The 72,089-nt window shown below is 24.8% G+C and overlaps 1 protein-coding gene and 2 pseudogenes across 1 annotated transcript; 1 reads left to right on the top strand and 2 right to left on the bottom strand.

Annotated features, from left to right (window-relative positions):
- Nucleotides 1–26,214: 26,214 nt before the first annotated feature.
- Nucleotides 26,215–26,649, bottom strand: LOC145829024 (protein cornichon homolog 1 pseudogene; annotated as a pseudogene).
- A 9,409-nt stretch (nucleotides 26,650–36,058) lies between these two features.
- On the bottom strand, nucleotides 36,059–37,564 carry LOC145829025 (serine/threonine-protein kinase pim-3-like). The gene is made up of 5 exons (XM_082936763.1): nucleotides 37,519–37,564; nucleotides 37,194–37,334; nucleotides 36,883–37,032; nucleotides 36,572–36,711; nucleotides 36,059–36,331 (listed from the first exon to the last, which is right to left on the bottom strand). The coding sequence occupies exons 1-5, from the start codon at nucleotides 37,562–37,564 to the stop codon at nucleotides 36,059–36,061; spliced, it is 750 nt and encodes a 249-aa protein (XP_082792889.1).
- A 27,366-nt stretch (nucleotides 37,565–64,930) lies between these two features.
- LOC145829026 (histone H3.3A-like) lies at nucleotides 64,931–66,372 on the top strand (annotated as a pseudogene).
- Nucleotides 66,373–72,089: the final 5,717 nt, after the last annotated feature.

Genomic DNA, 72,089 nt, shown 5'->3' on the forward strand with positions numbered 1-72,089 from the left:
TACACACAATATTTTAGTTAAGTAACAAATTTATAACCATAATAAAAATAAAAAGGAACTTTATGGTAAGTTGATAAATTACAATCAGTGTTAAAATTCCGTTTTAGTAGAATAATGACTTTTAGTTTCATAATATTTGTCAAAAAACTAAAAATTATAACGCAAAAAGCACTTAAAAAACAATTCATTTAATCTAAATATATTTACCTTTCTCTTCAACAGGCGTATCATCAATTTCCATTTTTTCTGCCTTAAGTACGTTTCCCTTCGGACCTGTTTTTGTTTTATGCTTTATTACTATTTAAATAAAAGTAAAATACTTTCATAACTGTCACTTTTTGAATAGTTATTCAGTTTATATGTAAATTGAAAACAAATATTTTAGAATTAGCTGTTTTGTTTTTTACGCAGAAAATAAATTCTGTTTAGCTTTATAAATAACATTACAACCTGAAAATTTAAATAAATACCTGAATATAATAAACTAAAAGTATATAAACCATAAAAATAAATTAACTGTTTTATTTTTGTTGCATGGTACTTTTCTGAAACATTTTTTTTTAATGAACTTGTTTATATTTAACATAAAGTACTAAACAAAAATCATCAATTAAAGTATACAATTAAGTTTTACGATAATTTCGAGTTTATTTATTAAACTTAAATTATTATTTTTAAACACCAGCTTTATTAACGTAATTAAGTTATCAGGAAATTTTGGGTAAGTTTATGAACTACAAGAAATCAACTAGAGCTTTAATATAAAATGACATTTTTAAACTAGTTTGTCAAAAGCCTAACGATTATACCTCAAAAAAAAAAAATTCATGAAAATAAAATGTAAAATTTACCTTTCTTTTTCACAGGCAGATTATTTAATGTAGCTTCTTTCGGTTTAGATAAACTTTCTTCCAAGCCTATATTTGTTTTGTTGTTTAATTACTATTTGACTTTTAATTTCAACATCAAAGCTTTTATAATTTGTTTAATGTAAATACGTTAGGTAATGTAATATGTAATTTAGATACTGTTTAGGTAACTGAAGTTTATTGCATTTAGTTTATCAAAGTAATAAATTTATGCTTATATTACCACGCACAGTATAAAATGTTAGTTATTTCTATTCTGGATTTCGTAAATAACAAGAGAGTTTGAACATTGACTTTATATTAATTTTTTTCATACTATTTTGGAAGTAGTTAAGATCTTTTTACATGTCTAATTTTAAACTCTACCAATGTTGAACAATTAAATTAGACTTTTTTTATCAATTCTAAAAATGTAATATTAAAATAATTAATTTGTTGAGTAACTAACCATTTGTCAAAAAAATCAACTTATTTAATTCATATATATTCATTTACATAAGCAAATGTTTATTATTTTGTTGGTATTATTACAAAAGAGAGCAAAAACTAAATAAGAGTTTCCTAAAATTGTTTTTTATAATTGCCTCCTTCAAAGAATTTTAAAAATAGTAGATCTCTTCGTTAAATGTCATATTACATTATTAGTATTACCAACATTATTCTTTATTGTCCCTATATTCAAAATAAATCCAAGGAGACAGATATTGTCCATTTTCGGAATCCTATCCTAGACACTTTTTTGTTTGAAATGAGTAAAAGAGCTTTATAATTTTTTATCATTACCCAAAAAAATATTGAACAGCAATCTAAAGTTAATTCAAGAGCAAGCCTAAATGTAAAAGTATTATAACTGCCAAGAATTATATAGTCGCTTTAAAGGTCTTTCGAAAATAGACCTTTATCTTTTTTTTACAAGGATCTTAACATGAGAGGCTGATTTGTGGATCAGATTGATCACTAGTAAATATTTTTGTTTTATTAGCTTTTGTAACTCTTAGGGAGTTATAGAATGTACCATAATATAAAATTTTGTCTATTCTTCAACTTCTAGTAATGTGAAGTTCAAAAAAAAAAAAAGCTAATATAAAACTAATGCTAACTTAAAAATTATTAATGCTAACTTGTTAAGTCGTTGAGTGCAACATTCTTTTTTTCTTTGTCATTCACATATTCGCCAGTATCACTACTGCTTTGTTCGACTTTACTCCCAGCTCCGTAACTTGGTTGTTGTTTATCGATACTTGTAGTTTGTTTATTTAGTTCACCTTTCGTTTTGCAAGTAAGACTTTCATCAGTTTCAGAAAGTCCTTTCTCTGCAACAGACTTATCATCAGTTTTCATTTTTTCTGCTGTAAGTACGTTTCCTTTCGGACCTGTTTTTATTGTATGCTTTCTTACTATTAAAATAAAAGGTAAACTAATTTCAAAACTATCACTTTTTGAATAGTTATTTAGTTATATAATGTTATTTGAAAATAAATATTTTAGAATTAGCTTATTGTTTTTCTCGCAGAAAATAAATTTAGTTCAGCTTCAGCATTAAAAGTAACATTACAGCCTGAAAATTAAAATAATTAATTTTAAGCTGAATATAATAAATTAAAAAGTCTATAAACCATAAAAATAAAGTTACTGTTTTATTTTTGTTGCATGGTACTTTTCTAAAAACATTTTTATTTATTTAAATGAACTTATTTATAGTTAACCTAAAATACTAAACAAATAATCGTTATTTAAAATATACAAAAAGATGTAACGATAATTTAGAGTTTGTTTAGTAGATTTAAGTTGTTTTTTTCAAACAGATATGTTTTGTTTAGTTAACTGAAGTTAATTAAATTTAACTTATCAATGTAATATTTTTTTGTCTATATTGGGACAGTATAAATTGATAATTATATTTACTCTGGCTTTAGATAGACAACAACAGAGTTTAAACATTGATTTTATATTAGTTTTGTTCATACTTTTTTGGAAATAGTAGTTAATGAAACTACAGTTTTACTTGTCTAATTTAAAACTCTACCAACGTTTAAAAATCAAATTAGCCTTACTTATCTCAATTCTACAAAAATAATATCAAAATAATAACTTTGTTTAGTAATTAACCATTTATCAAAAAAAAGCAACTTATTTTATTTTTATATATTCAATTACATAAGCGAATGTTTTTTATTTTGTTGTTGTTATTACAAACGAAAGTAAGAACTAAAATAAGAGTTTCCTAAAACTGTTTTTTTTTATTGCCTCCTTCAATGAGATTGAAAATAGTAGATTCCTTAGTTAAATATCATATACATTATTAGTATTACCACATTATTATTTATTGCCTCTATATGTAAAATAATTCCAACGAGACAGATATTGCCCATTTTCGGAATCCTATCCTAGACACATTTTTTGCTTCAAATGAGTAAAAAATACTTTTATATCGTTACCCCAAATAAATTTAACAGCAATCTGAATAATAAAAGCAAGCTGAAATGTAAAAGTATTATAACTGCTATTAATTATATAGTCGCCTAAAAGGTAAAAAAAGATATTTATCTTTTTTTTACATAGAATCAAAATTGATCTTAGAATGAGAAGCTGATTTGTGGATCAAACTGATCACTAGTAAATATTTTTATTTTATTAGCTTTTGTAACTGTTAGGGAGTTCTAGAATGTACCATAATATAAAATTTTGTCTATTCTTCAACTTCTAGTATTGTGAAGTTCAAAAAAAAAAAAAAAGCTAATATAAAACTAATGCTAACTTAAAAATGATTAATGCTAACTTGTTAGGTCTTTGAGTGCAGCATTCTTTTTTTCTTTGTCATTTACATATTCGCCAGTATCACTACTGCTATGTTCGACTTTACTCCCAGCTCCGTAACTTAGTTGTTGTTTATCGATACTTGTAGTTTGTTTATTTAGTTCACTTTCTGTTATACAAGTAAGACTTTCATCAGTTTCAGAAAGTCCTTTCTCTGCAACAGGCGTATCATCAGTTTCCATTTTTTCTACTTTAAGTACGTTTCCTTTCAGACCTGTTTTTATTTTATGCTAAATTAACATACCTTAGTAAAAAGTCTTGTCTAAGCTTCAACTGCTAGTAAAAAAACATGAAGTTAAAGATACAAAAAAAAAGACAAAATAATGATTAATGCTTACCTGATAGGGCGTTGAGTGCAACTTCTCTTTTGTCTTTATCATTCAAGTATTCGCCAGTATCACTACTGCTGTCTTCTGTTTTGCTCCCAGCTCCGCAACTTGGTTGTTGTTTATCGATACTAGAAGTTTGTTTATTTAGTTCACTTTCCGTTTTGCAAGTAAGACTTTCATCAGTTTCGGAAAGTCTTCTATAAAACAGAGTATACGCATTAGAGTCCAAAACATACTTTAACTCAGTTTCTTTTACCTTTGTATCGTTGTACATATTCCACTGGCCATTAGGTTCTTTGCAGTTGGCATAATAATGCCCATTATTCTTGCCACGATCGCCCAAAAAAACTATAACGCTGTACATCTCATACAAAACCGATTTTTCCTGTTTATTATGTACATACGAACTTATGTCAATAATGTTTTTGAACTTTATATGTTCCCAAACTTGCACAACCAAAACTTGTGGGCAAGATGTGATTACTGTTTGTTTAGTCCGGCTTGTTTCTTTGTTGCACTGATCACAAAATTTTTCTGCGTCCAAATGTTTTACAGTAAAGTATTCATTCAGGTTGTCTACAACATCGCCTTTACCTGAGTAAAGGTGAGTAAAGATGATATCAGTTTTTATCTCACTACGGCACGTCTTACATTGACTTATGTCTTTTTGCTTGCAATCAAAAATGTCTTCCAAAAAGTTTTCAGAACAGCTTTCATCGGCGACCCCTCCCATTTTGTCTTTTAAAAGATTTAGAAACTCTATTGGGCAATTTTGCTCATTTAGTTTCATACCAAAACTGTTACCATCAATAATTTTTTTTAAACAGGCAAGTGAATTGATGGGCCTCAGTTTCCGAGTTGTATTCAGTTTGTTTGAATTGAAAAATGTTTCTTTAAAATTGCAGTGGAGGCAGCCTTTTTCGCAGTTGCAGTTATACTTCAAGAAGTGGTTGTAAACAGAAGGTGTATGCATAAGGGTCTGCATTATGGAGTTTGCATAGCAATTGTAGTTACGGTTCACCAATCCTGGCATTCTGTTCACTGTTGTTAGATTAGATGGCCATTGCGAGTCAATTATTTGAGCCATTTCAGTCTAAATACTTTATTTATTTATTATCTGTGAACAACATATTTTTCTTAAACAGTTTTAAATATACTAGTTGATTGATATTAATACTATAAACGTTTATACCTTGACTCTATGTTGAAATTTTCGGAAAACTTTCATTAATGATATTTAATTGTATTTTTCTAGTTATAAAAAGTAAAAAAGTATTGAGAACAGATTAAAGTGAAGTCATTGAGTATTGTAAAAAAAGCGATTTTTCAGCTTATATTGAGTGTATAATATTAGTTATCTTTTTTGATAATGTCAATGTAGATCTAAGTTTAAATTTTTGTTAAAAATGACACTAATATTACCTGATCATAAAAACTAATTTAAGTTATGTACAGTTAATTCATAAAAATTACGATGTAGAACTTATTTTCGTTTATCAAATAAAGTCATAGCAGTACAGAATTTTTAAGTATTTGTAATTTTTACTCAACTAAATCACCTTAGTTTACTCGGAATAATTTTTTTATAATATCCAGTATATTCTAAAATTGTATGATACTTTTAAAACTAATAAGTTATTTATATTTCAAGATATTTTATTAAAATAAGAAATATTTAATTTAAGACTGATATATATGTATTTTTTTAACTCAAAATAGTTAAACTCTTAATTAAAATTTAATGTAAAGGTTTATTTAAAAATATAAATACGCACATACTAAGATCCGAGTAAAGTTCAAAATTTTATTTTAGTTGCCACTTATACTATAAACAAAAATTCTAGCTAAAACCGAAAAAGAAAAACTCAAGCTAAATTGTGTAAAAAAATTATATAACCTAAATGCTGCTTAAGAACATCAAAAAGTTTGGTTTTATTACTATGTAACAAGAAAAAAAATCTTAGAGAATGAAAAAAGAAAATAACTATCTACTGGACAAACCCTTTTGTTTCAAATACTTTAAAATTTCTGTTACTTCTTTGAAAGCATAATATAAATCATCTGAAAAAATTCTATTTTATACACTTGTATTGTAAATTTTAATCTCATAATTTTAAAGTTAAGTATAAAAGTTTTAAAAGTTACCCTTGAGCGTAGTTTTGTATCAAATTTCAGATAAGTTTTTTACGTTAAATGAGTGATACGTTAAATATAAATATAGTTTAGTATTCCTTATTAGATTTTGCATTAAATTAAGGTATGCATTGGTTTATTATTATTATCATAAATTAAAGCTGTCTATTTTTTGTTTTGTTTATAAACAAAAATGAGTCTGTTCAAGCAGATTACTGGTCTAAATTTTTTTTATTTCAATATGTTTTTCTAATTTTTAAAAGTGAAATATTAAAGTTTATAGTTAAAATGCATCTTACCGATATAAATAAAGATTTAACTTTATATAAAAAGTAATTTCAATACTAATATTTAATATTAAATCTGCGTTTTCTTTAGTGTCAACTAAATTTTTAAAAGTAAATTAAATTTTTAAGAAAAATAACCTCATTAACAATAAACGTTTTTATGAAAACAAACATAAAATTGAAGTTTTAAATAAAAAACTGTTATGAAAAGAACAGTAGCTATAATATTTTAATAGATAACTCTTCTATATTATCTATTATATTCTAATATGTTTTAATGGATGAATCTTTGTTAGAAATGTCACTAATATCACCTGATTATAAAATTAGTTCAACTTATAAACATTAAATGTGTAAAAAAAATTATGTAAAATTTTATTCTTTTATAAAAATTGAGTACAAAACTTTCAAAAATTTGAACTTTTTACTTTAACAAATTATTTTAGTCTGCAGAAATTTTTTTTAATAAGAATAACACAAGATATTTTCATATTGTATGATATTTGAAACCCAATAGGTTAATAAGATTTAAATTTATTTAAATAAAAAAGGAATTTCAATTTTAGACTGATACATGTTTTTTCAACTAGAAATAATTAAACTCTAAATTACATTTTAATGAAAAGGTTAATTCATAAATATATAGGAGCATACCCTATTTTCCAAGAGAAAATTGCAAAAATCCATTTTAATTAGGACTTATATTAAAAAGGAAAGTTTTAGCTAAAACTGAAAAATAAATTGCATTATAAAATTATAAAACCTAAATGTTACTAAAAAACAAAAAGGAAATAAGTTTTGTATCTTTGAAACTAACTTGGAAAAAAAAACTAACCACTGTACAAACACACTTATCTAAAATACTTTTAAAAGATCTCTTACTTCTTTGAAAGCATGACAAGAATCATGTGAAAAAGTACTATTTTAAACACTTGTTTTGTTGATTATAAGCCTTTAACTTTTCTTTAATATTTATATTAAATAAATTTAAGTTAGCCTAGGGCGTTGTTTATGTATCAAATTTCAGATAATATTTTGCGTTCAAGAGTTGTGCATTAAATAAACGATTTAAATAAAAATAAGTGTAATATGAGTTTACAATTTTGGTATTATTAATTGAATTCGCCTTCAACCACCATGAAAAATATGGTATTAAAAATAATTATTTAAATTAAAACTCTTTCATTTATATTTTGTTAGGTTTATAAACGAAAAACGGGTTATATTTGTTATTATAAATATATAATTTTAGTATTCGCTTTTCTTAAGTTTTGATAGCACAAAATGAAATACCATAGGTTTATGTAAAGATGTATCTAACTTAAAATTTTAGGTTTTGTTTGTTATAAAAAATATTTTCAATTCTTATGTTTAATATTTAGTCTGTAATTTCTTTAGTATCATTTGAAATTTTAAAATAAATTACATTAAATAAAATTATACAATTAGCAGAAGATGTCTTAATGAAAAGAAAATTCAAATTTTATTTTCAAACAAAAAACTCTTATGACAGGAATAGTAGCTATAATAACTTAATAGATAAGTTTTTGATTGAAATGATGCTAATATTTAATGAATATAAAAATCAATTAAACTTATATACAGTCATAGCAGTACAGAACTATCAAATAATTGAAATTTTGTTTAAAATTATAAAAAAAAAAGTAATCCAAGATAGTTTAAAACTTCATAATAATTGAACCAAAAAAGATTCAACATTATTAGTTATTTACTTTTTATAAGAAAATCTTAATTTTAGAAAGATAAATTATTTTTTAACTCAAAACAATTAAATTTTATGTAACAATTTAATATTAAGGTTAATTCTAAAAAAATATAGAAGTATACTCTTATTTCCAAGACAAACTTGTAAAACTCCATTTTAATTGTAACTTATAATAAAAAGTAAAATTCTATCTAAAAAAAAAAAACTCAAGCTGAATTGCACTAAAAATTTTTTATGACTAGCAAGCTGCTAAAAAAACTTCAAGAATTAAGCTTCGTATCTATATAACTAACTTGAATAGAAAAAAATGAAAATAACTAACCACTGAACAAACACTTTTACATAGAATACTTTTAAAAGAACTCTTACGTCTTTGAAAGCATGACAAGAATCATCTGGAGAAATACTGTTGTAAACACTTGTATTGTTGATCTTCTGCTCTTAATTTCTCTTTAAAGCTTCATATAAAAATTTCAAAAGTTAGCCTAGCATAATGATAGTATCAAATTTCAAATAAGTTTTTTTGCTAAAAAGATTTGTGTGTTTAATAAACCATAAATTTTTTTTTTATAATCTTAGCTTATAGTTTTAATATTGCTAATTGGATTTGTCATAGAAATCAACTGAAAAATTTCTGTTTTAAACACTTGTATTGTGATTTTAAGCTATTTAAGATGTCAATTTCTCCTAAAACATAATATTAAAATTTTAAAAGTCAGCTAATCTTAGGGCGATGTTTTGTATCATATTTAAGATAAGATTTTGCTAACAAGATTTGCTTGTTAAATAAGTAAAGTAAAGATATGTATAATCTTAGTTTACAGTTTTAAAATTGCTTATTAAATTTGCCAAAAAAAAGCATGAAAAAAGGTATAAATTTTTATTTAACATAAACTATTTTTATTAGATTAAAATTTTCTTTGTATTTTGATCGTTTTATAAACAATACAATTTACCATAAACACTTATCAAATTTCTAATTTACTCATAAATAAACGAACTTTTAAAAAATCTATGCGTTAAGCATTAATAGTATAGAACAACGTAATGACTATTCAAATGTAATGAGTCAAAAATGTGCAAGTCATTAAAAGCTGACATTAAAATTTGTAGATTTAAATTATACAAACCTAATTAAAAACAAAATTGTATATTGTAAAAAGAAAAATAGTAACTAACGTACAGAAACATTAGAAATGTAAAAAAAAATAAAATTTAAAAACTAAGTTAGATAAAAAGACGAGAACAAAACTTATAATAGCAGATCGTAAATTAGCACCCTCGAAAGGAAAATGGTTAAAGAAAGTAATCATTTATTAACGAGGTAAAAAAAAACACATAAATTATCAATACAACATAAGACTAAATAGTAAAATAAAAATTAAATAAAAAACGACAAAGAAAAGAAAAATCACCGAAACTTTATCAACGCGGCCAATGCATAAACAAAAAACAAAAACCATATAATATCAGTTAATCAGAAATGTAAAATTTTTTAAAATTCTTTTATTTTTAAACTAAATAAGTTTCAAGATTTAATGATATTTACTTAAGATAAGAAAATCTTAATTTTAGAAAGATAAATGTTTTTTTAACTCAAAACAATTATACTTTAAGTAACAATTTAATGTTAAGTATAGTTGTAAAATATAAAAAAGGCCTACCTTAATTTCCGAGATACAAATTTTAAAATTTTTTTGTAATTGTTACTTATAATAAAAGGTAAAGTTCTATCTAGAATTAAAAGAAATAAAAACTCAAGCTAAATTGCACTAAAAAAAAATTTTAACCTGAATGCTGCTAAAAAAACTTCCAGAATTAAGCTTCGTATCTATAAAACTAACTTGGAGAGAAAAAAAGAAACATAACTAACCACTGAAGAAACAATTTTAAATAGAATACTTTTAAAAGATCTCTTACGTCTTTGAAAGCATGATAAGAACCATCTGAAAAAATACTGTTGTAAACACTATTATTGTTGACTTTAAGCTCTTAATTTCTCTTACAAACTTAATATTAAAATTTTCAAAGTCAGCTGAGTTTTGGGTGATGGTTAGTTTCAAATTTCAAATAAGTTTTTTGCTAAAAAGATTTGTAAAATAAACTAATTAAATGAAAAAGTGTATAATCTTAGCTCACATTTTGTTGTATACTTTTGTTACTTAACACATAAATTTATAAGTGTTCGTTTATTTATGAGTATATCATGGTTTTAACAAGTTTTTAATGTAAATTGCCTTGTTTATAAACCGAACAAAACACAAAGAAAATAGTTTTAATCTAATAAAAACAATTTTAAATATTTTTTTATACCTTTATTTCATGCTCAACAACATCCTGACTTTAAAATTATTTCAACATCCAAATGCAATAAGTCAAAAATGTGCAAGTCATTAAAAGCCGACATTAAAGTTTGTAGATTTAATTGAAACAAATCTTATAAAAAAAAGAATTAACAATAAAAAAATACATTGTAACTAATGTACATAAACTTGGAGACTAATTTAGAGAAAAAAATGAAAAAAAAAAAACTTATAATAGTAAAGCGTAAATTAGCACACTCGAAAGAAAAATGAATTTAAAAAATAACAATATAATAGTGAGAAAAAAACAAGAAAAAAAATTTATCACTACAACGTAGGACTAAAGAGTAAAAAAAAATTAATCAAAATACGGCAAAGAAAACAAAAACCACCGATACTTTATCAACGCAGCTAATGCATAAACAAAAACCAAAAGCATAGCATTGAGTGGATAATTAAAACAACTAGTCATTTGAACTAAGTATAAAAACTTCAAGCTATTACTAATGGAACCATAGTATAGTAGCACTTGAACAGGACAAAAACTAAATAATACAAAAGTAAAAAAGAAAAAGGTAAACTATTTATTATGAAAATAAAAAAAATACTCAAATAGTAAGTATTTTGTTTAATATTTTCTTTTATATTGTCTTACATTTTAATACTGTACTTTAAGCTTTTTATGCTTTTTTAAACTTTGTAAATTTTGTATATTTCTGTTAAATACTTTGCAAAGTAATGAAAATAAAAGAATGAGGTATAAAGTTAAGCCTTGAAATCCAAAAATCTAATTGATATTTACTATGCTATTAGATCAGGGGTCGGCAAACTGCGGCCCGCGGGCCAATTGCGGCCCGCAAAGGGTAAATCTGCGGCCCGCGAGCATGTTATTTTTTTGAATGGAATGCGGCCCGCGAAAGAAAATTTTGTGGCCCTCGAGCATGTAAATGTGGCCCGCTGAGCAAAAATTTATTTAAAGTAAAATTTTTTTCGGTAATTCGACTTAATTTGATTAGTTTGGTTTTAAGTCTTTCTATAACATTTTAAAATAATTTCAAGTAATTACTGCTTTAGTTTAAAAATGTGAAAAAGACAGATTAGCGTTCTAACAGGATATGTTTCTCATTTTCATAATTACTTTTTTTTTACAACAGTAAGTAATTATCTGAAAAAAGAGTGTCAAGAGTGCTTGGTTATAGTGTTTTGGCTCTTTAATAAGTTGGTTATATAATACCTATTTATTAAATAAACTTAATGCAAATATTTTCCATTTTGTACAAAAGTAATGCACAGTAATTAACTAAAGTGTCATTTCTTTATAGCTTAGATATTCTTTTTCATTATTTTTATACCTCAGTTTCTTTTATAATTTTTTTATTTGTAAATGTTATATTTTAGTGTGAATACATTTAAAACGACATAGTAATAAAAAATTAGGTTCATTTGATTTTTGTTTTGACACATTTTAATTTTTTATAAGTTTTCTATGCACACCAACTTCAAAAAATGCTCATATTTTAAACCACTTATTATTTAATACTCTAGTTAGTTTAAGTTTAGTTTATGCATACTTTTCTAACATTGTTATTTATACATGTCATATCTAAATTTGTACAGACACATTTATAACAATATATATGACATAAGTTAATATAATTTTTGTTAGGTTTACATTTTATTTTTCAAACATTGTTTTTTTCATTTTTAGTTAATCTTTATGCCTTGCATATCAATACACACAATTGCTGTTTTTTCGAGCTACCTATTTAAGATAAACTAGATATAGGGATGGTAAATTTATAAAGTTTGTACATTGTTAATCAAAATAATTCTAATTCAAGCAAATAAACAACTAAACATTGCCACACACTCAGACTATAACTATTTGAAGACTTCAAATCTCAGGCCAACTAAGCCATTTTTTTAAGTTTTTGGCTAGAATTGTTTTTTGTATACAAAAATATCAGGAATGTTTTAGCTGACTCAGGCTGGCTTTTTTGCTTAAAAGAGTGGCAAATTAAACTTATGATGTATGTTTTGCTCAATCCACAGTGTTAGTTTAAGTTTTAATATATGTTAAATTTTAAGTCTTGCAGCTGGTATAATTCAAAATATTATTTATATTATTGTGTACATTAAAGAATAAACAATCAGTGTTGCCAAAAAAATTAAATCCCGGAAGAGCCTTGAATTTGTGAATTTACGGTTAAAATTCTAGAAAAAAACTTGAATTCGAGAATTTTTGAAAAAAACCTAGAATTTCAAACAATTTTTACATTTAAAGTAATGAAATTTCGATTTGACTCAAAAAAGTTACCAAATAAATGTTTTTTTATTAAAAAATATATTATAGTAGCTTAACAGTAGTTTTTAATATTGATAAATGTTTTAAGACATTTTTTAAAACTTTAATTAAACTTTATACTTAAAAAAAGAAGGAATTGTACTTCCAAAAACACCGTATTGGTACATTGCACCTTTACTTGAAAAATTTCACCGATTGTTGTGCTTCGCGTTGGAACTAAACCAAGAAATTCTACTAAAATGTCAAAGTTAGTAAAAACATCTCTAATAAAAATTCTCAGATGAGCAATAGTTTTTCTATCAGTGCTCTTATGTTAACAGTTTGATTAAAGTCCTAATTTTATTTATGCGACTTTATAACCGTATTGCATTTCCTAAACACGACTTCATGTTGTCATTGAAGCAATAAACAAAAGTTTTTCATTACCGCCAAGATCAGTTATTTATAAAAGTTTTCAATTATAAACGATAAATTTTTTTAGGTAATAAATTTTGCTACTTTATTACTTTCCTTAACAGTTTTTTCTGATTATTCTGTAGTTACTGAAGATAATAATGTGCTTTGTCGGAAATGACTTTGGTGATTTTTTTTTATTGTTTCTCGCAATAACTCCTAACTAACGCTTTTTTTATTCTTGTAGCTCGTCTTATATTTTACAACTAATATATTTAAATACAATATTCTTATTGCAAATAAAGAATTGCTATAATGCTTAATAAAAAAAAATTCTACTTCGCTAATGACTCAATAAAATTTTATACTTTTGTTAAACTCGTTTAAGAAACTCAATTGTCTATTCAGCTGACTTATATATTTTTGGCATGTAATTTATTTACTGTTAATAACCTTTGTTATTTCTTTATGTAGTGAACTTTATATTAACTGGATTGCTACACAAACGGGCTATTTTAAAAGCTTGAAAACTCAGGTGTGTGTAAAGCTTTTATTTCAAACACTTTAAAGAAAGCTTCCAATTCTCAGAATAGTTTTTATGACTGTTGTGTAGTTTACTAATTGAATTTTTTTCTTGTTTTCCTACACTTTGTGTATTTTTTGATAATGATGATATTTCAACTAGGTATTTAAGCTTGATTAACAACTATTTATTAGCTTTTTCAAATTTTAATAAATTTAAACTGGTTTGATACATCTCAGACATTTTTGCTTTTTAGTGGCAACCATGTAAAAGTCTAACTACTAATAAAATATTTTATTAAAGTGTTTGAGAATTAATTATGTTAAATCATTTGTTTTAGATTTCTGAAATACAAACAGGTATTAATTTTATTATGTTAACTAATTACTAAATTTCTTAATGAGTGTAAATTATTTAACTCGCAAAAATTTTTTTTAAAGTTAATATTCTTAGAAATATGAAAAAATGTTGATGATATAACAAATGTATAAAAGTAACCCTTAAATTGTCTTTCAAGCTAGGTTTTTATAGAGAGTTATGTTGTAAGTAAAATTAAAAAAGTATTAAGTTTAACATATCAATTGCTTATGAAAGTACATATTTTATTAACAATATTAGTACATATTTATTAAAGTATATTAGTCAATGTAAATCATAATCTAATGAATATTAATTTGAAAAGGCATTCTATGTATAGCTAAAGTCATTTTAAATAATAAGGTGAATAAAAGTAAAACTTTTCTCTAGTGTGACTAAAACTAAAACCATAAAATTATTCAAATGTCACTAAAACTAAAACTGCGGCCCGCGAAGACTTTTGAAACTTGAAATTTGGCCCGCCACCACCAACTGCCTGCCGACCCCTGTATTAGATAAACGGTAATTTTTCACGTTTAAATAAGTTTTAAGTTACCCTTAAAAACACAACAAAAAAAGGTTTGTTAGTTTTAAGTAGGCAGCTCTAAACATTCTCGGAAATTTGAGTTTATTTAACAAAAACAACTTCTATAGCGTAATTTAGACTAAATTTTCAACACATACTTAGATAAGGCAAACTATAAAATAAACTATAATTTATATAATCACTAAAAAACTGTTCATAAGCTGTTTTTGCTAAGTAGGACATAATCTCTTCAAATGATATTTTTATTCCATTACTGACACATATATCTCGGGTCCGATTGTAAAATAACGGGGATTTCCCTAATATTTGCTAAGTCAGCAATATATTTTTCTTTAAATTTTTACTTAAGTTATACCCTAACCCTAACCCACCTTACTAAAACAAATTAAAGTTTTATTAAAAAACAAATTTTTTATATCTTAAAGTGAAAAAATTCTGAAATATTTTTTTGCTGATTCTGCAAATATTATGGAAAACCCGTCAGATTAGAACAAGACTCTAATATCACTCAGTAAGTTTGTTCTATTATTTATGTTTGTATTTATTTAAAATTGTATATTTTTTCTTAAATTATTTCTTAAATATAGTTTAAAGTATATTAAATTCCAATGTAAATTTCTTCGTACTAAAATTTTTGATCAAAATATTTTAGACTTGTCTTTACTGCCTCTGAAAATTAAAAAACATCTATTAGTAGCACTCGTTTTATTTAACTGCTATAATTAGCATGAACTTGGCTTGAATGGTTTTTTTTTGTAATTTCTTTTTTAACCAAACTTTAAAACCAAATATTTTAAAATAATTTAACGCTAACTTTCGATTTTTTTTATTCTAAAGAACAGTCCTTTGTCTTTATTTAAAAAAATCCATCGAATTGGTGTTTGACTTTTTTAGTGGGGAAAATTTAACAATTTTGCGTTTTTTTTATATTTTTTTAATTTTACAAGTTTTGCTCTAAAGTTAATATATATATTTAATTTTTTTTTTCTAATATGTTTGTTAAACTTAGTTTAAACTTGTAATTAGTTTTTTTCTTCAGTTTTTTTTTACCATAAGCCTAAATAATCATTTCAGAAAAATTCCAATTTTGCTCGATTTTTGATTTTTAGGTTTACAGACTTTTATGCTAAAGTATTTTTTTTTACTTATTTTTATTTTAACAAATTTGTATAGTTAAATTTTATGATTTTATTATATTTGTCTCCCAATTAATTATTGTTTTTAAATATATGACCAATACAAGTTTTACCTAAATTCTTAACAAAGCTATATGAGGGATTTCTTGCTTAAGTGCTAAGAGCTTAAAACTAAATTAAAGAAAAAAAACTATTAAAAAAAATAGTTTTGCATAAAAGTCTGTAAACCTAAAAATCAAAAATCGTGCAAAGTTGGAATATTTTTTTTAATTTATTTAATTTTTTTTTTAAATTATAGGCTCATGGTAAAAGAAAAACGAAATTGAATAAAAAAATTCAAGTTCATACATAGTTTAATAACTATGTTTAGAAAAATGTAAAAAAAAACATTTTCGGAGAAATACTTGTAAAATTAAAAAAATTGAAAAAAAACGCAAAATTTTTAATAGGGCCCCAGTACAAAAGTCAAACCCCAATTCAATGGATTTTTTTAAATTAAAGACAAAGGACCGTTCTTTAGAATATAAAGAAAAGTTCCAAGTTAGCATTGAAGAGTTTGAAAATAATTGGTTTTAAAGTTATTAAAAAAAATTACAAAAAAAGCCATTAAGCCAAGTTTACACTCGTACTGCAATAAAGGATGTAAGCTTAAGTATTTTTTGTCCAAAAAGATATACACTTTATTTTGTATCGAACAACATCATATAAAAATTCAGAATTTTATTTAGGAAAACTGCTATAACAAATTTTATTTTATCACTTCATTAATCTGTACAGATAAATTAGGCTAGTTTTGATTCTTCTTAAAACTCATGATTATTTAAGCTAACTTGGATTTTTCTTATAAAAAACTTAAGACAATTTTAATCATTTAATTTTATCTTAGCTAGATTTTTTTTTACCATGATATTTAATTATTCTAGTTTCATTACTTTCATATTTTATAAAAAACATATCAAAAACTTAGTTTTAAATCATTTTGGAAAGTGTTTCTAAAAAAAAAAAAAATTAAAATATCTTCTTAAAGGATTTAAAAATCACAGGATTATAAAAAACAGTTTTTATCATTCAGGGTACTTTTTGACAAAAAGCATAACAACTATAACTTTAGAAGTAATAAAGTTAAATAAATGACCAACTTTAACTGAGTTAGTTCAGATGACAGTTTTTAAATTGTAATTGTGGAATTGTATTTAAATATTAGAATATTGAGATGACATGGTCTTTAATTGTTAAAGTATTAGATATTAAAGATGTACAGACTAAAGATAGATAAAATTTAAAACATAATGCTTAAATTTATGTCTGTACCTGCTTTATTTTATTTGAATATGAAATCTGCTTTTATATTATACCTTTTTGAAAATTTAACAACATATTTCATTTAATTTTGATTGTATTATTAAAATATTCTTTGATATGATTATAAATAAATTGATCATAGAACTTAACTGTTTTTCAAGCCGAAGTTTTACAAAGGTTTAAACATACTTTTTTTTTGATAATATAATTTATTAAGTAAATAAAAAAATATTTTTATTATTAACAATGATAAAAAAAGATTATAGAACTTTACTATTTCTCAAGATGGACATAATTTCGTGTAATTTTTTTTTATCACTGATAGGCCATCTCAAGCTAGTTTGAAATATTTTAAAACCCAGGAAAACTGAAGAAAGTTTTTATTGTTTCACTTCAGGATGAATTTAATAATTCTGCAAAATCTTAGTCTAGTTTTTATCAAAACTTGGAAATCTCTTGATTAAAAATGCTTATTTATTTAAAATTTACATAAAATTTTTGAAATTAAATCTATTTTAAATGGATGTAGAAAAACTAAAGGATCACTAAAAATAATTTAAGATGACTAAAGACAGTTTTTAGTAATTAATTTTATTTTTTGCCTTAAAAGTGGGAATCCTGACTTAAGTAGTGAAAAACAACTAAAACAAAAACAACTGGTTCAAGTTTAAGATCATATGACAGTTTTTGTTGCAATTATATATCAATTCAAACAATATTATTATATAGAATTAATATCTGAAAAAAAATAGAAAACTAAAAAACTAAAAATAAATAAACTAATAAAAATGCATTCCTTTTTGTTATGTGAACACCTGCTTTAATCTATCTGAATATGAAGCTGACTTTAACAAATATTTTTTTAATATTTGCTTTAATAACACAATTTTTAGTGCAAAGTCATTAAAATTGTTTTCTTTATCAGGACTACAAAGTTATAAAAAAACTTTACTATTTTTCAGGCAGAATATAGTTTTGTGCAAGTTTTATTTCTACCATTCATAGAACACATAAGCTATAAAAAATTTATGTCCCAGTAATTTATGTTTTTAAACACCTGGTAGTGAACAAAGTACTTGCACTTATATTCTTATTTGAATAAGCTTTTTTATTTCAGTAAATTAAACAATATTAAAAGTTAAGACAACTAACCAATATATATAATATAATAAATATAAAAAATTACTGCTTTTTGTTCAATACAAATATTTTTAAGTATCAATATTAGTTAGCATTTCATATGACTTTTCCACATTTTTGACAGTATATTTTTTTCATGGTATTAATATATGTTTGCCATTTTAATTATAGAAATCCAGATAAACCTCTAAGCAGGGTATAAAAATTTTTTGTAATTTTTAATAAGTTTTTAAAATTTAAAGTTAAAGAAAGGAAATACTTTAATGGTATTTCAAATGTATTTTAGAGTGAATAATACTCACAAAAATATTTAATGTTTGATGTGTATTTGATTCATTTCCTTCACAATTTCAATTTTCTCTTATTAATACTAATATTCTAAAAAATCCAGATTTCCTATAATTTTTGCTCAATATTATAACTTTTTTTTTTGTTTTTGTATGGTTTTTCTTTACCAAATTTTCTAAATGTTTAAATTATTATTTTTAGGTATTAAGTTCAGACTACGTACATTGTACATATTAGCTTAAAGTATACTGGTATTTTTCTGAACTAAAAAAACACTTTAGTATGATAAATTTTATTTGAAAACTATAAACTTTATTTAAATTTCATTATAGTGATAGAATTGCCACTGGTTTTTGAGAAATTACTTTCAGGTTTTCTGAATTTTCTTTAGGTTTTTGAAAGTACATGTTTTTAAGTCTATTTTTAGTTTAAAGTTAAGTAAAAGTTAATAAACTGTGTTAAATAGTAAAAAAACATTATAAAGATATTAGAAAGCTACATCAAATGTGTTTTTTTAAATAAATTTTTAGGTGATGACTTAATTTTTTTATCTATATGGTAAATTTTTTGTGTCAAATTAATATTTTTTACTTAACATGTAAAAATTGTTATAATTCAAGTAGAAAAATTTTAATTTGACACAAATAGTTTACCTTATATATAAAAAAAATTGTGTCATCATCAAAAGATTTATACTAAAAAATAAATTTAAAATAGCTTTACAGTATCTTTACAATGTTTGTATACTATTTAACACAGTTTATTACAGTTTATTACCTTAAACTTAATTTTTGAATAAAAAAAGACCCAAAAACATGTACTTTTAAAAACCTTGAAGTAATTTCTCAAAAACCAGTGGCAATCCTAACACTATAATGAAATTTAAATAAAGTTTATAGTTTTCAAATAAAATTTATCATACTAAAATGTATTTTTAGTTTAAAAAAATACCAGTTAACCTTAAGCTACTATATACAATGTACATAGCCTGAACTGTATACCTTAAAAATAATAATTTTAAACATTTAGAAAATTTGGTATAGAAAAACCATTAAAAAGTATAAGAAAGTTATAATATTGAGCAAAAATTATGTGAAAACCTGGAATTTTACCATATTAGTATTAAGAAGATAAAACTGAAATTGTGTTATCTATATAGTAAATTTATTGTCTTATATCAAATTTTTCTACTTAACACGTAAAAATTGTTTAAAATTCAAGGTTTTTCCTTTTATTTTTCAAAATTTCACAAATTCCAGGTTTTTTAACCCAAAATGTCAATTTTCAGGTTTACAGGTAAAGTGGCAACCCTGTTGTAAAAATACACTCTTTAAACCAAAACAAAATCACTAAAAAAAAGATTAAAAATATATATTCAAATTTTTCTGAAAAATATAAAAAATTATAGTAGAAATTAAGTTTTTGAATGCCTAATCTTTAAAATATTTTAATAATTTTCACAGGACTTTATTTAAAAAAAGGAGGGCATAAAATAAAGTAAAATCCATCTAATATGATTTCTTAGGTAAAATTTCAAATAAAAAAAGAATAATTTAAATAAAATTAAACAAAGAGCATATTTTTATTAATTTACAAGGTGAAAAAGTCTTCATAAATTTATGTTTTGTTATGCATTAATCAAGCAGCATAAATAAGTAACTTACATTATTTACAAAGTTGACACAAAATCAATGCAAATTATTATTGTAAATTATAAAAGTTTTGCCTTGTCAATGGAGTAGGAACTAAGAAAACTTAATTTTCAGCGATATGGGACATTTGCACAAGTATTTTAAAATTAAAGCAAACACTGTACTAGAATGCTTCTTACTACAATTATAAAATGCTTTAGTTTTAAAAGTAAATTATAAACTAATTTGTTATAGATTTTTATGAAACTTATGAATTAACAACTTTTGAAACTTATGTGTTATTTCCTTTAAATTTAATTAAAACTTTAGCACGGGGTGAAACTTTTGCACAGAGTGACACTTTAGCACGGGGTGACACTTTAGCATGGGGTGAAATTTTAGCACATAGTGACACTTTAGCACAGAGTAACACTTTAGCACGGGGTGAAATTTTAGCACGTAGTGATACTTTTTTAGGGGAATTCTTCTGTGAAATTAGTTTGGATGTGTAAATAAATCGTAATGCTAAAAAAATGGGAACGGCTCAGAAAAGCATGGCTGACACTTTAGCACGAAGTGACACTTTAGCACGGATTGACACTTTAGCACGGGTTGACACTTTAGCACGGGTTGACACTTTAGCACGAGGTGACACTTTAGCACGGGGTGACATATTAGCACGTAGTGACACTTTAGCACAGAGTGAAACTTTAGCACTGAGTGACATTTTAGCACGTAGTGATACTTTAGCAGGGAGTGACATTTTAGCACGGGGTGAAACTTAAGCACGGCCTGACATTTTAGCACGTAGTGACATTTAAGCACGAAGTGAAACTTTAGCACAGAGTGACATTTAAGCACGTAGTGACACTTAAGCACGAAGTGACACTTTAGCACGGAGTGACACTTTAGCACGGCGTCATTTTAGCACGTAGTGACACTTTATCACGGAGTGAAATATTAGCACGGCGTCAATTTAGCACATGGTGACACTTTAGCACGGAGTGACACTTTAGCACGGGGTGACATTTTAGCACGTAGTGACACTTTAGCACGTAGTGACATTTTAGCACGGCGTCACTTTAGCATGTAGTGTCATAGCACGGCGTCAATTTAGCACAGTGTGACACTTTAGCACGGGGTGACACTTTAGCACGGAGTGACACTTTAGCACGGGGTGACATTTTAGCACGTAGTGACACTTTAGCACGTAGTGACATTTTAGCACGGCGTCACTTTAGCATGAAGTGTCATAGCACGGCGTCAATTTAGCACAGTGTGACACTTTAGCAAGGAGTGACACTTTAGCACGGAGTGACACTTAATCACGTGGTGACATTTTAGCGCGTAGTGACACTTTAGCACGGAGTGACATTTTAGCACGGCGTCACTTTAGCACGTAGTGTCTTATTATTACGGAGTGACATATTAGCACGGCCTCACTTTAGCACATGGTGACACTTTAGCACGGAGTGACACTTCAGCACGGTGTTCTTTTAGCATGGACTAACACTCTTTTTTATGCCTACATCAAATTTTTGGTGTTGTATTTAAAATTATAAAAACAAACTATGCACCATGTAAAATGAAAGTTAAAAAGTTTTAAATATGTTTAAAGTTAAAGCTTTAATTAAAAACCTATCTTATCTTTTTTGTAATAATATCAAAGCAGATTAAAAAAATTTATTAACTTAATTACCAAAACATTTTAACGAAGGCATTTTTAAAACTTTTAGTTTTATGTTTTCAACATACAACTATTTGTATAAACCTAGCCACATAAATAAGCTCAAGGTTTTTTATACCATTTTAGTTAGTAGATATAAATATTAATAAATGCTGATAAATAAACTGCCTTCGTTTTTTTTTAAACACCGATAACTAAAAACTTCAAATGCATATAATAAAATATTTTAATTTTGTTTTCAACCTAAAAAACCAGAGTTTTTCAATATTTAAATTTCAAACTTCAATAAACAAAATAGATAATGTATTTTTTTAAATATTTTACAAAACAATCAGTAGTATTTTTATGCAAAAACTTTTAAGAGATTCAAAAATGAAGTATTTATTTTTAAAGCCACAAAAACCTTTTGCATTATTGAATTTGTAAAGAGAAAAATTTAGCGAGTGCTTCTTTTGATCGTCAATAGTCAAAACTAAATGGGAGTTGAAAATACTTTTAAATTTAAAAATTTTTGTTAAAATTTATCACGAGTTGAATTTGAAAGCTTTAAAGTTTAAGTAGATTATTTTATGAGTAAAAATTCTGATAATTTTATTTTGTCTTAAAAATAGATAAAAATGTTGTGACTAAATTTTTGATATAAAAAATTGCCTTACTAAACTTTTTTGTTGTATAGTTGTTATGTCGTAGCTTTTTATTAATAGTTCAATCAATAAATTGTAATTCAAAAGATAAAAAAATTTATAAGTTATTAAGTTATTAATAAATTAAATAAAAAAGTTATAAAATAATTAAAAAGTTATTAAGTTATAAAATTCTACAATTCAGAAATTCTATCACAATAGAATACAAAACAAATACACTTAATAGCTTCTTCCAGTTCAACTTCTAAAGAAAAAAACCTGAGTTTAAGAAATATTTTAATAGGTTTTCATGTTAATAAAACGTTATACTTTTTTACCATTATTAATGTCTGTTTTGTTAGTTTTTCAAAAATACCTTTATCTTATTGTCAAAAGGGATTTATGATAAATGTTAAAAGTTTCAGATCTGCTATAGGTAATTCTGACTCTTTTCTATTCTGTGTTGTAATTTCTTTTTTGTTAAAGGAAATAAATACTGCCAGATTTTTTTTCCCTTAGCTAATATGTGGTTTGATACACTAATTTATGAATTTGTTTTTGAAGACTTTTAATTGCCCGAGTCTTTTTTATAACTTTTACGCTGCACTGTTGGCACCTGATGTTTTGCTCGCCCTCGTATTTTTTACTGTAAATGCTATTTTTCTGCTGTTGTTTCTGATTTATTCCTTTGCTACGTCTACCTTGTTTTGCTATATTAGCTTTTCTCTTCAAATTTTGCATTTTTCTTAACTCTTCTTCATTTGTTAGCTGCTTAACTTCGCTTAGTTTTCTAAATTGTTGTAGAATACTATTCTACAGACAAAATTTAATACTATCTTTCATCATCTCTACTTGATGAGGGTTATTAAGATTGCGATCACCATTGTTGTTCGTGTGCAATACTTCTGTTGACTGCTTAAAGATTCCTGAACCAAAAGATACAAGGTTCTTGAAAGACACTGCGTGGTCTCCACTTTAACTAAATAGTTATATTAATGTTGGTTATAACTATGTGATCTCCAGTAACTTATCAACTGACTGCTTTACTTACGATTAGCTACGGTAATAAGTTAAAAAAACTTGAGTTAAGTTTCCTAAGTTATGAATAAAACATACTTTGAATAAATGCTATTTACTTTATTTTAAGTCTTAGTTCTTAGTTCTGAAGAGTTAAAGTATTAAATAACGATACAAATAACATCTATAAAAAGTATAAACAACCGTAAAGTTATATAAAATACTAACATCAACTCCGCGGTGTAGACATTTTCTTGATTCTTGAAACTAATATATAAAACGTTGAATTTAATCGTAATTTTATGTGCGGAATAACTACTTAACCAACTAAGCGCGTATTTGAATGACAAACGCAAATATATACGTATTGAAATGAATATTAACTACTTTAAATAAACAATATTGTTTTAAGAATCGGGAAATTTTTTTAAGAAATCTTATCGAATGTTTTTAATATTACAAAATATCCTATATTTATTCACATGGTTTAGAATTAGAAAATGAAATGTTAATATCATTACACTTTGTCTGTAATCTACAAAATTACAATGTGTTTAGTATCATTATATTTTTAAGTATATCCGGTCAACAAGGCAGAAACAAAGTGGAAACGGGTCTAAATTGCACGATGACAAAATTTCACGAGGTAACAAAACTGCACGAAGACAATTTTTCACCAATGGGCAATGTTTAATTAGTTACATTTTTGCACGAGAGGTGAAATAAAACAGAAAAAAAAAAAAATTACTGACCGAGGATAAGGGTTAAGCAGGGGTAATAGTGATAGCAAAAATAAAAATAAAAAAAGCTAATATGAATTATTACAAAAAAAAATAGCTACTCGACCGAGGGTAAGGGTTAGGGTTAACAATGATACTAAAAATAATAAATATATATAAATAAAATAATCTTTAAAAAAAATTAACCATTTAAAAAATATCTGCTAGTGCAAAAAGTGTCTTCGTGCAAAAGTATCTTTGTGCAATTTTATTCCCTCGGGCAAAAATGTATTCGTGTAAAAGTATCTTCGTACAAATTTCTACATTTGTGCAATTTTGTCCCATCCTGCAATTTTGTACGCTGGTACAAATTTGACAGCTATCTCGTAAAAGTAATTTCCTTCTAGTAAACAACGTTTGATTTGTTTTTAAAAGTTTTTTATATTTGTTTAAACTGTAGTATAAGTTTTTTTATTTTGACCTCTAGCTTTATTTTTTATTAAAAACGTGGATAGTTTTTTCAAGTAATAGTTTTTAGAAAAGTTAATACACGACAAAGTTTTATTTAACAAAAAATTAATAATAACTTAAAATAAAAATTAAAAAACTATCATAAGGATTATAAAAAAAAGTGAAAATTATGAAACTAGCTCCCAGTATTTTTTGTAATATAGTATTATCACTTGCAAATAGGTTTGAGACAAAAAAAAATGGTTTAACTAAAGCTTTTTTACAGTCAAAATACAAATTAATAAAAGGTCTAATAAATTTTAGCAAACTGTAAAGATTGAACTTTTATTTTTATTTATTTTTTTTAATTTTTAAAAATAACATAAATAGTTATAATAAAAAATAAGTTTGAAACAATGGCTTAATTTGTCTTACTCATATTTTTATCCGGCAAAATTTGAGCTTGTAGTTTTTATGCGAGTTTATATGAAATGCTAATCTTAAGCATGGCCTTTTATTTTTTCTAATACCTGTTTACAAAAACTTGTTAATTTTGAGAAAATCTTGTTTTATAGGTTCTTTACAACGACGTTAAACTGTATCTAAAAGGTTTACTATTTGATATCTAAAAGGTTTTTATCGTACATTAAGTCCTACAACATTTTTATAATTTTTTTTGTCTTTTAATAAAAAAACCTATTATCTTTTATACGGAACAAATTATTTTAATCTAAAGTTTGAAATAAGTTTGAAGAAAAAAAATGACTTAAAATATACAAAACCCATGATTGTTTAACACTAAATGCAAATACTTGTATAAAGTTTTTGATGAACTTTATGATTTGCTTGGTTATTCCGTGAATAATATTTAAAAAATTTAAAAACATTAGTTTGTTCATTCGACTTTTAATTTTAGTTTTAATTATAAAAATTAAAGCTATTACAATTTAATTATTTTATTAAGGTTTCAAGTTTTTGTGTCGATACTAATGTTTTAAAAATATGTTTGCTAATGCTTCGGGGATGAGTTTACTTATAACAACTGTTTAGGGGATATTTTCAATATTTTTTTTTAATTAGTTTAATAAGGAAATTAACTAAAGAAGAAAAACTTTAAGACTACAAACTATCTTTATATAAACTGTAAAACTAAAGAGTTTAATTAAAATGTTGCCAGTGGGTCTTTTTCAGCAAAACCCTATTGTAGGATTTTCAGTTCAATAAATAATATTAGTTGCCTAGGAAAAATAGTAGAGTTATAATACAAGTAGAAATTAATTCATTGTAATTTTAAACCTTAAACGAAGAGTTTAGATGTGAAACAAATATGTCAAGCATATAGAACAACATAATTACACTTTGTACTAAAACATTATAAACAATTTGGTTTTAAAAATTTGAATATTAAAAAACTTAGAATAAAAATAAACTAAAATTAACTAAAATTTAAATATGTTTAAATAACTTGATAAGTTCAAGGTTTAATAATTTCTGTTATCAGTACTGTAAAATTAAAACTTTAGATTAAAACATACTACAATTTTTTTTTGAAATAGTTTTTTATCAGCGCTAAAAAAACTTAATAACGAAAATGCACATCAAATAAACATCTAGAGAATGATGCGCAGCCAATTAGTTCGCGAGGGCGTACACAAGCCCAAACAGGTAGCCGAAAAACGAACCAAAGTAGAAAAACGTTTTAGTAAGACCCTCCTTAAAACCGTAATCCAGATTTTTACGGTTCATAACGGTGGTTGGGTCGTACAGACCCGGTGTGGTCATGTAAGACGGACGCTTCTTGTATTTGTAACAGTGGTAAGCGACCAGCGGACAATTGAGACCGAACGAAATCCAACTACCGCTTGCAAGGAACAAAAGTGTAACGGTTGAGTGAGCAACATATTCGGGTAGAACCAGAGGGTTCATGCTTCTGCAGTGGTCTATCGGGTTTTGCTAGGCAGATTTGAGCTCGTCGAAGGCAATCGCCTGGTACGCTGACAGGAATATCAGGAACATTGATGTTATAAACGCTACTATATAACAGAAGGCAGCAAATGTGAAAGCCATTTTAATACTTAATAATACTCTGTTTGGATTTTTATTAAATTTAGTTGTTCAAAACTACTTCTGGTACTACAGTTTTCAACTCTAATTAAAATAAATCTCTAAATCTTTTACTTGTCGCTTAGGTTTTGAAGAATAATTTCAGATAAATTTTTTATTCATTAACTGTAATTAAAGAAAAGTGCATAAAAATAAGTGACTATAAAATATTTGTAATTTTTATTACTAAAGTCCTCATAAAATACTAAAACGCTAACATAATTAAAAAAAATTCAAATGAGTGGCGACTGTAAGCAAAGTTAGTGAAGTATTTGTTAAAGCATATTTATTTTTTTTGATTATATTCAGTTTTGGATAGTAATATAATGTAACATAAAAAAGTATTATAGCTTAATTAAATCAAAGTCGTTAAAATTTTAACAAATCATCTAACTTAACTTTTAAAATTTCTAAAGCTTACCTGAAATATTCAGAAAATGTGAAATTAAACTAACTTTAGTTAAGCTACAAATTTTTAAAATATTAAATTATATGAACTTTGACTGGGCTAACTAAAGGTTTATGATTTCAAACTAACCTGAGTAAGTATTGTGACAACCCTGAAAACCTTTAGTTCAATTTTGAATAAATAAATAGCAATACTTTGTCTAATTATATTTAAGTTGTTTAATAATTCTATTAAGTTAATAATTTAAAAACCTAATAAATGTACTACATTTTGTTTATAGTTAAAGTGTTTAGTTAATTTCCCTTAATGTAAAAAATTATTTATCCTGATTATTTACTTTTAAGACTTTCAAACTAAAAGTTCACACATATCTACAATTTCAATTTTGTTACTATTTAGATATACAAATATAGAATGTACAATTAATTTTGCTATAATCTAAGGTAGCTATTTTAACAGGTAAAAATTTAAACATGTAAATGAACACAAAAAAAAGAAAAGAATATTATAATTTAGGAAAAAACAAGTAAATTTTAATCATTAACAAAAGTGAAAAACCTAGTATTTAAACTAATTTGTTCAAAAAATTGCGAAATTTAGATTAGACATCAAACAACTATTAATTAAATAATTTAAATTTTAATTTTCGAATAAAATACTTTATAATGTACATCACAGTATTTTTAAATAATTTATACTATTTGTTTTTTTTTATTATCATTTTATTACAAAAAAAAAATTACAACAAACTATACTTAAAATAGTCAGAAAACCTAGACTTTATTTTTTAAATTACAGTCAACCTTTTTTTTTTAAATTTCAACAAGCTTTTAAAACATGAAAAATTCTTCTAAATTTTAAGTAAAATTTCAAATATAAATTTTAAATTATATTTTATTATAAATAATTATAGTTTTAATATTATAATGTTAAAAAAAAAACTTTTATTCAACTTTAAATGTGATCTACAATGAACAAAATCAAGGAAAACATAACTCTTAACTTTTTTTTTTTTTATAAATTTAAGTTTTACTATTAATATTTATTTAACGTTAACAACTCCAGTTATCTAAAGTTGTTGATGATTTTTGATCACAATTATATATTTTTTTCCAGACTGAAGATTCAATAGCTATTTTCGCCTAATTTTCCAAATTTAAGCTCAAAGTTTCATTCAAAATATATTTTCATATGTTATATTTAAAATCACGTAAGGAAAAAAGGTTTTGTTTTAAATTCAAACATTATTTTAGTAGTCAAACTTAAATTTTTTGTCAATTACTTTTCTGTTATACTTTTTTGCAATTCTCTTTTAAACAAAGTATTTAATCAATCTGAAAATCTACAAAATATTTTAATGCTTGAAATGTTGTCTAAAGCAATTAAAACTTATTTTTAACTTTACGTGGGTAAAAACAAAATAAAACTTTTTTTTAAATATAACTTTAATTTATAAACAATTTAACAATTCCAGAGTATAAATAGTATGTTTTAGAACACTAATTGTCCCTTTTAAATTAAAAACAATTAAAATTAAAGATAAAAAAAAAATAATGATAAAAAACTGTTAAAATAATGATGTAGTGTTACTTAAAATGTGATTTGTATTTAATAAAACTGTAAATATTTTATAAATCCTTGTTAAATCTAATTAAAATCTCTTATATACTACAACTTTAGTTTCTATAATATATTAAAATTATTTTTAATTCCAGGGTTTTCCAGGCTTTTCCATGATCTTTATAAAAAAATTCAACTTTTTAAAAATAAAAGTATGGTTTTACTCAATTTAACTTACTTTTTTAATTCTTTTTTTCAGGTAAAATTGTCACCATAGCTGTTCACTTAAGCTTACCGTGAATTACTATCATTTTAAACTATAGATTAAAAAAAAGTCTAGTACTATAATTATTAATATAAATTTAAACTTCTTTCTAACTTAATCAGAATAAAACAAAAATCACATAACTTTACAAACACAAATAAATATTTAAGTTTTATTTGGTACCTCATTTTTAATAGGAAGAAAGAAAATATAAATTAAAAAAAAAAACTAAACTAACCAAAGAAATATTTGAAAAGTCCATAAAAGTATTTTGTCATGGCATGAATTTTGAATAAAAAGGAGCAAACTTAAAACAAATATACAAAGTATCTTGTGTGCCTGTTGAATATTTTTCTTTTTTGTTCAGTTTTAAACAAAGAGAGTGTTAAAATTTTCTTAATTTTTTTTTTGGTTTTGAGCCTAATGAGAATTTTAAAAAATTAATTAGATGAAAAAGTCATGACCTATCACATTTCTTAATAGTAGCAAATTTAGGATAGATTCATTTAACCACAATACTACTCTAACTAGATTATTAAATTAAGCTAGGATGAAAACATCAACTATATTTTCAATCAAAAGACTTAAAAGACAAATGTTCTATAAACTATGTTTAGTTTCCATAATTTTCTAGTGCAGTGGGAGTACTAACTGAAGAACTTATCAACTTATACACATTTTGTTAAAATTATTAACTATGCAAGGTTTCAGAACAACTGTATTTCTTAAGTTTGTATTCAATTAAGCCTGATGTTGTGAAGTTATAAGTTTGGAGCAAGTTTGGTATAAAGCAGTGTTATATTTACTAAAGCGTGAAATTATTTTTATAAAACAAGTAAAAGTTTGCACGATTCAGTGCTTAACTGGCATGATAACTATAAGCAATATCAACAATTGTTGGGAGTTTTCAAGTTAAAGCAACAAAATTATTAGAAAGTATCTTTTATGTGCTAAAATTGTATAATATAAAGTATATACGTACTTTAAAACCACTCTATATAAAATATAAATACCTTTTAAAAAGAAAGCTTTTATTAAATTATGTTTTAATAAAGAACAACATACAGTGTTGATAAAATTAAGAATATTTAAAAGTTTCTGATTGCTAAATTATCCTTTATATATTTATAAAAGATAATTAGAGTCAAACAACTAAAAAATGTTTGTCTTTTGTCTCATTTTCTAAAGTACTGAAAAAAGCCATATTGTACCACTTTTCTATGGGATCAAGCCCAAGCGCCATTCATACTTACCAAACATAAAAAAATAACTATTTGAAAACTATATACTCTGAGCTAAAATATGAAGTATAAAACATTATTGTAGGAGTACAGTAAATTTACAATTAGGCTTGAAAACTAGTGAAATTAGTAATAACGGTACAAATTAGACCGTAATTAGAATGACACTTGTATTTATAATATCTATATTTAAAATCTTTGTTTATCATAATAAAGTTTAAATGTAATAAGTATAAAGAGAATTCACATAAATGTTGTAAAAAGTCTTTTGACATAAATTTTTCGTTTTCTCAGTTTCTGTTTTTAATTAAGGTATTATTGCCAAGTCAAAAATAAAAGTTTAAGATTTACTGACTAAAATATTTTTTTTGTTCAACATAATGAGTTTATTGTTAATGAAAATACTAGCATAAGAGAAATCACTCCAGCAAGTAACATGTATAAATTAATTTTAAATAAGAAATTAAAGTTTCTCTCTACTTATTATGGCATGAACAATATCCGCATCTATTGCCCCGATCTTGGAAATTGCTTTTCCCATTTGTTTAAACATGGAAAATAAATACTAAAAATAGCTTCATAGCAATTATTCTGTTAGAGCAAAACACTTTAGAAAAATTTACTCAATATCTTAATTTATAAGTTTAATGCGAAAGAGTATTTTTTAAAAGTTACTTAAAAACAAGCTTCTGTTAATATAAACAGACTATGTAATTTCTTATAGTAGAAGCTACTTTATCTAAAATTCATTTTCTCTTAAAAGATAAATTAAATTAAATTTTTGTAAACAAAGAGTTGCTTTGCAACCTTCTCAGTGTGCAGTGCATTTGCATTTTATTTAATTGAATCTCCAATAGATCAAAATGGCTTAAAGTTGACCTTTTAAGCCATGAGAGAGTAGAGGTAATATGGTTTTTTGAAAAAGGACCTATGAAAGTTTGCTATCAAAAACAGCTATATCAAAAAAGTATTTAATTAATTTTAATTTAGTTAGTTTATGTAACACCACAATACAGGGTTTCCACTCTCTTACTATTCTCAGGATAACTCAGGAAAGTTATAAATTTATTATATATGTTTTTAAATCATTTTAATTTTCTTACTTAATTCTAACTCTGAAAAGTTTGCTTTTTCTTAATTTCTATTATTATTTAATTAATTAAAAAACCAAATAAAAATGTGACACTACATTACTTCAAAATTGTTGTTTAGAGAGAATCAAAACTTTTCTAATGAGCATTTTATTTCTTATTTAAGTTATCTATAAACTTTATTTAAATTAAGTGACAAAGAGAAATAAAATAGAATAACTAAAAGAGTAAATAATAAATATTTGTTTAGTGTTGAACTATTTTTGAAGAAACTTGAAGTATTTTGTTTTAGATGCTATTTCTATATAAATAACTATAATATAACAGGATAATCAGTTTTATAGGAAAAATTACTTTCTAGGTGATAAGGTGATTTTATAGTAGGTTTAAATATTTTCTAAAATACTTAATAGTCTGCAAGTTTTAACACACCACTTTGAAGTCTGTAATGAAATGGTTTTGACAATAATTGAAGTTTATTGATTGATTATAAGGCTTAATTTAGTGATAACTTTTTCATAAATATTAAAAGTTAATTCCCCTTAGCTTAAAGTTTTTATTGTATTCATATTTTTGTGTATTTTAACATTGAATTTTTATGATATTTATTAAAATATTTGATACAAAGTATACCTTAATTTGATAGAGTATTAATGAGGATACTTATTGAAATTATTTACTTCTATATTATATTAGAAGTACTGAGCAGTTTATCATAAACAAACTAGTTTCATTTACTAATATAACTTAATCTATCTTTACTAATTAAGAATTTTATTTTTCATACGAAAGAATGAGTAAATTAGTAGAAATTTTTATTTTTAGTTCATATTGGCTTAGCTTAATTTTAATAAACCTTAAAAAATTACTATACAAAATCAATGTGTACAAAGATTTCAGATCTTTCTTACTAATAACTACTAATTTTATAACTAGTTTAAAAGACCTGTTAGTATATAATTTTATAAATTTAATTTTATTCATTGTAAAAACTTATAATTTTTTTTTAGTGTATCCTGTAGATAAGAATAACTCTTCGGTAAACTAAGTAATTGTTTTTCCTAGAAATAATAAAATATTAATAAAAGTTTTTAGGAAACATTTCATAACAGATTCATAAAGTAAAGTGCATAGTAGCTATTTTTCAGATCAAATACTCAACCTATTATTTAAAAATTTCTTGATAATTTTATGTCTACATTTAGGGATGACAATTTAATATGTACTATTAATGATTTCTTTTTTATAAGAAGTTTTTTTCTGTTTCAATCGTTCTATTAATGCATGTTGATAAGATTTATGGTTTCCATTACAAATAGTTGTTATTTGAATATCCTTGATACAAACTATTTATCTTGTTGCTATCAAACTATTTTAAATGCCAATTCTTGATTTCTGTTTGTTGATTTTACAGTTTAATGATATACTAATTTTTTTCTTTATTAAGGGATAGATTATTTTAACTTAGTCCGTAATATTTTCATTAAATAAGAAAGTTTTAATTTGATATATTATTAAATTAAGAAGAAAATTCCTTTAGAAAATGTTTGCTAATTTTTCATAACTTATGTTTATATGCATAGTATGTTAGCATTATTTCAAAATACCGTAAACATTTACAATTCTCTAAACGTATTTAAATTTTGGAAATATTCCTAACTATTGACACTTTGAAAGTAGTCAACAAAATAACTCAGAGTGAAACAATGTTAAAAGCGATTTGTTTTTTTTTTTCTTATTATAGAACTAATAAAAGTTAACAACTCTTCTTTTAGTTTTAAAGATATTAATAAGTATTTACTTAAACTTCTAAGCTTCAAGTTAAAATATTATATAAAAAATAATTGCTAGATCTAAAAGATATATACAAAAATAATGGAAGAATTGGAACCAACACCCGGTTTTTATGCTCAAAACGGATATGGAGACTATGAAAAGCTATTTCTCCATCATGCAACAGTCAGTATGCTTAATATTTATGTTTATATTAATGATGTGATCTAATTAAATAAATTTAATTTTATACTTTTCATAAAAGAAAAAAAAAAAAAAACAACATTTTGGTATAAACAAATCTTTTGCATTTTAATAATAGTTTAAATTATATAGTTTATATGCAGAAGTGTCTGTAAAAGTTAATTGATTGTTTTTTTAATATAAACTTACAACATTACATCAAAATTTATTAGGCCCTTAACAACTATAAGTGGCCTAAAATTAATGTCTACTTTTGTTAATCTGTCAACAGTTCAAGACAATACGAATGAAGACCTAAGTTTAGAATAACAATAACATGTCCAAATGAGTTATAAACGGTGTTAATTCATAATAACTAGCTATAAGTAAATTTTATGACCAACTAAGCTTTGCAATCTTTACTTTTTTCTTTTTAATTAAGAGTTTTATTCTTAAAGTGCCATTTTTATTTAAGCCACTTTTAAATAATAATTGGTAGTTTGCTACTTGAGCTGAACGCAGGCCAGTAAAATCTTATTTTAAAGTAGATTTTTGTATGTTTTATTTAAAAATTACACTTAAATAGACTAAAGTCCTTGATATACTGCGAAAAGACATTTTAAAAACTCACGAAGAAAGAAAGTTAGTGCTTCGTCGGTTAGAAGAAGAAGACCAGGTTAACGTTTTAAAAAACTTTGCAAGAAGTAAATCAATTAAGTTCTTTATTTTGCTGCATCACATAAAGTGTTATAATCCGCAAAAAGAAGATGAATCGTTCAAGAACAAAATTGAAGAGATCAGGCTAGATGTTGACCGACAAGTTGAAGAAATGAATGATTTAATTGCAGCGAAAAAGAAAGAACTCAACAAAGCACTTTCGTCTGAGAGGATTCAACAATTTTTGCAGTTCGAAGCTGATGAGTCTCACGTAGGAGATCAGTGCCAAGTGTGTCTGGGAGAAGTCGAAGTTGGAAGATTGATGAAGCAACTGGACTGCAGAGGTCAGCATTCGTTTTGCAGTGTTTGCATCGATACATGGTTCGCTGATCACAACACCTGTCCTATCTGCAGACATGTTTTTTTGTGATTATTAGGCAAATTAATGTTTTAATAATAAATTAGTATATCAAACACTTTTAGTCTTTTATTATATGTAGTTTTCGTTTTGTTAAGAGCTTATTTAAAAGTGTTAAGTATAGCCTTCGCAAATGCTGTAGTATATCAAACTTTTGGTGCTAGTTTAACTTCTTCTTATTAAACTATACATTAAAATTAATTCAATCCGTTCTAACTGACTTAACATATCCATGGACACACTTTTATTTCCCATCCGATCAAAAATAAAAAATATTAATTATAGTTCAAATCGATAACCACAAGTATTATTTCCAGTTACAAAACCAAGTTAACCTGCTTATATAAGATCCGAAATAGTACAACTGTGCTTAATTACAGTATGTCATACATTCATATGATGAGTATAATCTAATCAGGTCAATTGCAATATATCGTAAATTTAAAGTTATATACTAAGTCTAACAACAAAACATTAATATATATATATATATATCTATACGATGATTGAAATAGGTAAAATTTACATTTTTGCTTTTCAATCCTTGCTCGAAGTTATTAATCTCTTTTTAGTTGTATATTATCTAGAGTTAGTTTAGTTTGTTTTGATTAAAAAATGTAGAGCTGTTATCAAAAACGTGTTTTGTCAACTATATAATTGTTCAAAACTGCTTAAGCTTATTTTTAGAAGAGTACTTTTAGTTTTTCTTGTTTAAAATTTTCTCAGCTGCTAAATTTAAAAGTTTAAACTTAGCTTCAAAATATGTGATTTCTTATACAATCAAAAAAAAAAAAAGAAATAAAAATTTAGAGTCTCAACGTACTAAAGGTGCTATCCCTAGATTTTATGTTCCATTAAATCAAAAACAGTTAAATCTTTACTTATAACAAATAACTAATATACGCTTTCAAAACATAAATTTTACTTGATGTTTTTAAAATTTTAACTGTTTTTGAAAGTTTTACTTAAGGTTAAAGCCCTTTATTAAAAAAAAAAAGAGCTTATTCAAACAACTTTTAGTCATTTATTAAAAATAAAAAATTTAAATTTGAAATGAAATTAAAACAAGTTAAACTTTAAATGCCTAAAATTCCGTAAAATATATTATATAGTCTTTTTGATTCAGAACTTTTTTTTCAATTTTAAACAAATGTACTTATTTCTTTAGAAAATAAGTTAGAAATGTTAAATTTACAATTAACGTGTATTTTTTACAGTGTAAGTTAGCTTTGTTTTAAACCATACTCAAACTTTCATTTCCGTTCAGTAGTTTTCTAGAAATTGGTCCAGTTTAAAAGCCTTGATGTTTTCTTAGTCCGGTAGAACTACAAAAAAAAATTCTTCTTAACAAACTTTAAATGTGTAATAAAATAATCACACTACCAGGTAGTAGAAAAAAATTTCAAAAAAAAATTAAAAAATCTACATTAACGTTAAAAAAACATAAAATAGTACTAAACAAAATTTAAAACCGTTTAAGTAATAATAATTTTATTTGATAGAATAGAATAAACAAAAAGTTAAATTAATTTTGTAAAATTTAAAACTTTAATTTGTTTATAAATCAGAATCACGATTTTTTTTGCTAGAAAATTGCTATGCTTTTAAACAGAATAAAACAATAAACATTTTAGGTATATTATTTTATTTGGGTCATCTTCACTGCATTAATTTTATCAATATTTATTTAATTACACAAGACTTTTATTACTCATGTTAATCTTCCTAAATGATTTCTTCATTTCTTAACTAAGGATTTTGTAACCAAAAGTGGTTCTATACACTTATTTTATTGAGCCTTTCAAAGCGGTCTTTATGCAGCGCTTCATCCGAAAAGAACCTCAACTGCAACGACAAGTCTCCGCAATAAACTTGTTTCTTTTTCATGATCTCCATGGGATTTCTAAAAGCCTTGTTGCCTTGCACCATCATGTAAAGAACCAGATTTGCGCCCCAAAAGTCCAACTGTTCACCATTGTAGCGCTTAGTGTTGAAATACTCCGGTGGATAGTACAACATTGTTCCCTTGAAATCTTCAAAGTCAGCATTCTAAAAAGCATCAAGTTTTTAAATTTTGTAGAAGAAATTCATAAGGTGAAATTTATTATCTGAGGTAAAAAAAAAGTTTTATTTGTACAACAAAGCTGATAAAAGGTTTTTTTTTTCTTTATTCAGAATTTTGTTTATCATTACAATACATACTAAAATATAAGTAATGTAACTAACACAATACTTAGCTTTAGGTTAGAATTTTAATTGATTATGTACTGCAATTTGTATATAACCTACCTGCTTATAAACTGCGCAGCCGAAGTCAATGAGTTTTATATTTAAGTTTCGTGGATTAATCAGGATATTTTCCGGCTTGACATCGCTATGAACAACTTGATCCAATTGGTTTGAGTGAATCACTTCCAAGTATTCAGTAACTGTTATTTATTCAAATGTAACATCTTTATTTAAAATAAAGATTTAATTAATTAAAATTTATAAAGAAACAAACAGTTAATTTAAATCTTTATAGTAAACCTATATCTATACATCTATTAATGAAAAAACATTTAAATAGTTTTAGTAACAAATGTTAACAAAGAAAATACGTACATCAACGTAAATCTTTTTAGCGTTTTTTTCTGACAAAGCCCCTTTTTTGTGGATGAATTGTTTCATAGTGATGAAGCCCTTCGGTTTTTCCATCACGATCAAAAAAAACTTTTCATATTGAAACCACTCGAATACCTTAACAACACCTTTAAAAATATAATGATAACTAGTTCAGATTGCTTAAAACCGTTTAAATTTTTGAAATTTAAATAACAAAAACAGGTGTATTACAAATATTAACTAACGAATATTATTATTTATTTTATAGTAGTCTAATTATTAAAAGACTTAAAATAACAAAACAAACCTGGATAACCTTTATTTCTCGTTGCCTTGTAATGTAATACCAACTCTTCTGGTATATTTTGTCCACCACAAAGACTTTCTTTGTAAGATCCCGCGTTTAAATATTTCACTGCTACTTCAAATCCAGTGGTACGATTTTTAGCTAAAATAATTGTTATTTTAGAAATTGTTTTTATTAAATTAAGTATTTTTGTTTTGCTTGCTAAATATATATAGTTGTATAGACATAATTTTGGACCAAAGTCTAAATTAATCTTTTATAAAGTTATTTGTTTCAAAATGTTGAATATTTTACATTAAATAGAAAAACTCAATTTAAGACTAACCTGTGTATACACTACCCTGGCCACCTTGACCTAACTTGGGGCCCATTAGATATTTATATTCAAACTTGTAACCATAACTAGAAGAAATGAACTTATTGCTTTCATTCAAAAGTTCATTACTTGTATTTGCTTGCCAACCTAGGTTTAATTTCCTCTCGTTAGTTTGAATGGTTTTGTTGTATTTCGGACCTCTTTTCAACATTTCAGCTAAAGTAGGTTTGCAAGGTTTCTTTTGTTGGTTAGGACTCTCAAACAGACATGACGTTTTATTATGCTTGTTGTAGTTGGTAGAAAATTTTTGTGCGCGCATTTTTTCATTTGTAATTGTTTTATTAAAAGTAAATGCTAATAAATGGTTAGTTTTACATAATAAACTTGATATTTTTATTACTTCTGATTAATTTATAATTTAAATTTATGTATAATTTAATGTAGATATAAAAAAAAATATATAGCAATCTTTTGTTAAATTTTAAAGTAACTGTTAACTGAACTAATCAAAACTTTTCTATAGTTCTATAGCGTATTACTTTAAATCTAACAAAAACCTACACTTAGTTTGTTTAAAAACATATTTAGCTTTCACATTTAGACTTTTAATCATGGTTTTTTAGCTAATACTGATTCAATAGTTTTAAATTAGTTCTGATTAAGTTTAGTAAGTACTTGTAATTAGTGGATTAACAAAAAGTAACTTATATTAACTTATTTTATTAATTTATAAAACTACATGCCAAGCCTGAGATTTTCTCATAGTTATGTTCTAAAAGTCTAAAATACTTTAAACACTGAAAACTAAGATTAAAAGGTGAAAGTATTATAAGAAAAGAACTTTAAGTAAATAGTTTATTGAACTTACTGATAAAATAAACATTCTATAAAAGTTAGCATAAATTTATGATATACCAAATTTAACCAGGATTTGTAAAGCTGGAATTTTTGAAGTCAACTGAACTAAAAGTCACTACTTTATTTATAATTTTTTCGTTTGGTTTAAAAGTAAACATATACCAAGAGTTTTAGTTTAGTAGAAAAGTAGCACAATAAACAATTTGTCTAACTTGTGTAAATAATTTAATTAAAAAATAGATAAGTTCTTAAGAAATTGAATTCTACCAAGGACCACTTTTAAGTTTCTTAAATTTCTACAACAAGTAAGATCACAAAAAGTGCGTGTTTATGCAGAAATGGTATATCTTTAAAGCAAAATACTCATACAAAATAGATTTTTTTTATAAGTTGAAGTAAATTAAGATAAAAAACAAAAAAAAAACTTTTAGAGCATACTCTTTTTTATATGTAAAAGCAGAGTCTATAACAGTTATACAAACTAAAAAACTAAGTAAATAGTAATTTTTTACAAGTTTAGTAAAGTTTATTTCAAACCAAAATTAAAAAGCTATATATAAACATTTTACAGGATATTGTTATTAATTTAGAAAGAGAGCATTTAAAAAAAAGAAATATCTGGTATGTTTTAAAATAATTATTTTAAATGTTATTTATTTAAATGTTATGTTTGTTTTATATTTGTTTTTAAAGTCAAAAAATCTTCATAACTAAAGTTTTATTATGAATCAATTTAGCAGCAAAGAACAAGTTATGTAATTAAAAAATAAAGTTACTTGTCAAAATTAGAACATTTAACTAAAATCAAGGCATCACTTTTTATTTAAGAAAATCAATTAGAAAACATTTCTTTCTCTATTCCGTGCAATTGAGTTAGGAATTTGTAGAAATCATCTTTCACAGGAAAACTAGAATTTATATAACTTGCACTATCAGATTTCTATGAAAATAAATAATTATCGTTTTCTAATTATTCTATCAGAATTTAATTTACAATACTTTCAAAACTATATACACTATTTGTAAAATAAAGTTGTATCATATGTATGAGTAAATAAATACCATTTTGCATAATTTATTGTTTAAGATATAAAGAATAAGTGTAATCTGAGAAATGAACAAACATTTTTTGTTTTAAATTTATATGACATGATTAAGTAACTATAAATTAATTTTTAAGTAAAAAAATGGTATTTAAGCTATGTATCCTAAAATTTTTATGATTTTGATAACATTAGGAAGTATATTCAGAAAAAAATGGCTATGTTTTAATAAAATTTTAAGTTAAATGATGAACTTAAAGTTTATATAGCTAATTGCCTTGAATTTTCAGGAATGTTTTTTTTAAGAATATTATTTACCTTCAGAAAAACATTTCAAAAAAACATTAAAATAAAAAAATATTGCCTTTTGTACTATACTAACTTAATAGCAGTTATTAAGTTTTTGATAAGTTTGTTATATCAAAGTACAATATTTTGGTTAAAATTAGTGTTTACTTACTAGAAAAAGTATAAGTTATATTTTTAACCTTTTAAACTTAAAAAACTGTGAACATTTATCAAAAACTATAAATATAATTTTAATGAAATGAGCTATGTAAAAAAAAAAATAGCAATTAGAAAGTACACTGTACTGCATATTAAAATATTGTAAACACAATTATTATACAAAAAAAAAACATATAAGGTAAATTAATATTCATACTCAAAAATATAAAAAACATTTCTTTGTACACTTAAATGAGTTAAAAAAAGTTAATGAGTTTTTCATTGACAAAAAACTTTTAAAAACAATAACTACTTACTTAAAATTATATTTGTATGGAAATTGTGTTACAGTTATTTACTTTGTATAGTTGAAAAAATGCAGTATTTATCATTTTCATTTTTTCAAGTATTAAAACATTAATTTATAGTATGTAGCAACTATCAATTTATTTTCTGTAGTAAACAGAGGAAAACAAGAAATACTTAGATGATGATTTGTACACCAACATTATAAAAACCCATATTTGTAATTCTTTCAGGGCTATATTAGTTTCAAAATTCTAAAATTCCTGAATAATAAAATAGTATCTAGTGTGCAAAACTAATAGTGATCATTTTAAAAAATCCTTAAAATAACTCATATTTGTATTATTTAATTAAACTAATCTAACTTAAAACAAAAATCAGCAAACATCGAGTAAAATGTTTCTACCAAAGTTTTATTTTGTCAAAGTATGCTTATAATAAGTTTTTTTTTGTTTTTGGTATGAGACACTTACAAAACACATTCGCTAAAAATTTTACGGTCTAAAATAAACAAACTCTCATAATGTATTCAGCTTTCTGTTTTCAAAGCAACGAAAGTGTTCTGGCAATTTTGCCTTGTTCAGTAATAATAACTTAACTCTAAATAACTGCTATTCTGAACTTACTTTTCTGGACTTTTAAAATATAATGCAAATATCGACTCTTAAGATGTTGGTTAGGCTTTTTGTTCTTAACTAAATATTCAGTTGAAATTACCCTGAAAACTCTTTTTTTATTTTTTACTCTAAACTTCAGAATGTCTAGCCTTAGTTTCTTATTATGGCATCTATAGCTCCATTTCTTCTTTACTACTATTATCTCCCTTTAGATCTTCCGCATTCTATGGTCTCCTAAATTTCCGAATAAGTTTACTTTGGAAAACCCTGACATAGTATAAACTTAAACTTGAATTCAGTTGTAATTCTAGTATATTATAATCGAAGCTTTAGTTTTAAAATGCTTTGTTCAGAGTTTCCAAAGCGCTGATAATGAAATTCTACAAACTCCTCTACTCTTCTTCATTCATAAGCAAAACTATTTTTATTCATTTTTTTTCATTAAAAGTATAGTATTTAGCTTGATTTCGTATTTTATTGCAATGACTCTTACATGCTGCTTAATTCATTAATAATAAGATATTTTTGTTTTGAAGACTTTTCTATCTTTGCATATGGTATAAAATTATATCCAAATTCAACAAAACATAAAACACTTAAATAAATACTTTTCTTTTAACGTTTAAAATAGAAAAATGAACACAATAGAAGTTTTTTTTTTGTTTTTAAATGCCTTCATTTTAGTATTCATTAATTTAAAATTTATGCCCTGTAAAAAATTCAATATCAGTTTTTTTCAATTTTGCTTTCAACGAAACTTTATTTTCTACTCTAGTCATTTTTTTTGCTTTTTTCTACAAACGATATGTATATAACTATAATCTATGTTTTTGGGTGTTATTGTTCATTTTAAAAGTTTTTTTACTGTGATGAAATTAAAAAGTATTTAAAGTGTTTAATATAATTTATGTTGATAAAACACTTTTATTTAGATTAGCATAAAACTGGTATACACTAAGCTAATATATACACTGTACATATATTTGACTGGATACCTGGTAAAATAAAAATGTATAAACTTTTGAAAACTAATTTGGGAAAAAGTATGAAAAAAAAAATAATTGTGCAAAAATCATAGAAAAATCTACTGTTTTAGTATTTAAAAGATAAAATTGACACTACTAAGGATATAAAAAAAAAAAAAAATTAAACCAATAAAAATGAACAAGAATCAAAAAATATTTTTTTAATTAAGGTTGGCATTTTTTTACAAATATACGGCTAGGTATACTTCAAAAGGATTTTAGGGTTTGCCGCGTTTGTGAAAAATAAAAACTAACAATATTTTTTGTTCAAGTTACAATGAAATAACCATTACATAGATATAAAAACTGAGCAGTACATAAACATGACTTGAATTAAGAATTAGTTTTTTAAGTTTATAAGAAAATAATTTAGTGCTGCTAGTTGTTTGCAAAATATTTTCTGCTTTGTGAACTGGACACAGACTGTTGTTTGCTTAAAGTTTAACTGAAACTTTTTGACTTGTTTTAAAAAAAATAAAATATGTTTTTAATACATAAAAGATAGAAATAGCTTCTTTTAATTATTTGCCTAATTTTATTTTTACATAGTAGCAACTAAAAAATCTTATGTAATTTCAAACGTTAAGATACATTTAAAACTCTTTTATTTTAACAGAACGGAATTATTAGAAAATAATGTCTCTTAAGTACTACAGCAATTTAAAATGAACACACTGATTCATTTAAGTATAAACAACTGGTTTCTATTTTTTAGTTTCCTTGGACAAAAATATATATTTTATATCTTATAATATTTTTTTAAAGTTAAAAAGTTATGTTTAAAAAAGTATAACTGCAATAATTTACTAGTAAATGACTATTTTTTAGTATTTAAACACGTTGAAATTTATTATGAGTTTTTTTTCAATGCAACTAAAATTATCAATCTATTCAAGTAGCAATATATATATTGTAATTTAATTTTCCACTAATTTATTTGTTCTTTTTTAACGTACTAATTTTAAAACATAGTTTTTATTTAGCCTTGCAATTTCAGGCTTGTGTTTCAAATTTTTTTAACAAAAAAAGTCCATTTATTATTTTAGAAAATATTGAGAATTTTTTGTTTTTCCTAGGATAGTTTTTTTTTTGCCTGTTTATATTTAAATTGAAACTCATGCGTGTTACTAGTTAGATTGCTGTAAATTGAAATTTTGTATTTTTCAACATTTATGTTAGATATGAGTACCTTACGAGTATGAAAACTTAAATAAACTTACTGGTTTAAAAACTTAAAAAAATGTTCAACATATTACTTTAGAGACAATGAACACAATTAAAAACATAAACAATGAAATTTTATTTATATTAAACGTAGTTTATATATTTTTAAATATCCTTTTTATTCTTTAAAACAACTAACAACTTAGAGTAACTTAATAAAAAGAACATAATATATTCAAATATTTAACATAACTATGATAAATAATAAAATAACTGTTAATGACTTCTCGAAAATAAAAGAAGTAAGAAAAAAAAAATAAAAAAAGTTATCTTGATTCGAATGCAGCCCGCAAAAGAAAAGTCTGCTGGATAAATTTATAAATTAAGTGGTATTTAATTATAAAATTAAAATTAAGAAATTATGATTGAATGATACATATATTTTAGTATGAAACTAAAACTTATCTAACTTATATTACGGTAGCTTTATGCTAAGCATTATGTAAACTAGCTAATAAGTATTTAATAAAAGTAATAGTTCGATAAGTATAATAGTAAAACAGTGAGATAACAGAAAAAATATTTAATTTAGTTTTTTCTTTTTTCTTTTTTAATTCTTTCCTTTATTTGAATATGAAGCATACTTTAAACTATTATTTATTAGTACATTTATTCATTATTAATTATTATTAGTTTTATAAAATGAAGCAAAAGACTATATTTGATATAAAACAACTAGTATGTAAGTATTTATTATCTTTTAACATCTTTCAAACACTTTTCACTTTAATTAAATAACAAGAAAACTTTGTTTTCTAATTCTATAGTTAACAAATTAATTTTAATTTCAGTAAAATTTAAAAACTAATAAATGTTACTTAATATTCTTCAAGTATCTAAATCTTTTAACTAAAAACAAATAGTATTCTTTAATTCTATACTCTTATTGAAAACACAACTATTACACGCTAAGTAGTTTTGTTTAAAACTCCAGTTTACAAATATTACCCATAATATTGTGTAAAATAAAAATTTTAAACAATACACAATGTACATACACACTTTTGTAAAACCATAGTTGATAAAAATAAAAGATCAAGTATGTACATCTAAAAATTTAAATAGCCTAGCTAATAAAAGACAATAATTGGCAAACAATAGCAAGCCAAAACTCTAAGTAGATGTTTATTCTAACTTGATTTTTGCATGTTTAGAATTGTAAAACTAAAAACATTAAAAAAATAACCTAAATTAAAAACAAGCTAACTATAAGTAACTTAAAGACTCTAAGATTTTCGGTTTTTAATATTTTTAATTTTAATACAGGATTCAACAAGTAATTCTTTACATTTAAATTTTAATCTTGAATAAAACAAAATATAATTTTCAAATAAGCTTTAAATGCCTTAACGAAAATGTAATTTCCATTATTATTTACAAAGCAGAAAACCTACAGATTCTATTTTACTTAAGTTTGTCTAACTGGTCTTGAAGTTAAAGATTGTTCAATAACTTTTAAAGTATTAACTACTGTTAAAAGTCTAAAAGTTAAAATTTGTCATCAAAATTAAAAGCAAACATGCTTTACTAAAATAAAAACTTTACATGCTAAAAATATGACTAGACAAGTTTGTCTCACAATTTCTAAAAGATAAAAGCATACAATTAATTTAAAATATTTTAATATATTAGCGACTTCTATTTAAAACTAACTTTAAAGGCTATCCCAAAAAATTGTTGCTACAAAAAATAAAAAAATTAGAATTATTTCAAATCTAAATTGTATAGTTTTACATACAATGGGTGTTTTTTTTTTATATGTTGTGTTTAAACACTACTTAATATTTAAACATTCGTAAAAAATAAACATAGCTTTTAGAAAACAAATATAATTCAAACAAACATTTAAATTATACATACTAACAAACGTTTGAATTGTAAGTACTGAAATCGAACTTTTGTTTCTGCAAATAGTGAATATAGCAAAATTCATAAAAAAAGTTTTGTAGAATTAAAATACAACTTGTTATATGAATTTTTACAAACTGGTTTTATTTAGAATATCACCCTGAAGGCTGTCGTCTTACATGAAAACGATTTGAAGAACAGTTCAAAAAGCAACAAAAATATGACTTCATGGATACTTCTTATAACAACACTATTAGTAATTATTATTTTGTGTGTTGTTTTTAAATTTAGGAAAAAAATTCCTCTGTGTCAAAAAGTTGATATCGATCAAATTAGACTTTTGCTAACAAGTGATAGACGTTTTGATTAAGATACTTTTTCAAGTAATCTAAGCTTTTGAAACGTTATAAAAAACTCTTATAATTATTAAGTGTAGTATTTTAAAGATTTTTGAACTACAAACATATTAAATTAAAAAAAATAAGTTAGTTTAACTAATAACTTGAGAAATTTTTCATCACGAAAATTTATTTTAAGAGATATATACAAACTGAATTTTATTTTTTGAAAACATTTTAAAACAACAACAAAGAGTAACTTCGAAATATCTTATATGAAATTACAGTTAAATTTGCTTTGATTTAGTTTTTTATGCTTTTAATTTTTTTTTTAATATTGCTTCAAATCAACGACGCCTGTAGCTTTTCAATTTTTAATAAATCATACGCTATTAAAAAAATTCTTAAAACTACAACATGTTTGCTTTTGTTATGTTAACTTTATACTTAATCACTACTTAAACTATTCGAAAAACGCAAATCAGAATAAGAACACAATTTTATTTATATAACTTAACCTTTATTTAAAGTATAGTACAATAAGCTTTGAAAAATTTAAGTAAACTTATTGATTATTATTACCAATATTGTATAAACTGTTTAAGTTTATAAATTAATCTCAATCATTCTCAATCAAAAGTACACGTTAACGTAATAACTTTATGTATTTTCAACCAAAGTAAATATCTCGATTGCTTTTCAAGATTTAATATATTTAAAATAAACGACGTATATTGAGGCTATAAAACTGACTATTAAGTAATTATAGTTTATAAATGTTTTTCGTGTAATAAACTCTTTTAATAAATACATTTTAAGAAATAGTTTAAACAAACATCTGATTTGATTGTGTATTTTAAAAATATCAACAGCTTCAAAACTTTTCAAAACTAAACCCATTAAATAATTTTATAACAATTTTAACTACTTATCAAACTATTTGAAATAACTCGTGTTAATTTTCGTATTAGTATTATACTCTATCCATAGCTAACTAGACAACCACTTACTTTAGCAGTACATAAGCCCATTAAATAAACTATTTTTTTTTTTTAATTTTAAATAATTACCAAATTTAAGCAACAGTACTCTTGAGTTTATTAATGTTCAGTTAAATGATTTAAATAAAAGCTGTTCTACTAATCGGTCTACTAATAAAATCTAGTTGTTTTCTCAATCCGTTTTTTTAATCCTCAGACTTATTTTATTTGAAATAGCGATGACTTTAGTTATATTTTGACACATAAAACAAAATAAAATAACTAATTATGTCTTAAAGAAAATACTGAAAAAAACGCTTTGAATGAGCAATAAGTGTAAAGCTTTTTTTTAATACCTTAACAAAATATTCCGGTAGAGTCTAAAATGTAAAACTGAATAAAAACTGAAATTTATTTTTTAAAACTGAGTTTAGTTATGTTTCGCAGAAAAAACTGATTTAACATATGCTTAGTTTGCCTGTAAAGCTACTAAATATTGTTTAATTTGATTTATAATACTTTTGTTTCTTCGATTGCTCAGCAGTTTATTTATTATATTACATACTAAAGCTAAACACTGACCTTCTGTAATCTAATTGAAAAAAAAAATCTATAAGGCATTATGGCACTTAATATGTTATGAAGCAACGAACTTTTTTTTTTTAATGTTTGTTTTCACTAACTACATTAATAAAATCTTCTTTAACTATAACTAACCTCTTATCGTCTTTTGGCTGATTTAATGCTCACAGTGGTACTTAATTGTTTCAAATTTTATTACACTTCCTAGCTTAAAAGCTACTTTACTTTAAGTTTACTTTATTGTTTCAACTGTTATTATATTTGCTAGCTGAAGAGCTACTATCGTGTCAATGTGTATTTTTCGCACTTAAAGGTTAAAGTTATTGTCTTCACCATAAAGCAAACATTTTTCTTTATTTCCGCCGTATGTCGCTTTTTTCTCAAACTACCGGAAAAAATACCTAAAGCACTTCATTTTGCCGTAGCATAAGTCTTTTTTTTTTTTTGTTTTATAGTATTTTTTTTACTTTTGATTTGTGCTTTTGTATAACGGTTATTTTTCGGCAAAGGTTGTACTCTTGCACCTAGACATTACATTAGCTATCTTGTAATTCAAATAAAAACTCCCTAAATTTTTTTCATATACCCCAGAAACATATGTTCACATAGTTATTAAAAGTTTAATTTGTGTTTAGTTTGCATTTGCTTGCATATTAAACATTACTGAAAGTTACAAAAGCCCAAATAAATTTCGCTTTTATACTTGATAGTTATTCTTGATAAAACAATTTTGTTTCATTTGTTTAAATTTCCAGACACTGAACTAATTTTAAACAACTTGGCTCTATTGAAAATAAATAAACTTATTGATTAAGCACAAAAATTTTATTGTTTTATCTTATTTTATCATTCATTTCTTTTTTCGTTTTAATGTTAAAGACTACATAAATATAAATTGTTAGAAAACAAAAGTCAAAATAAGTTATGATAAGTTCTAATACTACAACCAAAAAACATAGAAACGAAATGTATGAATCGTATTTAGAAGTAAATTTCATACTTAATAATAAGTTAACATGTACAAATGCTAAAATTATTAATTTAATTTGGTTTTTTGTAACTTAAAATATAAATAATTTTTAAAGGGTTTTTTAATTACAACTTTTAGATGTATTTTACCAAACAAGTTAATTTTTGAATTAAAAGGTAAAAAAATTAATATTAAAGCATATGTATTGTTATCATAATTAAAATTCAAATAATCGTTTTTCAAAGTCATCAAAAGTTTAATTTTAAATGAGCAAAATCTGTATACATAAAACAAACGTAAGTAAAATTCAATAATTGCTTTTTTCCGTTATTGACAAAAATAATGTTTTTTATTAAAATGTTCAAATATTCACTAAATCATACTGTTAAAAGTAAAAAAATATATATACAATTTCTAATAATCTTAAATAAAGTGAAGCGACGACTAATCGATTAAAATTAAGCATTTATTTTAAAAAGAATGTAAAAAACACTACCGTTTATTGGAAAAAAAATAATGATTAATTTCGCACGAGTAAGAATTCAGATAGAGTAAACAACTTCTAATAAAAAAGTATATGATCAATAAGCTTAAGTATTAAAACTTATTTAATTTCAGTTATAAATTCAGAAGTTTGTTTAAGTTAAAAAATAGCTAACGACAAAATTAAAAAGTGTTAAAATTGTCGGAAATATGAACTAAAAGAATTTGAAAGTTTTGAGATCACAAAAATTATTATTTAAAACTTTAGCCGCCAGTTGTATTAAATTTAAACAGTTTAGAAAATCAAAATTAAAAAAAAAAAACAATATTGCAGCAAACAAAACAACTTGTTTGCAGAGACGTCGCACAAAAACAAGCGAAATCATTAACAAAAAACTTTTAAATTGCCCGAAATACACAGCGCAAAACTGAAAACGACCACAAAAAGCCGGCGCCAAGCTGAATTGAAGCAGCGTTGAGAAATATTCAATGCGGATTAGAAAATTTGTATGAAGAAGCGGTTTTAACAAGCTTATTACCGGATTTTTTATGAATGGAAATAACAGGGAGTAATTTAGAATGCGGTGTTTTGATTCATTTATTGTTTGTGTTACTTTTCTTGCTTTTTTGTTCATTGTTAGCTTTATTTAAACTTGTTTTGAATGTTACATAAACATTAGCATTCATTAAAATAATATTTCAAGTTTTATAAAGTTATAAATATAGTTTTATAAAGCTTTTTTTTTCAACTAACTAGTTTCTGAGAGGTTTTTTTTTTTTTTGATTTAATAGTAAAACAACTGATACAATACATCAAAGTTATAAAATTTTATAGTTTTAAATTTTTATTACTAACATTTTTTTGTACATTTATTTTTAGTTTTACTTTTTTTTCTGTTAAACACTTTTATGTGAAAGTGAGATTAAGTTGTGTTTGATGTTTTATCTGCATATTAGAAATAACTGCAATAAAATATAACAAAGTATAATTTGTTTGATAAATATAACTTAGTTCGTACTTTGCTCTAATAAAATTTGTTTATTGAAATAATTGAAATTTATCTTTTGTTAACAAAAGGTTCATTTATTTACTATGTAAAATTTTTAATTACTACATTAAATCTATTATAGCTTTTTATCTTCTGTTTAAAAGTTTATTTTTCAGTTTATACTTTAATAATTGTTTGAGTAAAATTTTTAGTAAACATTATAAAATTTAGAAATTAAGCTTATAATTTTTCATTAATAATAGCACTTTATTAATTTACTTTTGAGCTCTACAATACAATCTTTTCTGTATAGCATTTTTATTTGGCAGTCTACTATTTGTGTTGAAAAGTTTTTAAGGATGTTTAGATTTATTTTCTATAAAGTTTTAAGAACAACAACAAAAACTTGTAGTTTGTTCATTAAGTTCAATACTTTTTGATTATTCAAATATTTTCTTTTACTGAAGTAATTTAGCCTAATGCTCATGAGATCTGCCTTTTTAAAATATTATGCAAACTGTTTTAATTACTTTAGTTTTGAACCAATCAAAGTCATCAATAATTGGCAAAAGATAAGATTAAAAACCTGATAGATTTATTTGCCCTACAAAGCAAGCGAGCGAGCGAGACAAAAATCAATACATTTTTCGTTTCTAATTTATAAAGTCACGCAGAATGTTGTTGTTATGCGAATACAAAACAAGTGTGTTGTGTTTTATGTGTTTCATTTGTGTTTTGTATAAATTTTATAACTCTTCATGGTAAAGTACTTTTCGAAGTCTTTTCTAATGTCATCGTAAAAAAGTATTATATAGCTGTTGTTGAACTTTTTCAGTTAAATGTTTGGTGAGCGTATAAGTTTAATTTTTAGAATAACAGCCGTAAAACTGGCCTTAAATTATACTATTTAGAGATAATGTATGGTCAAAATAGTTTTTTTTTAATGTTTTTACATGAGTTAATTAATATTTATATTTATTTTGCTTTTTATAAACACAAACAAATACTTGCATAGATTTATTTTAATTTGATTGTTTATTTGTTCAGTAATAACACACTTTAAAAGTTTTTTTTTTTTATGTAAAAAACTTTATAGAATTTTGCTCTTTGAATTAAATAAATTCCAAATAAATTTTTCTATTAGATGTTATAATCTTCTTACAACTAAATGTCTTCTATCGGTTGTTTTATTAACAAGACTTTATTTTAAGTAAATGTTTATAATACTAATGATTTTCATTACATCGAATTTTTACTAAAAGTTATACATGTCAAAACATAAAAGTTAAAACCAGACTATCACCATTTACTTCTGCCAAGAGACTTGGTTTACTTTCAAACAGTACTCGACTTGTGAAAATATATTTTTGTTTTTGTTTGGGTATTTTGTCAAGTTGTCGTGTCAACAGTTAAATGTCAGCTTGGTAGGAAAAAAAATGGTGAGAGTTAAATCTGCAAGGTTTAAGGTTATTTTCGTTAATTATTTACTTAACACCTTATTTATATTTATTCTGATGTTTATTATTTTAAAACAGTATAGAGTTTTGAAAAGTTTGAAATAAGTAAAACTACATTTTTAGTGATCGTATCATTCAGTAAACATTATTTTAACTTTAGAACACGCTTCGATCTTAAATAGTTATTTATATTTCATGTATTTTTTTCAATTTAGTTCTTTTTCAGTTTAAGATAGTAATAGTTTTTAATAATTTATAGGCTTTAGTAGGTTATGAAAAATTCTTACTTTGCATTATCAGATTTTCAAAAGTTTACACGTTTTGAGTAGACGTTATGATGATTTTTAATCTAATATGTTTTATCAGATTATTTATTATCATTTATTTACTAATATAAAAATTTAGTGAATTTAAGTTTTTAAATTTTAATGATAGTTATTATGTCATATATCTTTTTCAAACTTAACAAACTGATACTGATTTTATTTAAAAATTTTTTACGTTTTAAGTAGATGTTATAATGTTCTTTAACTTAGTATGTTTTATTTATTTACGGTCAATAATTTACTAAATTTAAATTTTTGAATTTTTATAATAGTTATAATGGCAGATGTTTTTCAAACCTAAATAAGCTGATACTGAATAATTAAAACCAGCCAATCACTATATACTTCTGCCAAGAGACTTGGTTTACTTTCAAACACTGAACTTGTAAAACAATCTATTTTTGTATTTATTTGTTCGGGTGTTTTACAAACTTGTAGTGTCAGCTTGGTACAAAAATTAAAAACAAAAAAGTTTAAAAAAAATAAAAGTTGGATCTGCGAGTTTAAAAATACTTTCGGTAGACATTTATTTGAAAGTTTATTCTACTAATTTCTAGTTCAGCTTTTTTATTGTCTATGTAAAATAAAAAATAAGTAAACGCATAAAAATAATGATTATTGATGGTTTCAGTCAGTAAAGTTTATTTAATTTAAGCATTAAAAACACTTAGTTTTTTAATATTTGTATTAGTTTAAAGCTAATTTTTAAACAATTTATGAAAGTGTTTTAGTTTTTAAGTAGTTGAAATTTTTATATTTACTAAACTTAAGTACTAAAAATAGTGTGTATAGCCTTGTTTAATTGAAAATTTTTTTAACATTGTTTCCAAAAAGACCTTATGGTATTTTTTTAAACTAAATATGTTAAATTATTTGTTTTAATTATAAGACTTGATAGAAGTAAAATGTTTAATGTTTTAACGACTGTCATTATATCAGATGTGTACATAAAACTAAACAAGTTTACACTAAATAGTTAAAACTAGACTAACACATATCTGATGCCAAGAGACTTGGTTTACATTCAAACACTAAACTTCTAAAGCTGTTTTTTTTTGTTTTTTTTTTTTGTATGGTTATTTTATCAAGTTATAGTGTCAACAGTTAAAAGTCAGCTTGATGCAAAAAAAAAGCAAAAATATAAGAGCCTAAAAAGGTGAAAGTTTAGTTTGCAAGTTTACGGTGATTTTCAATAGGCATTTACTTAAAAGTTTGTTTATAATCTGAAATTTTCTTGTTCAAAGTTATTTGGTATGAGTTTAAACTACGTTATTATTGATAGTAACTATCACTGGAAGTAATTTAATTTTGGTCTTAATTTTTCTATAAGAATTAGTTTTAAGTTTTAATGTTTAAGGTTTTGTTATCTTTTACTTTACTATTTAAAAATTATTATTGTTTAAAACTTGTTTAAAGATAAATTAAATTACTTAATATAAGTTTAAAACTTTGAATACATAAAAAGTCGTTATCAAAATTTAACTTTTTAAGCCTAACCTTAATCGTAAATATTAAAAAATAAAATACAATAAAATATTTACTACTGCCAAAAATAATCATGCCGTTATTATTTTTAAAATATAAATTTATTTTACACAGTTTTAAATTTTTTTTCTCATATTAATATATTTTCTATGCGACTTTACAAAACTAAACTTTACTCAGTTTTGCCAACTTTTGATTTGTTTTTTCCAATTTTTAATTGTCAAAGTAAAACACAACAAAGACCTTTTGGCTCAAAAGTTTTATGTTGTCTGTGGAAATTAGAAACATTTACAATAAATCCGAATTTGCTTGTTTTAAAAGCATTTTACTACTAACTAGTACTAATTTTTTTTTATTAAAGTGGTTTTCGATACTGTTATGACATTTGAAATCAATGGTTTTTTTACTTCTATCGTATTTTTTTTTCTTTTTAATATTACCAATTTTACTAAAGTAATACTAGATGAACTAGTTAGTCTGTATTTTCTGTAACAAATCACAAATATAGAGTTTTTAGTAAAATGATTAAGCCTTCAAAAAGGGAAAATAAACATTAAAATGCTCAAACTCATAGCAGTGTTGCTTGTATTGATTTCTACAAACGCCGCCGAGTATCCATTGCAAAATGGAACTAACATCACAAAAGAAGATTATGACGTCATAACAGGTAGTTCCGGATATGACGTAGCTTTGAAAAGTAATAACGTCACTGACAACACAGAAGATAACACTAACAGCTCATCTATTCAATCAGTTGGAAATGCGGATAACAATACGACATTTAAAGGAGAAAAATATTTTACAAAAATGAGCAACGACGTATCTAGAACTAACAGGATCGCCAATATGACAACTAACAAGGATAAAAACAACTCCACAAAAGTTAATAAAAATGTAGAAAATAATATAGACAACTCTAAAGTTGGCTTAGAAAACACAACAGAAAGTAAAGAAACTCTGACAGAACAAAGAGAAACGTCACAAAAGCAAAAACCGAAATCACAAATGGACAAACTCGAAACGTATTTTGAAAAACTGACGCTATCGGACGTCAACATCCAAGTACTTTACAGCAACAGGACCGACCCGAAACTCCTTAAAAAAGTCCTCATGCGGGGTTTTAGCGACTTCTACCTGAAAAACATCAACCTCAAAAATCTCACCAAGAAAATCACCTTCAAGATGGTCGACTGCCAGTCAAAGAAAATACCCTTCTTCATGTCGGACCTGGTTGCAATGTTCAAGAGAGCCACTTTGGTCGTTGGGCCGGTGTGCGATCGACCGTATCAACCGCTCGGGCTGCTGGAGAAATTCTCCTCGGTCGTAGTAGTTCCGGGCGATCAGGTAAGTTTGTTATTTTAATTAAATAATTTTCTCTCCATTATTTTAAAACTAAATGTTATGGAAAATTAGGTAAAAATTTATGTTGTTTTTAAAATAGTTTACTTAATGTTTTTCAGAATTAAAGCTAACATTTTTTTGTTTTTTCTTCGGTGGTTCCCGTTGATCAGGTGGATTCAAGGTACGGGACCACTAGACAAAGGGCGGTAGAGGGGGAGTTGAGGGTGATCCCCACTTTGCTAGAAACAGCATACAACATCAGGAACTTTCAGGGACGAATTCCTGCAAAAAAGACTGTGGTGCTTGCTGAGGATAATCTGAAGGGTTTTGGTGAAATGAACAAGTTCAGTTTTTTTAAGTTTAAAATTAGTTTAAATAAAGCTACTACGTATTGTCCTTAAAGTAGAAAAGTAGCAAGTTTCAAATTTTTTTTTTATCTAAAATTAAATTGTATTCATTATTTTGGTGATTTCGTTATTTATTAACCAGTATTATTTTACAAACTTTAGCAGTAAATAAAACTGTATAAAATATTTGCTTTTGGTGTCTACTTACACAGCTTGGTTAGTTTCTTACAAATTCAAGGCACTGCTACCACCTGTCGGAAGCAATATACCACGAGTACGACAGAGGAACTGTAAAAAGTTATGACGTAAGTGAGTGGAACGAAAACAATATAGCGGGTAGGCTGCTTGAAATAAAAAAAACGAAGCAACTTCGTCCGCTTGAGACTTACGTGAAAAACAGTGGAAATTTTTTTCTGGACAAACATGCCGATACAGGTTTGATGATAATTTTTTAGAGTTAACTAACGAAAAAACAATAATAATTTTTGAGTAAGTTTTACATATATTATCTTTGTTTTTAAACATGATTTATCAGTTTATTTTGTAAGATATTAACCTAATTAGGTGAACATCATCAAAACACATCTTGAAACTTACTGTAAACATTTTTAAAAATCGGTTCACTATAAAATTATTTCATAAAACTTATTTTAGATCTTTATATGTGAGGTATAGTTAGGATAAACAAACTTGCAGAGATGTGTTAATTGTATCTAAAATATAGACATAACTAAATTTTAACGAAACTTTTATAAATGCAGCAATTTTAAAATGTAATACTTTATAATTATCAATATTTATTAGTTTACGCTTTTTCTAGAAATAAGTATAATTAAGTTTTTAAAGAAACCCCTTTTGTTTACTGTGGTGCGACGGTTAAACTTAACTTAAACTTAATTACCACTTGAGAAATAAACTTACTTCCCCAGCTTCTTGTGTGTTTTAAAGAGTGCTTTGTATAAAAAAAATGTTAAAATCTTTAAAGTTATTTTTGTTTTTTATTTTTGTTAATATATTCATTTTTTAATTAACAATAATTTCGCATAATATGCAAATTTATTCGTAAAAAAAATAAACAAACTGTTCTACTACTAGTTGGTTTTATAACAGCATTGTACAATTCTTACTGGCCTTAAGTATCAATTTATTTAAAAAAATGTTTGCAACCATGAACAAAAATTTATATAAAATAAATTTTTCACCAGTCTACATACTATGTGCATCAATGAAAAAGACAAGGCAAATTTTGACGGCTGCAAACAAACTAAAGTTGAATGATTGCAGCAATTTCAAATGGCTTGTTGTTGACTTGTATAATAACTTAAATTTGCAACAAATTTACTCACACAAAGGTTTGAATTTTTTTATTTTAGTCATAAACAGAATGTGGAGCTTACAAATTTAAAATAAAAACTGTAGTTATAAAAGTTAAAAAAAAAGGTTAAAATTTTAATATAAAAGCAAATTTAACCAAACCCAGTTAAGTATTTAAGTACTACATTATAAATTCCTAAAGTTGTATAACATTGAAAATATGTTAGAAAAGCGTTTAATTAGATTAAAAAAGCTAATGTATAAATCATTCACAGAAAGAAACAATGAGCAAGAATATATATGGCCAACCGAAAGCAGAAAAGCTTTTGATAATGCCATTGTGTTTACTCTAGCCGACTTAACAATTAAAAAAGAAAATGAATATTTGGAAAAAACTTATCCAAATATAGTAAGAAAAATTTAATTCATCTGAAAAAAACTTTATCTTTATATGATAATTATAATGCAGCAATATCCTTATAAGTCCGCATTTATGAACAAAAAAAGTAGTTTTTTGAATAAAGTTTTCCATTTAAAGTGTTACTTCTTAAGTAAAGTTTTTCTTTTAAGTACACACTATTGGTTTGTGTTTGTGGTGCATACATATTAAGAAAATTTGAAGAATTTATATTAAAAAAGTAATAAGCTAGTTATTTTAAAGATTTTATGAAAGTAGAAGTAAAATAAATTATAATAAATTTTAAAATAGATTGTGGATAAAAATTGTTAAATAATTTATTGTCAATATTATTGTCAAGAAATAAAAAAACTATACAGACTTTAAACTGATAAAAATGTTTAAAACAAAAACACTTTATTATATTTTAGTTAAATAGTAAAGCAGTATGTGAAAATTAATTGAACTGTTACTTCTTCTAAAGGTTCTTAAACAACTACTATTAAAAACTAAAACAAATTTAAACTTCTTTAGAATATTAATATTATGTAACACTTAAACAAATTATAAAATAGTACGTGAAATCTGTGGAATACTTTGAAGACGCGCTGTTTTTGTATTCATACGCAGTTGAAAATACATTAAAATCTGGACTGAAAATAATAAATAGAAATAACCTGTTCGATTATATGATCAACACCACTGTTAAACGTTAGTGTTTGTCATTATTTATACTAGTTTTACTCAAAATTGTTATTTTCTAAGTTTATCTAATAGATTTGTTAGCTAAATATAGATTAATAGATGTTTATATTATATACCATATTTATATTTATTATAATATTTATAATAAATACTTAGTTTTAGTATTGTTCAGAGCATGCTTTTTATTTATTTAATAAACTTAAGTTTAATTTTTATAAAGGAAAAGAGAAAGAAATAAGCATTGATGAGTTTGGAGTAAGAAAAGAAAAATACCAACTGGTATTTCCATCTGCGATCTCGAAAAATAAGAAAAATGTTTGTTGTTGAAGTTTTATGTTTTAGTAGATGCATCAAACGAAAACTTTAAGTAGTTTTTTTTTTTTTTTGAACTTTTGTTTTATGTTAGATTTAATTAAAAAAAATAAGTTTGTAAGAAAAAAAATATTAACTAGTATTTCCGTCTGCGATCTTGTTATATGAGAGAAACGTTTGGTGGTCAAGTATAATTTTTGTAGTTAAATACTTTATGAAAAATATATAAGTCGGAGTTTTTGTGCAAACATATGCTTTTTAGTAGTAAAAGTTAAAAACATTTATTAGACGTAGTTTTCAAAACAGTTAGTTTGCTAAGTTTTAATGTTTTGCATATTTGAGGTATTTTTTTTTATCTTGTAAGTTAATAAAGTTATAAAAAAATAAGGTAATATTTTAATTAGGTATTACGTAAAAAAACTCAAAAAGTTAGCTATAATATTAAACAAAAAACGAAAACTTTGTTTTATGTTTTGATAAAATACCGAACTAAATTCACATTCAATAAATTTTCACATATAAAACATTATTCGAGTATTAAAGGTCAAAAGTTTTTTTTGTTGATGCGACCTTTTACGATAAAAAGTTAATTACTTTCGTCTTTTCAAAGTACCACACACTTTTTATTTAAAATGTCAAAGTGTTCGAAAAAATCTAAAACTTAAAATTTTATTTTGTTTCCAATTCAAAAAAAACAAAGTAAAAACATACTTGAACAAGTTGCCAGTTTTATTTTACTTATACAAATGATATGAAAATAAACTGTCATGTTTTAGAGAACTACGTTTCCTTAAAAGAGCTCTTGAGTATCGGTATTTTAAGTTCCGGGAAAAACTGCCTTAATTTATAATTTATTGATTGATCAAATTTCAAAAAAAAAAACAGTTTTATTTTTAGATTACAAAAACACCTGAAAGTGCACCTAAATCAATATGTGAACACGCTGCGAAAAAAAATCAGGTGCATTACAAAGGAACAGAAAGAAAAATGCATGAGTTTTACAAACGCATAAAATGTAAGTTTGTGTAGATTTTAGTAAACTGGTTAATTTTTAAAATAGTTTAAGTTTGAGTTTTGAACAGTAAGACTCTATTTGAGTAAGATTTTATTTTTTACTGAATGGCTCTTTGAGCTATATTTAGAAATTAGCATACAAGTTTAGGATGTACAATTATATTTGTTTGTTAAAAAATATTTTTAGCTTTTTACGTCATCAAACTGTAATAAAATAGTTTTGTGAGTTCCATTAAACACTTATGTAACATAAATTCTAGTAAAATTTTCAAAAACTTTTTTAACGTTTTGCAAATTTTAAGTTAAAGAAAATACTTTGAAGTCAAAGCAATTAAGTCAAAAATAAAAGAATTTTTAAGTTAATTGCGTTACAAGAATGTGGAAAAACACACTTTTGCTTTTGTGTTTGCGTTACGTAAAGATTAGTAATTAAAATTTTCATTATTTTTTGACAAGAACTTGGAATTTTTTAAATGTTAACTTAGAACTTTATGTAACACTCGACTTTTACAGCTTTTATTAGTTGGGGAAATTTATTTTCTAATCGATGCTTTCTTTTTATTTAAGTTAAACTAACAATAATAAAACTTATTCTCCCCCATATAATTTTTTAAAACTGAAAAGTTTAAAAAAGAACCTTAAAATTACAAAACTGTAAAACATTGTGCGCTTAATTGCTTTAATAACTACTTGCATTTTAATTTAAAACTATATGGTTGTTTTATAGAATAAACTTGAAAAGCAAACCTTTTAAAGATGGAAATTCTTACGGAATTCCTCGTTTAAGCGAATTACGAAGAGATTTCAATCGCTTTTCCAATTACAAAAATTATGAATCATCCAGCAGTTAGTTTAATTACTCAAAAAGCTATACTTAGAGGTCGCAAGTTTAAGCCTCGTATTTCATGAATATGTTTTATTTGAGTATTATTTAATAAACATTTCTAGTTATCATATTTTCTAAAAAAATAATATTTCTGACCAAATCGATTTTTATTTATTTAGTAGCTAACAACTTAATAAACACATTACTAAATTAAAAGTAATTAATTCAAATTTAATCTTTTTGATACTTTTAATTCAAAATCTTTTATTTTCTTAGCCCTTTTTATTTTATTTTAGGTTTTGTGTTTATAAAAACTAAAAGCTACTCGTCTCATGTTTTTACTCAAAACATTTTTTATTCTTATAGTAATTAAAGTATTGTAAATTTCAAAGGTAATTTTGAAGTAGATTCGGAGGTGAGAAACGAAATAATTTTTATTTCCATCATGTCTGCTTTTGTAACCTGTATTCTCATTATTTTCCTGCCTCTGATAGCCAGGTTTGTTTAATTGAAAACAGACTCAATCATGTTTATCTGGTTAAAGTTTTATGAATAACCATTTTAGTCTATTTTATATATGTTCTGGTTTACTCAGTTTAAATTCTATTTGTGTTAATAAAAACGTTTATTATAATAATTTTTTTTAATTCAACTGCATGTCGGTAAGTTTATAAGTTTTCCTGTTGAAGAGCATTTTTTTTGTAAAACAACTTTTTTATCTTTTTATACTTTATAGTTAATATAATATCTTGGTTCAAATTAAACTACATATCGTAATAACAATTATGTATTGAAAATTTTACTAAAAAGCAGATTTACTTACTTTAAATTAAAAAAAATGTTGATATTGACAAAACGAAAAATGTATTGAATTGTTAGTTGTACAAAAGTATAACGCGCACTAATATTCTAAATGCAGCAACAATTGTTGTCTTTTAAGTGAATGAAAATAAGCAAAAAAAAACTTTTATTCTCTAATTCTAGTAGCTACTGGTTGTGATATTAATAGATTATTTTTTATTTTTACCTTGTTAAATTTTGAGAATATAAAGGTTAGGAGAGTTAAAGAGCTATTCATAACTCGATAAATTTTATTTTATTATACTTTTTTTTTAAATCACAACTTTCAACTGTTGTATTTTTTTCCAAAAGTATTTTCTTTTTTTAGAAGAACTTAACACAAAATATCATAATTAAAAACAGAACATAATTTTTAAGAAAAATTAATAATATTCACCACAGAATGTACAGAGCGAGATTCACTTCTCACCACCTTGTCAAGTCAACCGAATCGTCTACGTCATCGTCTGAGGAGAAAACCCCCTCAATAGAGACAAGAAGAAAGCTGGTGTTGAAGCAAGATTCCACAGCAACCCGGATGTCATTTATTCTCGACTCCGAAGAGTCATCGTCCTCATTCGCCTCAAATGAGAACTGACCAATTAGAAGAATTGATATTTTTTTTTAATTTTAGAAATATAAAGCATTAGTAAAATAGAATTCGGTTATAGTTATTCATAATAAGTTTGAAATTGATGTTTTTAAAATTTCAAATTTTTATGACTTAAGAAACTAAATCTGAAAATTTTTGAAAGCCAACTAATAGTTTAGAAATCTGAAAAGCAACTTTTTTTTTATCTTAACTTTACTATTAGCCAACTATAGCTCCAGAAGTCTCAAAAAGCTAAGATCCAATTTTGTTTTTTTTAAATATTCTTTTAGTTATTATATTGTAGTTTTTCAACAATTAATCTTTAATAATATTGTAGCGTTTTTCGTTTACCAAGGATTGAAAATAGCGTAAGATAACTCAAGCTTTAATAGTTTTAATTTGTGCTTATCTCAAAAATAAAACCATAGTAGACTTTATTTTAGAAAAATAAAGGCAATTGCAAGCAAAAAAAGTGAAACAACAAATGAAACAAAAAAAAATCTTTGTCATTTATTCAGCAAAATTGTTTATATAAAACAGATTGAAAACTATATATTTTAAACAAAAACATCAGTGTAAATATTAAAACTAGAAATATAACTCAAGCTCTTTTCGTATAAAATTAATTAAAAATATATTTCATCCAGTTTAATGTTTCTTGTTTTTGGTCTTTATGTAGATATTTTCGGAATTTTTAACTAAATGGATGTTGTAGTAGTTTTTCATACTAGTTTTTTAATAAAAAATTTCTTTTATTTTTAGAGTACTGTAAGATTTCTGTAATCGCTGTTAATTTTTTATAAATAATAAAGAATATAAAAACATGCTCAAAAACGAAATTAAAACAACTCTGTTTTTTGGCTTGTAGTATTAGCTTTCAGAAAATTTTGTTTGACAGCCAAAATTAATTAAAATGTTTTTGGTCATACTTTTTCTAGTTAAAATATAAGTTTTTTAATAAATATTTCAATAGGACCGTTTAATTTGAATTAAAATGTATAAAAAACTTAGCTTCATTTCAAGTAAAATTAGTGTGTAAAATTTTGGAAAACAAGTGGTTTTGTTATATTTTTTTTTTTTTTTTTTTATAAAATATAATTTGTAAATTAACTATTGAAATATAGTATAAAAATATTTTGCAAAGCAATTAAAAGACAACTTTAAATTTAGGTTTTTTTAAGCCTACATGAAAGTTTTGTAGATCGGTAAATACAGTAGATAAATAAACGTTTAAAAAACTTTTTCAAAAACTGGTGTTTACTTTTTACTTTGTCTATTACTTTTCAGTGTTACGTAAAATACAATTTTTAAAATACCATTATGCAAAAAAAAAAATTAGCTTTTTATTTGAAACTTAAACCTAACTAAAATAATTTGATAGTTTAATATAAAGTGTTTAACATGATCAATATTGCACCAAAATGTGTTATTTCAATGAAATATGCTAACAAAATTATAAAACTAATAAGTATAATTAAGTAAGTTTACTGGCTACTAAGTAAGTTTTAAGAGAAATTTAAATCCGAAAGTTTACGGAATTAAATTAGCATATAAAAAAGAATATATAGTTTTTTAAATCAGTAGTAGCTAAAAGAGTTAAAACAACAAATCTGTTTGTTAAACTAAACTAAACAGTAGTATATTTTGTAAACGTTTATGATGCAATAGTAATTAGAAAAAAAAAAACGAAATATGATTCAAATTTCTAAATCAGTTTTATTTATGATTTAGACCAGGGTAACCCAAACTTTGTTTTTTGCTAAGTTTTAAGGTTCAAAATGTGATAATTAATTTTTAACATCTAGTGAAATTTTCAAATCTCCTGCAATTTGTCTTTCAATTTTTTTTTTCAGACAAACCGTTGGCATATCTAGTTTTAGTTAGTTAGTGTTGCCCTACAAGTTTTCAGACCATTTTTATCAAAAATTTTCCATTTCCGCCCTTTTGCGCTCTTACTAGTTATTGTCCCCGTTATAATAAAATTGAATATTCAGTTAAGTTAGACAAGCCAGGTTAATTGAGCGTATGGTTGTGCTACTATTTTATAAACTATTTTCAATAGTTTTAAAATAAGTTGTTTGAATTTAGCATTTGTTTTATTTTTACATTTTTCGGTTTAATGATAATTTTTCGAATTACACAAACTCTATCTACTTTTTCTATATTTCAAAATAGGTTGATAAATACAGTTGGAAATGAGAACTAATAGTTAAAGAAATTTAAAATAAAGTATTTATTTATTTAATTTCTGTTTTGTACAACTAAACTATATAGCTTATGTTAATTTGTAACATATGTTAATTTTAATAGTTAATAAATGTTAGACAAATAGTGAGATCGAACAAATTTCTTAAACTGAAAACGTTTTGTAAAATTCGTCTAGCTTGTGTAGGTTGAATTTTAAAAATAGTAATGTTTTTATAGACAAAACATTTCAACAAAAAATCATATTTTAAGTCAAATTGTAGTAGCTTAAACTTGCTTTTTTTCCAAACTTACACAGACTTACCTAGGCTGATTGAGGCTAATATACGAGAAGGAAACTTTTTATCCAGATTTTTTCTTGCATCGAAGCTTGGAAACCTTACATTTATTATTATCTTCAAATACATTTTTAATGAAGTAGGAATTTTTTTCTAAAAACACTTTTCAATTACTATAGCGTTTAACTAACCTTTAGGATACAATATTAACATATATAACAGCTTGATTATAAATACATCATGACAAGTTTATATAAAAAAAAGTAGTAATTTTTATGGGTAGTTTTTTTTCGAGCTGTATTATATTAAGTAATTTTTCATGTCTATAACTGAAGCTGTTTTGCAATAAAAGGCTCAAATATTTTGATGAACTCATATCATACTTTGGGTAGTTTTGTTATAAAAATTATACAAAAAAGTTACAAAAATACGTCGCGCTAAAAAAATCAATTGAAGAATTTTATATTAAAATATTCTACAATAAATGGCTTCATTAAAAATTGTACTGCTAATTTTGGGAGCTTTATTTTTTTTTTAATATTAGTGAGAGCGGAAAACTCTTTTCAACTGCATATTCTGTAAGCCTTATGTATTCAATATTTAAGGCCCAGTTTATGTAAGCAGAAAAAGCTCGTATACCAAACTAGACTTTTTAAATCCTTATATTAAGTAATTTAAAGTAATGAGTTTATTATTGAATTTTATTTTAAAGTATAGTTTTAATTTTAATTTTCATCGCTTGTTTATTTAGATTGTTTTAATGCTAACGAGTTTTATAAGTATACCTAATGCACTTGGTTAATTTTTAACATTCGATTATTTCGTCATTTTATATTTTAAAACAATATACTACAGTAAGATTTTATTTCAATTTGTATTCATTCTAACTTAGTAAAATACCATTTTTGATGAGCCTTACTACGAAAGTACCAAAATAAACTTAAGAAAAATGAAATGTACTGTGTTATATTTTTTAAGTAAGTTATGCACCAGAAAAAAGCTTTATTTTTGTAAACATAAGAACAAGCGTCTCTGCTTATAAAAAAAACTTTTTCTAAGTTATTTTTAATTGTAAACAAATTCAACCACATGCATAGAAATAAAAAGTAAACAACTTTTCAACGTTTGACGAAGTTTTAATAAAATTTAATAACATTTATAAAGAGGGTCGTTTTTAAATTATGTGTAATTTCTTTGAGTCATGGGTACTTTTATAAACTTTTTTACAAAGTTATAATTACTAAAGGATAGCCAATTTGTAGTTAATAATGGTTTTGAAGTTACATATTTGAAACTTATTTAACATGATACAGTAACACTTCTTATATATTATGATTTTCTAGTCAAAATATACTTGACCAATTAATATAATGATTAAAGGCATGTATGTGTATTGTTTGTAGGTAAACTTATATTGGGAATAATTAATCAATTTAGTTTTAAACTAAGTTTAAAAAGATTACTCGAACTATGTTTTAAATTATTGTAAGCTGTTTATAATATTTAGTTAATTGATACTTAAAACAAGCCATAAGAAATTAATAATTAAATTTCTACAAAATATTTTTCTTGCCCTTATTTGAAAGCTTAATTTAAAACAGTAAAATTATTTAATTGTAACTAATACATTAATTATACCTTTAATTTTATATCGACTTAAAACTTAACTTTAGTTGAATACCAAACTAATTCACCTTTATTTTTAATTAAAAGATATAGAAATTAAAAAAATCGTTTTTTTTTTAAATTGTTTCTTTAAATCATGTCGACATTTTCACCCACACTACACATTAAAAAATCGCTATATTTACTTAAATGTAAAATAGTTTTTAAAGAAAAAACATTTTAATGAACAGTAATATAAAGTAGATGTATACATATTATTAAACTATTGCCGTCTTTATTAATAAAAAAATTGATCCAAATGTTTTTTTGTTGTTAAATGTTGTTACAAAAGTTTAGCGCAAACTTATCAATTAGTTTCATTCATATATGTGTAGGATATAAAGCCGACCTTTTATCATTCAAAAGTGTATCCGTTTTACATTTACCTGAAGTTTAAATTGAAAGCTTTATTTATTAATAAAAATATATAAATCTTTTATAAGTGAAAACAAATGTCTGATTTTCTCGACCTTTGTTGAAAACTTATTAACTAAAGTTGTGAATTTTGAATCAAAAAAGTCCAAAATCGGTAACACTTCGTTTACGTCCGTAACGCATTTTGAGTATATAATTAACAGTTTAGACTGATTCTACAGTTGAGACAACAATGGCCCGCACAAAACAAACCGCCCGCAAATCAACTGGAGGAAAAGCTCCCCGCAAGAAGATCGCCACCAAGTCTGCACGCAAAAGTGCACCAAACACCGGTGGAGTCAAGAAGCCTCATCGTTACCGCCCAGGTACCGTGGCTCTTCGTGAGATACGTCGTTACCAAAAGTCAAGCTTTTGATCCGCAAGCTGCCATTCCAACGTCTTGTGCGTGAAATCGCTCAAGACTACAAGACCGACTTGCGTTTCCAGAGTGCGGCTATCGGCGCTTTGCAAGAAGCTTCCGAAGCCTACTTCGTCGGACTTTTCGAGGATACCAACCTGTGCGCCATCCATGCCAAACGAGTGACCATCATGCCAAAGGATATCCAGTTGGCTCGCCGCATTCGTGGTGAACGTGGTGCTTAAAAGCACACAACTTCTGGTGTTTCAAACACCGGCCCACGGCCCTTTTAAGGGCCACCAACTATATAAATTTAAAGTGTAAATTTAGTTTGGACCTTAAAAAAAATAAATTCAATTAAACTATAAGTTATATTTTTTATTAGATAACATTTCAAAGTGTTTCTAAATTCATGTAGATAATTTAATAAATTCAACAAAAAAACTAAAAGTGTTTAAAAGTGGTAAACAGTGTTTTATATGTCTAAAAAATTTTATAGCTTTAATTTAAATTAGTAAACACATCTCATAGTATAAAACCAAGTGTTCTCAACTGGTTTTAAAAAAGAAGTTGTAGTAAAATTTATTTACTTTTACTTAAAAAAATAAACAGCTATAGTGAAAGTGTTTTATAAGTTAAATGAATTGGTAGTAGATGAAAAACTATATTAAACTAAAACTTTTTATCAATTTCTAAATCAGGGTTTTCCAATATTTTTTTAAAATTACCCCCATAAAAAAATGAAACAGCTATGGCCCTCTTTACCAATTTTATTCAAAAAACTACCATTTAAAACACCTAAGACCTTTTCTTATCTTTTGTAAGTTTCAAACTCTGACCTCATGCCCCCCCCCCTTTGGCTGTTTTGCTGCTCATTGCCCCTGAATGACTTTCATGGCCCACTTTGAAAAACTTTGCTCTAAATAAAAGAAGATAAAATTTTATTTTAGTGGAGTATCGCATTAGGTCAAAGTTTGAAAAATGCTACATTTTAGTAACATGAATGATGTTCAAACTTGATTTGTTTCCATTTTGTACTATATTTTTTATAGCTGCATCAGTTTTTATAGCTCTTCGTATTAGCGGTTGGCATTTTGAAGGTGACGGGTAATAATGTGAGTCTTCTTGTTGTTACGATCAGCGTTTCCAGCCAACTCGAGCACTTCAGCGATCAAATATTCCAATGCTGCTGCCAAGTAGACTGGTGCTCCGGAACTAACACGTTCACTGTAGTTACCGTTTCTCAGCAGACGGTGAATACACCGACAGTTAACTGAAATAAAACGCGTGATGAACCTATTTTTGGCTAGGATTGATATGTTAATCCCTTTCTGCGTCCTGACATGATGCTATGATGAATTATCAAATTCTTCAAATCTGTTTATATGTAGTAGTGGTTACGAACCTCGGCTAATGTAATTGCTTTATCGCCCACAAGTGGTCAAACTGTTCTTTGTGAACTTTTATAAATTTTACTTCTCAAATTGTTTTATGAAATACATATTATATGGATTATAAATTAAAATAAAGCTAAACTTAACAATTTTTTTTATATAGAACAATCTTTAATTATCTGTGCTCATTTTTCATAATATCAAAAAGTTCTACTTTACAAAACGCATTATAAAACTCTTTTTTTTAACTATCTGGTAGAACTTAAAATATTGTAATATAACTAAAATCGAAAGTTTTGTTTGCTCTTAAAAGAGCGTAATTTAAAAAAAGTATTCATTTAAAGCTGGTGTAGTTGGTGACTGCTTTTGTACCCTCAGAGACAGCGTGTTTAGTCAACTCACCGGGCAACAAAAGACGTACAGCAGTTTTAGTTTCACGAATTCTTATGGTTGATCGCTTGTTGTAGAAATGCAGGCGGCTTTTCGCTTAAATTAATCTTGACAAATTAGTTTATGAGGATGATGGCCTTGCTGGCAGTTCCAGAATCAGGATGTACTTGCTTGAGCATATTGTACACGTAGATGCTAAAGATTTCCTTGAAACGAGATCTGCCTTTCTTCCTGCCGTCAGCTAGAACGTACTTTACTGCTTTTATATCTTTGTTAATTATTAATTGCCTAAAGATTTTAATTTTATTTAGTGTCGTTACGAACCTCATCTAATGGTTAATTATATTGCCAACTAGTGGATCTTTGACAGTTGTCATTCCTGTTTCTTTATTTTACGTTTTGAAGCAATGTCTTACCTCGTTTTTAAACTTAAAAAAATATTTTAAAGTTGGAAGAGAAACGAACTCTACATATTTTATAAACTACATATAAACTATACAAACTATACAAACTGTTCTACATACTCTATAAACTAAACGTTATGATAGAAATAGATTTCGATCCAAAACTTATCAAAGGAAAATAAAAAAATTTCATGAAATTTTATTTAAATGCATTTTAGTGTTTTTGATAAACAGTATAGTTTAAAAAACATTTTTTTTTAAATACCGGTATTTAATGCTATTATTAACTAAATTAAACAAGCAAAGATTGTTAATAATTTTAGTAAAACATTTTCATTTTTCTTTCAAACCTTTTTAATTTTGATTTTAGTTGTTTTGATAAAAAATTATCTGAATAAAAAAAAAGAAACAAACACTGCTTTTATCACCATGTTATACGTTTTAGGTGATTAGAAACTTAAAATTATTATTATAAAAACTATAACAACTTAATTAATTAAAAGTACATTAATAGTTTTTTTTAAGTTTTTAAAACTTCCTTTTGTTAATCTAATTGTTTACAATACATCAAACATATTTAAAGAACGGACGTATTTCAATAGTAAAGCAAACTTTTTCCAATAACTTTTATTTTAATTTTTTTGAATTTAAGTGTTATTAGTATAACACTTTTTTATTCATAAGTACTAGTTTAAAAACCGTGTAACGTAAGTTTATTGTTGTAACGTAGTTTTACTTTTTTAATATTTTCAAAAATCATTCTTTTGTGAAAGTGTTTCCTTTATTTTATAACTTAGAGTAACTTAAAGTTCAAGTTTGGAAAAATAGTTATAACTTTTTTGAAAAATACGATTAGAAATAAAAACATTCTAAAATTCAAAATTATATAACAATGTAAGTCGTTAAAAGTATTTAGTTTTCATGAATTAAGTTATAAAAAAGCGCTAAAGTGAAGCAGATACTTGTGCAGCTTATTTCTAAAAAGTTGGTAAAATTTTAAACAAGTGATATGATGTATTGATGAATGCTAGAATTTCTTCAAATCTGTTTATATGTACTAGTGGTTACGAACCTCAGCTAATGTAATTGCTTTATCGCCCACAAATGGTCAAACTATGCTTTGTTAACTATTATCAACTTTAGATTCAAACTGTTTTATTAGATATATTTTTTATTTGTTTTATACTAAAATAGAGCACAACTCAATAAAAAGTATATTATAAAAAAATCTATAATTAGCCATACTACTTTTCTAATTTCAAAAAAGTTCTACTTTACAGAATACATTACGAAACTTCGTATTACTTCATACTATATGTTCAACATAATCAATTCGTAATATAACTAAAATCAGAAGTATAAGTGGCTTTTAAAAAAGGCCTGGTTTGAAATAAAACACTTCATTTCGATTTGGTGTAGTTGATGACTGCTTTGGTACTTTGAGAGACTGCTTGTTTAGGCAACTCACCGAGCAACAACAGACGTACAACAGTTTAAATTTCGCGACTGCTATTGACCAAGCTGGAAATTCTAGTATCAGGATGAACTTGCTTCAGCACTACAGTACACGTAGATGCTGAAGCTTTCCTTGCGACGAAACTCGACCTTCTGCTTGCTGTCAGACGGGTCGTTCTTTACTGCTTTCATGCTACCTCGGATGCTGTATTTATAAATTAATAGTTGTCTTAAGAGTTTTATTATATATGGCATCGTTACGAACCTCGTCTAATAGTAAATTACAGCGCCCACTAGTGGAATTTTTATAGTTTTCCCATTTATTTCATTATTTATGTTACATTTTAAAGAAATTACCTTACCTCGTTTAAAAACTAAAATACATTTGAAATGAGGAAATTAAATTAGATATACTTCATAAACTCTAAGTTGTGATAGCATAAGATTTCAATCGAAAACTTATTAAAAATAAAAACAAAGCTAGACTTTCATGAGTTTTTATTTAAAAGAATATTAAATTTCTCGTTCAACATGTTAGTTTTAAAATATATTTTTGTTTAAATATCGTCATTTAATGCTTTTGTTAGCTACATTTAAAAAGCAAGGATTATACTATAATTTAGTAAAATTATTTTTTTAATTTTTCAAAATTTCAAATTTTAATTTTAATTGTTTTGATTAAACATTAAACTATTAGCAAAGAGTGAAACAAACACCATTTTTATCACCATTGTATACATTAAAGGTGGTTAAAATAAATAAACATTGTTGAAGTAACTATTACTTTAATTAATTTAAACTAGATTAAAACTTTTGTAAGTTGCTAAAACTTGTTTTTGTTAAACTAAATGTTTACAATACATCAAATACTTTTCTAACAAAAAACTTTCAATAGTAAAGCAAACTTCAAAAAATAACTAAAATGATAATAACTTAATACATTAACATACTAAACTTAAACATCTGCAAATTAAGAAGCTGCTTAGTAAAGAAGCAAATTAATAATAAATTTTATGTTTGACTAGCTTAAAAAGATTGTAAAGAAACAAACAAGATAGCTAGCAGTAATTATTCCAAGCTTTTGTTATATATGTGTTAATACAAACAATTAAGCATAAATGATAATATAAAATTTGAGAAATTCACTTTTAAAATATTTAATTTAAATTATTCACTTGTAAAAAAGTTTAAATAAATTTAAGTAAAAAGTATTACTTTCCAAATGTTTTTATTTGAATTATTGAGATAAAAATTTTTTAAAATTAAAATTCAAGTATTTTTTTCTTCTTAGTTTAAATACTAATACTTTATCAAAGTTACTATTTAAACATTTTTTAGCAAAAATATTCTGAAAAACAAAAAAAAAATTATAATAAAAAAAAAATTTACAAAAACGCTCTGCTGCTCTAGTGGTACACTTACTTCGCTTAAGTCCGTTACGGTGAAAATTTGGATAAATTGCCTAATTCTTTCATTACATTACATATTTCAACATGATCCGCACAAGACAAACCAACGCAAATCAACTAGAGGAGAAGCTCTTCCCAAGAAACGAAAAATGGATTCTGATTCAGAAATGTTACCCATTGAATCGAGTGATTCTGACAACAACTACAGTGACAGTGAAGATGAAATGGAAGTTGTCGAAGGGGAGCCTCTGGTTTCAGTCTTCGAAGAGATATCTCAACGCGACGTTCTAGAAAGAGCTAGTTCCAAAGTTAAAGTCCTCCGGTCAATTGTAGGTGATCTCAGTGAACCGTATGCCAGGAGTCGGCTCCAAAACAACCAATGGGATGTTAATAAAGCACTCACAGCCCTAAGTAAAGAAAGGATAAGAGGAAGAAAAAGTAGAATTAAAATGGCTTCGGTTAAACTTCAGGACCGCACTACGATTGCAAGCAAAAGGTAGAAGATAACAAGGTTCAGGAGAGTAGGAAAGAAACTAAACGCTACATGGATTACCACAAGTTCTATCGCAGACACAAAACAAGCCTTGAAAATGAAAGCAAAACTGACATAAAAGTGTTTATGAAAGTTACCAAAAGCCGCAACAGTTGGAAAACGGTATAAAAAACAAAAAGAAAATTCCGCATACATTGATAAAGGATACTAAAGAAGATGACATAAAAGAAGATCCCACGGCCAATGATAAACTTGCAGACATCTTCAAAAGGAACACTATAAAGAAAGTGTATGAAGTGTTGATTGAATGCAGTAAAACTTACATGTACTCTTACTTGTTCGCCTACTACCTTAAGAATAACACAGCTAACAAAGTGATATTCCAACTCAACCAAGGATATTTGGAGGCTAAAGTTGAAAGGCTGAGCGCTGTTTTGAAATTGGAGGTTTACAAACTTGACAATGATTACTTTAGGGAGTTGAAGTCTACAACGGAGTTTTGCGAGAATCATTCGAAGCAATTGGTTTACCAGTAATATAACTACGTAATTTAAATTTTGAATTAAGACGAGATTTGAATGATTTTTTTATATTTTACAAATTAAACTTGAACAATTGAAATCAACATTTTGTGTAACACCATGGTTCGTGTTTTTGTACGTCTTTGCAATATAACTTGCATTTTCGTTTTTAAAGTAGAGCAAAGTTATTTCAATTTAGTTGCTATTGAGAAAGTTTAGAAATAGACAAGCAACCATTAATGTTTTTTCTAGAAATTTATTACTTGTATTTTTTCATTTAACTAATATTTAACAAGATGAAACCTTAATATTAAATAATTACAAAGTTTAAAGTTATGTTTAGTACTTTGTAAGTACAAAATAAGTGACACAATTGATAAACTTCTAAAATATAAGAGTTATATTATCTTAACAATTCATCACAATATCTTCTAAATACTCAGTTGAAAACAATTATTAGAAGTTCTTATTTAGCTTAAATTTTGACTAATTTCAATTATGTTTTGGTTGCAATGCTTAAATTTTTGTACAGTGTTAAAGTTATGAAAGTCTAAGTCCGTTTTACTTGAGTTAAAAAAATAATAATATTACTTAGTTAGCAAAATACATTCTTTCTGTTAACTATGTTGTAGTATTAATTTTTAAGCTTGATTAATAACTACTATTAAGTAAAAAACATGTAAATAAAAGTAACAAACTGTTTATAATTCATCTAACATATATTACTTAGCACTTTTTTGAGTAAAACTTTTGTCACACAAACCAAACTTGTTATTAATTTATAAAGCACTGACCGATAATTTAGTTATGCAACATACATAGAACTACAATGGCTTAAATTGCATATATATTGTATATAACTATCAAAATATTAAAATAAATAAAATAATAAATAATCGTTTTATAAAGAAGCTGGGTATTTAAATTA

Source organism: Thalia democratica, chromosome 2 (genome assembly GCF_965202585.1).
Source record: "Thalia democratica chromosome 2, ktThaDemo2.hap1.1, whole genome shotgun sequence".
In the NCBI taxonomy this organism is placed as follows: Eukaryota; Metazoa; Chordata; class Thaliacea; order Salpida; family Salpidae; genus Thalia; species Thalia democratica.

Coding starts and splice junctions, on each gene's coding strand:
- LOC145829025 (XM_082936763.1), bottom strand. CDS start 37,564: ATGGGCCCCAAGTTAGGTCAAGGTGGCCAGGGTAGTGTATACACAG. Junction 37,335..37,518: donor CCAGGGTAGTGTATACACAG/GTTAGTCTTAAA, acceptor CAATTATTTTAG/CTAAAAATCGTACCACTGGA. Junction 36,332..36,571: donor GCTGCGCAGTTTATAAGCAG/GTAGGTTATATA, acceptor GATGCTTTTTAG/AATGCTGACTTTGAAGATTT.